This window comes from Mytilus trossulus, chromosome 13 (assembly GCF_036588685.1).
Source record: "Mytilus trossulus isolate FHL-02 chromosome 13, PNRI_Mtr1.1.1.hap1, whole genome shotgun sequence".
NCBI classification, from domain to species: Eukaryota; Metazoa; Mollusca; class Bivalvia; order Mytilida; family Mytilidae; genus Mytilus; species Mytilus trossulus.
Genome location: NC_086385.1, coordinates 46,105,977 through 46,178,065, shown reverse-complemented (window position 1 = coordinate 46,178,065; position 72,089 = coordinate 46,105,977). Strand labels below are relative to the sequence as shown.

At 31.4% G+C, this 72,089-nt stretch overlaps 1 protein-coding gene across 1 annotated transcript; it reads left to right on the top strand.

Annotated features, from left to right (window-relative positions):
• The first annotated feature begins 44,826 nt into the window (after nucleotides 1-44,826).
• LOC134694422 (CUB domain-containing protein 2-like) lies at nucleotides 44,827-58,914 on the top strand. The gene is made up of 10 exons (XM_063555430.1): nucleotides 44,827-44,896; nucleotides 46,197-46,378; nucleotides 48,942-49,095; nucleotides 50,244-50,380; nucleotides 51,928-52,105; nucleotides 52,508-52,695; nucleotides 53,820-53,976; nucleotides 55,879-55,989; nucleotides 56,935-57,043; nucleotides 58,566-58,914. The coding sequence occupies exons 1-10, from the start codon at nucleotides 44,833-44,835 to the stop codon at nucleotides 58,912-58,914; spliced, it is 1,629 nt and encodes a 542-aa protein (XP_063411500.1). The 5' UTR covers nucleotides 44,827-44,832.
• Nucleotides 58,915-72,089: the final 13,175 nt, after the last annotated feature.

Below are 72,089 nucleotides of genomic sequence, written 5' to 3'. Positions count from 1 at the left end.
CTCAGGCTCAACAGGGTAAGCATGATAACTTAAATACATTTCGTCGTCATGTTTCACCGCAATATTAAAGCAAATTTTTGTTCTTCTCTCACTGGATTTCGATCTCTTCTTCTGTGACATCGTTGTAGCACTGTCTGCTCTGTGTCTAGCGCCATGGACCTCTTAACCGATTTGCTACCTTAAAATGCAGCTGTTGATGGCCAAGTTATTAATTTTCCTCCTCTGTTTTTATCTAAAGTGAAAACACAATACATGTTTTTCAGAAGGAACACTACTTTTTGTCAGTTACATAAGAAATCTTCTCCGGTGTTGTCGAGCCTTCGACTTTAGTCGAACAAGCGAAATAGCGATCCTACATTCCGTCAACGTCGTCGTCGGCGGTGTCCACAAATATTCACTCTGTGGTTACAGTTTTTGAAAATGTAATAATTTTCTTTAACTATACTGGATTTTCAGCAAACTTGGACAGCAACTTGTTTATGATCATACGATAGTATCCAGCAGTAAATTTTGTAAACATAAAATTTCATTTTCCCCGTTTTTTTACTTCTGAGAAAACTCATCATATATACCAGGATAAGAAATTGATATTGACGCCAGACGCGCGTTTCGTCTACAAAAGACTCATCGATGATTCTCGAATCGACAAATGTTTAAGAGGTCAATAATATAAATGAACTAAGTTTTTCTGCAGAGAAACATTACATTAACTTTATGTTAAAGTTTTTAAAATTTTAATTATCCTGGGTTTGTACCAAACTTTGACAGAATCTTGTTTATGAGTCATTTGTAGACGAAACGCGTGTCTGTCGTATTAAACTATAATCCTGGTACCTTTGATAACTATTTACACCACTGGGTCGATCCCACTGCTGGTGGACGTTTCGTCCCCGAGGGTATCACCAGCCAAGTAGTTAGCACTTCGGTGTTGACATGAATATCAATTATATGGTCATTTTTATAAATTTCCTGTTACAAATTTTTTAATTATTAAAAAACTAAGAATTGTCTTAACCCAGAATTAGAATACCTTGGCCGCATTTTGCACAACTTGGTTCCTCGATGCTCTTCAACTTTTGACCTTTTTGGCTCTTTAACTATTTTGATCTGAGCGTCACTGATAAGTCCTATGTAGACGAAACGCGCGACTGGCGTATTAACTAATAATCCTGGTATCTTTGATAACTTTTATGATCATAAGATAGTATTCAGAAGTAAATTTTGTAAAAATATAAATCCATTTTTTTCTGTATTTACTTTTGAATGGAATTTTCTGCCAGGAAATAACGTATTCCGTCTGTAATTCATGTTTTTCAAATTTAAATAATTTTCTTATACAATTTTTGAATTGTACCAAACTTGGACAGAAGCTTGTTTATGATCAAAAGCTAGTATCTAAATGAAAATTTTGTTAACATTGTGTAACTGTGTATCTGTATTTTACTTATAAATGGAGTTTTTCTTCCATGATCGGTGTTTCAATGTCAGTGTCATACTCACTTCAACTATTAACCCATTATGTTTGTTCTTAGTGAACACAGGATTGTTTTCTCGTGTATCAATCCCTGCTACGTTCAACACATTAACATTTTGGACAAATTTTCCTTCTAACCAACAATGCCGGCCATGTGCACACTATAAACAGTAAATTAACTTAGTAAACGACTGAAAAAAAGTGTAAAAAGTTTAAAAGTGTTAATGACAAAACAAATTGAACTCATACCACATCTTCTTATATCTTTAAATAATAATACATGGGATATATTGCTTTGGAAACTTCTAAAAAAAGTGATCAAAAAGTAATTAGCCGTTGCAAAATCATAAGATAACATTGTCATTGAGACACCTATCAACAAGAAACCAATTCCTCTTACATAACGAGAAATACAAAACTGATGATCAATTCACTAGCTTGACTGATAAATAATTAAAGTCACTAGGTAGTTGTCCACTCGTTGAAATGTCACATTATTTTACAATTTTTTTTGGGGTTCATATTTTATTTCGTTTAAATTTTTAAAATTTCGAATTGTTTGAAAAGATTCAAGAAGAAATGTTCAATTGCACTGTAACGCACAACCGTACTGATTTACACAATAGCACGGTATTGTGCAGTAACAAGAAATCTTCGATCGCACAGTATTGCGCAATATCACAGTATTTCCAATATAACAGTACAATTGCGCAATAACCAGAAATCTCTAATTACACAGTATTGCACCATGGCTCAGTATTCTGCAATAGTTTAGTATTTCGCAATAAATCAGTTTTGCGCAATAGCATAGTATTGCAAATTAGTACAGCATTGCACAATAGCACATTATTGGGCAATAGCATGAAATCGTCAATTAAAAATGAATACACATCTTTTAATCCAATTTCAATGAGATTTTTTAAAGTCATTAATTGATGGGGGTTTAACCAAGTATAACTATTTTGGATGACCCCATTTTTAACTTTGTCTACGTTGAGGTCAAAATGGTCCAATATTGACTTTGTTTGATTTCATTTAAATGAATTTTTGCAACTGTATGATATGCTGAATCTTATTGTGCATTTAGATTTGTTTTTATCTAGAGCCCTGTTTTTTTTCCAAATTAGTCCATATTTAGGTTTAGAGGGTCCAAAGTAAACTTTGGTTGATTCCTGATAAACATTTTTATAAGCTGAATCTAACCACGCATGTTGTTAGATTTGGATATAAGACCATCCTAGGTAAATTTAATTGACCATTTCAAATTTTTCAGATTTTTGACCATATTTAATGTTTGTCAGAAACCTATATTATGTCAAATATTTTATCACAATCCAAATTCAGACACTATTAAGCTTGATTATTGTGTCTAAACTTGCCCCAACTGGTCAGGGTTCGACCTTTGCAATCATATCAGGCTGCGCTCAGCGAAACATTTCAGTATATTCTCTCGTAGTGTCTTTTCATGATCATGTACATACAAAAGAAAGGGTTAATTGTATTGCTGGAAAATGGGACTTCTTGCGTCTTTTTCACATTGCAGGAAGGAATTTCAGAATTTTGAAAGTAAATAAAACAGAATAAAATATGGGTATTTTACATTTTAGAAATGTACCTTTTTGTGTGTACACAAATAGTCTGTTATCAGTTTGATAAAATGTGTCCTGTAGGTGAGGTTCGAATTTTTGAAACATCTGAATTCCCACCCTTTACAAGAATGTATTCATTAAAAAAATGAAAACAAGACGTTTAATAATTTCTTGCGTCCGTAGCGCTTTTCTGGATTTACTTTGATCATGAACGCTCAAAGCCAAAGATTTGAAATCCGAAGATGTAAGTGATGTGCTGTATGAAACTCAGAATGTGGATACCGGAACAAGAATTTTGCTAATATGTGCACGTGATGAAGTGGTTTAATTCAATAAACACTCGATGACATTTATGATTTGCAACAAAACTGCCGACAAATAGAACGCGTAAATCTCATTTTACCTATATTGGTAGCATGCCACAATTAAATGGATATACAAATATTTAAATCTTTAACGCTTGGTTAAAAAAGGAACACACATTTGTTTTAGAACATCCTGAACATAGATATATACGTATTAACCTGACTTTGTACAAAACGTGACTTTGTATTTTTGCATTAGGACATTTTCGTAATACGGAATATTGCTCAATTATTAAAGAAGAATAATTTTAGAACTATTTCTTTGCTTTATCGATACGAATAAAAAGAAATGGAGTTATAATGTGGACGAAAGCAATAATATAAATAATTAAAATGCATCTAAAATTCAATATACATTCTTCCATTATATAATTGACTGGTGTCTTTATTCTTTAGCAAGCTATAACATTCTAGAATGTAACAATCATTTTTATTACACAGCAGATACATCTTTTAAGTTTTGCTATCAGCACTTACTAACCAACACCAAACTTTAAACATTAACCTGCGTGATAATTAATTGTGTTTGTTTTGTGAAAAATTGTCGTATTTCATAGATGCAAAAGAGTTGAGAATCAGGCAATTCGTTATAGCAGTAATTGCTTCGGATTTACCCGAATTGTACTGAATACAATTAGTTACCGTTTACATTTTTTCGGTTTCTGATTCTTGCTGTTGAAAGTTGAAATGTATTGGCCTAAAATGGAAATAAAAGTATACTTGACCATTTTATGCGACTGAAGGGTTAATATTTTAGATTCGCATTCACCAGAAACGCTCAAAACTGAACACTTGAAACCAAAGGGGTGTATAACTACAGACACACGTGAAAAGCTACATGTCTTAAATACTTCTACAAAAATAGACATATCGATTTATGTAATTTTTACCCGAGGATGTTCTTTCATCAACACTTCGATGTATTTCTGCTAAACATGAAAATTTGATGTAACACTATAATTGACATAAGAAAAAAAACCCACGATATTTATATGTACCAGTGAGTATAACTCGTAAACTAAGCAAAAAAGTCATCGATGACATATAGACTTAATTCGTTTCTAACATACATGTATGCAATTATTCGAGTACACTTCATTATTTTGTTTTAACCTTATTCAAATAAAATTCAGATGAAGAAAAATTCAATTTAAGTTGTTTTATTTCAGAAAGAGATATATTTCTTCTATGCTTCATTGGTACTTTCATGTATTGGTAAGTGTTAATGGCTTATGTATATGTTAGTATAAAACTTTGAAAGAAAACATGTTACTCCGTCATTAGTTTTCTAATTTTGTTTAATGGTGTTCTTCTTTTTTTGCGATGAGATTGCTATTAATGCTATTTTTTTTCAAGAAATACAAACAACTGAAATGCTCATTTGAAGATTGAACTACGTTAATGAAAAACTGAATAAAAAGACTAATCAGTATGCTTTCCACAGCTGTGAAAGTCTAAATAATTGGTTGTGCTGTCAGCTATACAAAAGTAAAACATGTTGAAGTGTATTTACTACGACATACATCATGGTTAAGTGTTATGAAAACAGAAAGTCTGTTCTTTAAAGGACAAGTTATTTCTGTAATTTCCAGAAACATAATGTGACCCAGCAAAAGTGGATCATCCTGACGTATCCAAATACACTTAATTTTTCATTAATTTTTAAAGTTATTCGTTGTATATACTTAAGATAAAGATAAGCAAATATTGTTATTTGTGTAAGGGCTTGATTTTAAGTGTTTAATATGGTTATATTGCTACTTCTCATATGAGTATATGATTGCAAATTCGGAAAAAATAAGGCTACTCAGTTGCAGATTTAGAAATTTGCAAAAGTGGGGTCCCACTGACCGCCTAATAGGGACCCGCTCCGGTCATGCTTCAGTGATTCCCTATATAAGCAACCAAATGTTTCCCCCAAAAGGGGAGGGGCAGGTTCCCCTGGCCCGCTTCTATATCCGCTTCTACGAATTGAAAATGTGATTCGATACTTTTGACTGTTGATGTTTCCATACGTATATGATCATTACATGATGATTTATTGATATATAGAAAAAACTTTGTTGACAATTAAAACCGTAACTAGTTCATGTCTACCTGTTATATATATATATATATATATAAACGAGTCTAAATTGAAAACTACGTTCAAACCTATGCTTGCGTTGGATAAAAACCGCAATTTTTATACGTGTGCATGTTAAACAAATTTCGTTGTAGAAGGGTCTAAAAACAGCACAAACAACATTTTCCAAAAGACCAATATATATATATATATTTATGAAATTAATAGTTAAATAAGTAACAAGTTAACAGTTCCATTTCAATCGATTTCATCCTTCCGTTGGGACTCTTCAGGATAACTGATTTAGCGTCGTTATGGGCGACGTCGTTAAGGATGTTTGAGATGCTCCGGCATTGTGATTATAAGTTTTTGGAATTTGATTTTGATCAGAACGTTGTAATGAAATAATGTTCCATCTTCTTTTGATAGGCTTCATTTGTAAAAAGGCATTGTTTGAAAATATTTTAACCACAAATGTCAAGAAAGGCACTAATTGGCAGTTTCTGTATTGTGGGTGTTTTATGAACTCGCACTCGTTCACAGAGGCTAATCCCGGTCTGTCCAATATAATTTTCGTGACACCTAGTACACGTGACGCAGTAAATAAGGTTTGTTGTTTTAAAAGTCATAGTGGCGTTCACAAGAAATTTTATGCTATCTTAGCTTTAGATGTTTTTATTTTGCCCGTTTCCAAGTACTTTATATAGAGCCCACAAACACCGCATCTTGAATTTCCGCAAGACTTTATTTCAAAGTCATTAACCTTCGGTTCGAATCGAGTTTTGGTTTAGTGTTTCTTTAAGTTTTTAGGTTGTCTTTGGCTGTAGATCAAGTTTCCTGTGGTATCAGACGTGAAAACTAAGAATAAAAGAATTTTTACCATGTAATTTATATAGGAAAACGATGATGATTAAAAATATCACAATTCCAGGTCTTTTTGTTTACAAATTATTAAAAATACTGATACGTAACAAGTTCCGAGTAAAACCCGATACTGAAACCAATTTTTCTTTCTGTGCAGTAAATATTCCCTTACTATCTAGAGCATCACAGTACATCTGTGTAACAGGGAAACGACCGGGTTTCAAAATGTGCGTGTTACAAAACTTCTTCTCCATGTGAGGGCCCACGTTTGCCATTTCACAGTAAAATTCAATTTAGATACACAGTTATACACACATTTAATAACTACATATAAGAGAACGAAATATACAGCATCCCTAATATATATAGAATAATCCATGGCAAAATCCGTATCGCATGCTGTATCATCACGAGAAACCAATATCAGTCCCGAGGGCTGATATTAGTCGAGTGGTGATACAGCATGAGATAGGATTTTGCCATGTATTATTCTGTTAATCATATATTTTAACAGAATCAGATTCATGCAATATTCGTTTTTTTTTTAATCGTCTGAAAATGTAAGCAAGGAAAGAATATTATGATTTTCCTGTATTTTTTCAGCTGTCTTTTTTTGGTACAGTTTTTTAGAGCCATTTCTCCATCTTCTGGTATTTGTTTTGTATGAGTAAAGTTACTGGATAATATTTTTTTTGGAAATATCGATTTTTATTGAAAAGTTGAAATGATAGGACATTTGTTTAGTAGGAACAGCAACTGGACGTCATATGTCAAACGTTGACGTCATTCAAATTGTGACACCATGCCAGGTAAGCGATACGGGATTTGCTATGCGATACGGGGTATGCGATACGGGTTTAGCCATGCGATACGGGGTATGCGATACAGGGTAGGTGATACAGACTGGAAAAAAGAACCTTTATTAGATGTACAAAATTGCTGTATTTTGTACTAAACATATGATAAAAAAGTATACTATTGATTTCAAAATAGTGTATATTACAAGTTGTTTCCGTTTGTAAATTTGTAATAGGAACACTAGGATGGGCTCAAACAGGCAACATGAAATCATAGGAAACTGTACACTTTATAATCATAATGCCAATACGAATGCTAACAATCCAGTAGTCACGTTCGGCGGTATGACGTAAATACGATAAGTCAAATAATCCAAATTTATATATAACTAATAAAGGATAATAGTATTGATTAAACATGTTAAAGATTACACCATTACATGCACTTTTGTTTTTCACATAGTGAATTTTACCAATAGTTGACAAATTCCGGGTCAAGAGGTTCTAACCGAAAGATTTTTGAAAGCAAAGAAAACTGTGCACCTGATAATCAGCATGCCTTTATCATACAACACAAATACTAAAAATACAGGCTATAAACAAGGCGTAGGTGCATTTATTAAGTCATGAACCCTAGGTGTTATATTAATTAGAATATAATTGCAAATATTTACAATACTGTCATTTAAGATATACCGCCATTTTGCATTGTAAACTAGTTTTTTGCCTAAATCTGCAAACTTTAAGCCAGACTTGCAAATTATGTATAAGAATGTCATCTTTATTAGAAATACATATTAAGAGATCTATTGTATTATCACAAATATTTAAACAAATTCAAATTATTTTGCTTTTTAGAACTTATTTTTCGACTAAGCCTTTTAATGGAAGATAACTCTTAAAGTAAACCATTTTAATTGGTTTTAAAGGGAAACTTTTAAATTTTAACTTGCAGCAAGAAAACAAATTTCTATTTGTAATCTTATCGCATAATTCAAAACATTTCTTCAAATATTTTTTCTTTAAATTCTCTTTTAAAGATTCTTTTTTTTCTCCAAAATGTGTTTCTGTTATGAGCAATCTATGCAAATTTAGGCACTTTTGCATGACTTGTAGCTTCAAAATAGCACGGTGACCCATACTTTTATTATATTTTTGAAAAAAAAAACATGGCAAAATTTTCATTTGTCGAAGGATAAGAACACTTTATCTGCAGAACATTAACCGACGATCCACCTTAAGGAAAATTATTTCTTAAAGTCATATGATAATTTTATGGTATGGAGAAAGTGAAAGATCCTTAGGCGTTACTGTTTTAACAATTAATCAGCTGTCGATCAGTCACCGCGATCAGTCAAGTTCGAGTCAAACTCACGTCAACAATCCGTCAGACTTATAGTAAATGTCATTGACTGATCGGACGGATCGGACTGATAGGACCGATCGACCTTTCTGACGAACTGAAATCTACTAAGTTAAATGATCAACAAATCCAAATTACAGAATCGGTGTTTCGTTTTATTGAATCGAAACGTTCAAGTACAACTGATCAACAACATCTGTCTTATTAATATTAATCAAAATTCTTTTGACTTCAATTTAATAAAGGTTACTAAAGAGGTTTAAATGTATATATATATTTCAGGATGCAGTCTTGGGAAAGAGTAACATATATATAGAATTGCGATAGACATGATCATGATGATTTGATTGTTTGAAAAAACAAATAATTCAAGATTATTGCATTTTACATGTCCATATATCGACTCAGAACTCACATAAGCGAAAAAGTTAATAGGGCCATCTTTATTCTTGCTGTTCACAGAAGAACTTTTGAATACTTGGGTACTGAGACATTCGTATACCTTTATAAAACCATGGTCAGAACTCCTTTGGACTTTTCTTGTTCAGTATGGTCTCCATACATGAAAAACAAAATTGATAAAATAGTCCAAAGAAGGGTAACAAAAAACTACCAGCTCTCAAAAACATGAGTTATACAGAGATACTAAAAACTTCAAATATATCAATGGCTTATACGACAAGGAAGTAAGCTCATTTTTAAAATGGCAGATGAGTCAGACAATACTTAGAATTCACCTTGACCTCGTTAGGATTTGGACAGAAAATCAATAATCAGCTGATTGCATTTTATAGCTATCGACAACAAAGGACTAATTAATAAAGGTGTTGATTAATTGTTTGAAAAAATGATATGGTTAAATGGCTTCTGCTAAATGTCACATAGAGAATTTACTTACCACTTTGCGACGCACGTGTTTGAAGCAAACTTTTGACGTCTCTTCTCCTTTTAAAGATAGTTTAGAAAGCTGTTGTTGTGACGAAAAATGTTCAAAAGCCAAAAAATCTCTGATTTAAAACTTTAATTATTCTTTGACTTTAATATAGGTAATTGATTAGGGAGACTACTTTTCAGTCGATTGAGTGACAAACGTGTTTCAAGCATAGTTTTACGTCTCAACTTTTTCAATTAGGATGGTCAAGAAAAAAAAACTATTGTAATGAAGAAATCTATCCAAACGGTTGGGAACAGCCCCACGAATGAGAGTAGCCCTTCAATGTAATGACTTTTCATGAAATGAGGGATCAATTTCATGTGATTAAAGCTTTTGTTTAGTTGTAAAAACCACTTCGTAGTACAATGTAGACTAAAAATAAGTTTTAGAGAAAAACATAGACACAATGGGGCAAAATCGTCTTATTTAAGGGAAGGGGGAGGGGTAAACAAATGGTAAATTTTAAACGAAAAATATATTTATGTTACTTGTACTTGGCGAAAAAAAATATAAAGTGACGAAAAATATTATGTTTTTGCGAAAGAGGTGGCGAAAAAAATAATTGACCGAGGGGAAACCCTGCAGATGACTCACTACATAGAACCAGTAGTAGGACAAAACGCAACAAAGTCATTCATCAACGACTCCAATCTAAAATCCGAAAACACTAATTCCCTGCTGTTAAGGTATTAAGTAATTATAAATACTATTTTTATGGTCATTAACTGTATCAAAAAGGAATCAAACTATTAAACAACAAAAAATGATGAAAATATTATTAAGATTAATTTAATCATAGAAACATATTTTGTACAAGTTAAAACCATTTTAAAGCAATACTTTGTACATGTTATAACATGTATGAGGTACCTTTGTACATGTTATAACCTGTACAAAATCGCAACTTGTACACGACATATATACCAATTCAACATTACATGTAGTTTATTAGTAAGTAGAGTTTTAAACAACATATTTGTAACAATTTTTTTTGTGCTGATTAGATAATTTTTCACTTATTAGATTTATCTTTAATCATATAGATTGCCCCAAAGTTGGACACATTTGAGAATTGCAATAAAAAAGACCTTAAATTGTGAATTATACATATACAATGGTGTCATCCTGGTTTGCCCACTTTTTATTACATGCATATGCAAACATGGGATGAAGTTATGTTTAAATAATTACAGTTTATTTCTGGATAATAGTCATATGTTTTACCTTTTATTTTACCTGTAAAATAATAAAAAAAAAAATCATATTCTGGTAATAAATGATGAAAAATGTGTAAAGATATTTTATACTTATATATTATTTTGGCAGGAAAATGTTTTAAATTTGACACAGAAAAAACGAAATAGGATAAAATGTGTACAATGTTTATAACTTTTACGATTTATAAGTTTTAATTATTGGTCCAAAAAGAAGTAAAAAGTAAAATAATGACTATTGGTGAATTAGTATAAATATCATTTGATTTCGTATTATTTATCAAACGTATTATGTTTTTGAATTTTAATAAATACACTGTTTTGGAATTTAATATATATATAAAATGTCCAATTAATTCTTACAAAGAGAATATAAATGCAACTGTTCAATAGCCAAGCTTTCAACATGACACAATTTGAACAGTAATCTGCATCCAAGCTAGCATTTTCGTCCTAGAAAAACAACGATAGAACCTATTACTCGCAGAATGACCTGGAAGGAGGGTAAACACACGTAAGAAGAAACACAAACACGCCCTTCTTAACATCTATGAGATCATGGAGTTACTGAAGAAGACCAAGACACTAACATAATATAATAATATCCAGTATGTAGAAGGACGACGATACAGAGTAATAGACATCACAATACAACTACTGATAGACAGAAACCAACAAGGACTCATCAAAGTGAACTCTTTGCAGCATCCCATTTTCTCCATTTACACTGAACAATTTAGTGAAATGATTTTTGGTGACTATTGATGTATATATAGCAGATTGTATTTTTGTCATTTTACATAAAGTGCCCCATATTAATTATTTGACCATAATGCTTCATTTATTTAAAATTGATTCATATATTAAAAAAAGGATGTTTGCAATGAAAGAGACCTTGTATTGGTGTATTTATCATTTTTATATCATGAAAATCATTCAGAAACTAATGAATCTAAGCACTTTTGTTTTGTCATGGTACATGTATGTTAAATGAATTGATTGAATTGATATTAATTTATTGAGAAAACAAATTTGATTTATTTATTATTTACAAGTTTTATCGTTTATATCAATATACAATGTTATCTCCATTGTTTAATGCAATGTAGGTCTACATATAATATTAATGCTGCAGCTGATTTTATAAGTTTATGTAAATACAATCGAAAAAAACTTCGGTTTCTTAATAGTATAATCTGAATAAAATTCGGATCTATCATAATTTTCATTTGTATAGTTCTGGACAAATTATTAAATTTCATGATGTTTGATGTATAATGTATCTCCCCCAGTTCCACATAGTGCTGTCCAATGGTAAGGTTTCGAATGGTAAATCCCAGTCACAAATGTTTAAATTAACCGTGTACCACATTCTTAAACATGCACATGTGATGGTATAGTTACGTATTATTTCTATACCGTTTTCATTTATTGACCTTACTCCACGGATTGATTCTCAGTAAACGTCATTTTTTTAAAATAAATCTACTCAAACCCTTGCTCAAAACCATCTTAAACTTGCAGTGGTGTGAGAGTTTTTTGATTTAAGCTAAAGGCCTTGTTTTTATTTTGAAATGAAGAACAATAATAACTGGTAGATATCTATCGTTAATTGAACACTAACATAAAAACAGAACATGCATTATTATTGATACCCCTCAGCATAATATTTAAAACTACACATTGACACAACTACGGCGATAATGAGTGTACGGTGACTAGATTATTCGGGTTATGCTATAAAACCGTGCATTTATAATAAGGGCCCGTTCAGAAGGAACATACCTGAAAGTAGTACATATTTGTTTTTTAAAATGGTTCCTATGCATAGCTGTATCTATATAAATAGGTACAATATTTTGTTAATGCATATATTAAATGAAGGCTTACGAAATATGGGATCACTTGAGACCTTGTTGAAAGTTTATTATTGATAACAAAAATCTATGAAATTTAAATAAGAGGGCATATTTTGCCTGCTTCTCAGATAAGTCAATATATCCCTAATGGGCCTTGAGATGAGGAACTCAGATGACGTAATTTAAACAAAAATTAGTCCGCCATACAATTGTGCATGCAATGATTTTATAAATGGACACAATTGAACAATAAGAACTGTTTTATAGAGCTGATGTGATGAGAAAGCAACATATAAATTTGACCTAGACTAAATTATTATTCATTGTTCTTAAAAATACTCGGATACATCGGGACTTTTCAATCTCGAAATACTGAAAATCAAGTGAAGGCTGCTTGGTGGAACAACGTAAAAGTAGCATGTTCTGAGAGAATATTAGACTTGAGTGAAATGTTTTTGACATCTCTTTTGAAAAATGTCAAAATGGCTGCCGTTGATATGGACACAGCAAAATTTGAAAAGTGAAGCATTTACGGCCTTCAACAATGAGAAAAACCAAATGCATAATATTAAATTATAATTTGTTTAAAAAATATGAAAAATGAAGCATTTACGGCCTTCAACAATGAGCGAAACAAATTGCATTATATTTAGAAGTTGCTTTAAAAAATATGTAAAATGAAGCATTTTCGACCTTCATCAATGAGCAAATAGCAAATGTCGCTTAAAGAGTGTTTCTATGGAATTCGCGAATTTCTGTATTCTTTCCATTATCATGTCATTGGTCTATATCCTTTATTTTGTTAAATTATTCTTTTTAAATTTCTTTATACTTTACCACCCTATTAGCCTCTATTTTTTATATTGGGGTATGACAGCGTATAGTATGCATTTACAGTTTAAGATGCCATAAATAAATTAATATAACATCTGACACTACAAATTCTGTTAGTAAGATATTTATTTTGCTCCATATAAATAACATGATAAGAACCAATCAAGTTCATATGGAAAGGTTACTCTGACATGTTTCTATAAATAGAGAATCAGGTGAAAGCTGCATGGGTTCTTATTATAAGGACATTAATCACGGCCAGGTCAAAAATGTTGCATAATTAGTAAAGGTTGAATCAAGTGCATTTGGTTACTATGCAATTATTCTAAAAATAGTAAAATCACGTGAAGGCCGCGTGGAGTCTGCATGCACAAAGCGTGATAGATATTATTCGGAACCAAATTGCGTTCGGAAATTTCCTTGACTTTTTATTGCTTTAACGTATTCCCAATCATTTATTTATTTAGTATATTGATATATAATTTATGAAAATGGAATTACAAAAAGAAAACCTTATTATATAGAAAACACTCACAAACCATATAACTAAGTTTGAACAGACAAACCATTGTATGCTCATTAAACCTTTTGCCTTTTTTGTTTGCTTTACTAAAGATAGTAGGTAGAATTAAAAGTGGGCAAACCAGGGATAAACCATTTAGAATATACCTTTTACTTAGGCTTATAATGACTTTCCATACTGCATCAGTTTATTTTGTACTGAAGTGAATAAATTAATCTACATGCTTAAAGTAAACAAAGCTATCCAAACAAGTTTAGTATATATTGATATAAACAAAAAAGGTTCATTCATTATAAATTGAGCAATTTTAGATTTCTTTTCATTGTAATCAAAATGTAATCAGAATTACAAGGTATTTTGAAAAGTAATAGATTAAATCAAATTACAGATTGTTGGCTAATTAATAATTTAAGAAACATTATTAATTAAAAAGCTGATTAATGGTTACAATAATGATAAACCAAAACTTGTCTCCACACATTATTAGTATGCATTGCCTATAAAAGAGGCAAAAGATAAAATTTCAATGGTTCGCGTAACAGAAAACTGTCAACTCTAGCGTTTTCATTTGTATGACGTCATGTTTTGAAATGATTTAAATGCCCCAAAATAGGTTTCTATACATGTGGATTTACGTGAGAAGTATATTGTAACAGTCATTTTTATGTACATCTCGGAGTCTGCGCTAAGAATAGATATATCGAGAATTTTATCACAGTGTTGATTACAAAGCGAAAGAATCTCGTCATATTATAATTTAAGTTTTCAACGTTAGGCTGACATATTAACGTTTTAAGAGATTGTTTTGTTCTGAGGATCATTATTACATTACATGTACCAGGGATTATTCATTTTTTCAATATGTCTTTGTTGCGTTTCAAAGACATATTCCAGTTCACATAGAGTACACAATATTCACAGCAGTACACCTAATGTCCTCATGACTACTTGTATTGTCAAATGCTGTGGTCATGTTACTTGAATTCTGGTAACAGTTATGCGTAAAGGATAAGGTTTTCAGTTTTTATATATGTTTTTACGATAACATATGGAAATGCACTATTTTATCTTCCAACGAGTACTTTAACTTCAAATAGTTATAGGAACACTGAATAAGAGCATCATTTCTATTACTTCAATGACATGAATAACACGTAAAATTCTAGAATTATACACCGTTTTATTTCTAGTTCTTAGCCTTTTTATCCTTTTACTGATATATTGGTTAATTCTTATTCAACGTAAATTTTAAGTTCAATTAAATTATGACGTCAAACTGTTTTCCCTTCCTTTGAGACTGACACCACAAAAAAGTTGACCTTACATGTAAACAACTGAACAATGTCAGCAGTAAGGATGACTTAGACTGGTATCAACCCAATTCCAACAAAGGCGCGGTCAAAAATTTAATTGGTCGATAAAAAAGTAAAGATTTTTTTTATTGTTTTGTTGTCTCCTTCCCCTTTACATTTATTAGACAATGTCTGGGAGTCGAAACACTTATAACACGATTTTATTTTTTATAACTGTTAACATGAGACACCACTTCAAAATTTTATCGTGTGGTATTTCATATTTTAACACCAAATAGTATGCTTTCCATGTTATCATTAAACCCTTTCCACTTAAATTGTTGTGAACGAACATAAATCATGTTATGTCTTTTTATGTTTTAGTTAATGCACAACAGTATGTATATGTACGAACAGGCAACACTGTTGAATTACAATGTCAAAATAAGTCCACTACCAATAACATTACCTGGTTTGGACCCCAAGTTGTGTCTCCTATTTCTAAGGGGAGTACAATTTATTGGAATTCGGAAAATGATCGTATCAGTATCACTAAACAATATAATCTACGAATATCTGGATTGAAAAAATCTGACATTGGAAAGTATAAATGCATTGTAACCACAGGGATAATTTCCTACCAACATGAAATTCATCTGATTTTAGAAAGTATGTATATACCAAGGAGAATATATATGTTTTACATGTACTTCATACATGTCATATTCATTACATTGTCTTTGAATAACACAAGAAACGTATAAGAAAAATTCCGGTTAGAATTGCAACATTATGCTCGAGTCTTGATACTACACTTAAATCATCATATTGCTAGCTTATGAATTTAACAGATTAGATGTTGTCATTAGATGGTCACTTTATTACCACTATTTGGCCAATGATAATCGGTATTGTCCACATATTGCCGTTGACGTCAAAACAATTAAAAGACTGTTATCAATATTGTGTTGATTTTAGTCGATGTACAAATCTTGTATCAATATTAAAAAATGCAATTCAAGGTAAGCAAAACACAAAAAATAATTCACATGTGTTTACCTTTGCTTTATTTTAAGCAAAAATTTAACGGCACTCTGCTACACTGTAAGACGCCAATGCTTCCGTAGAGTCATAATTTTTTCAGATATATTTTCAATCGACTGTTCAGAAAATGACTTAGTTATACCGAGATTATCAAATAATGATTAAACCAGGCATACAACACAATTAATTATACATTGATAGTACTGCATTGATAAATGAGAAGTATAATAGAAATGGTGCGTCAAGATCATGTTAAACGTGATGAAAAAAAACAGCTACACGAACATGACATAAGTTACAAAAGTAATGTAATATTAATGAAGATCTTCTGAAGGACTTTTTTTTGAAAACAGTAACTTTTCCAATCCAATCATCGCCTATCTTATACTTAACTCCACAAATCATTGAAGAAAATAGTATAATAAAACCTATACTCATGAAATGATCCCGCATACAAATTTTGGTAATCTGTTATTAGTATTTCGCATTTTTTACTCGATTAAGTTGACAGGCATATTTAAACTGTGCAAATGAAAATCATTTTTTGTATACCTTTTTAGGACCCCCAAAAGACCTTAGGATCACAAATGCAAATGCCGATAATATTATTACCGGTACCGAGGGAATAGAGCTTACACTTCAGTGCAAAGTAGAAAGTGGCACACCTAGAGGATCGTTAGTGTGGATACATAATGGAACAAATCTACTGAAAAACAAAAGCGGACGTTTAAGTTATACTTTTGTACCAAAGAAATCGGATCACCTTAGTCAATACACATGTACATTATTTAGTTCTACAATAGATTTACCTTTGTCTCAAACTGTTACAGTAAGAGTTTCATGTGAGCAAATTTAAGACCTTGATGGCTATTGAAGTCTTATACAGTATTGTCATTGCATGTTTATATAGTTGTGTTCAGGATGTTATACTTTTCAAATGGAAATAATTACAGAAAATACTGCAACGCATGGTATATTATCATTGAATGAAAAGGCTTTTAATACTAATTTTCTTTCATTATATTTTATGTTTATAAACAAATCATTCCGTAGTTAAGAAACAGAAAAAATGACAATCCAAACATTTTTGACAATGTAGTTTTAATGAGTGTTCTTGTCAAACATTTGTATTTCAAAAATATTTCTTTCTTGAAGATTGATCAAAGAACATAATACAAATCTTGAAAAACATGGTATGGGCCATATGCCCCGTTGAAAGTGACACTATTCGAGTTAGTCTATAGAAGATTGACAATTTCGACAACCAAGATGATTTAACTGTCAATTTCCAAGCTCTTAGCAAAAGCATAGCCTAGACTTCATCATATTTTGCTTACATACATTAACTACTACGTAACACTCCTTCCTCAAACTGTAAGCTCTTCTTTTAGAGGGGAATGCTTCTTATTCCAAATTACCAAAATTTAGTATGCGAAAGAACGACTGATATCGCAACCTGTGTTAAACTGTCGACTGTTGTTTTAGCTACGCTGTCATATTACTGTCCATTATCCCATGTTCATGTGTTGTTCCAAAGATATCAATATGCAATAAACGATAGGAAAATCTAATCATAGATACCGGGCCTTTTTTCCACATCACACGCATTTTAGGTTTATAGAAAATGCATTAGTCACGTTCAAATAACGAAAAATTGAAATGCCGATAATAACAACTGGTTGTAAGAAAACTTCCAAAGTTAAATCAAAGCATCTGGTACAGTTTCAAACGAAATTCGAACTTGTGAGACAAAGTGTGTTCTCATTTTACCTTCCAATATCTTTTTCTCGAATTTCTGTTGTTCATTTGATAAGAGAATGGAAACAAGTAATGTTTAAAAAAAGACAACAAGCAGACAACATAACAGAAACCAGCACAACACCAATTGGTCTTCAACGCAGCGGAAAATACTGCAACCAGATGTGGGCTTCGATTGGTTCCTAAATATTAATTAGGTCAGTGAAATGGACACCACACTTTTTTCAGAAACATACAAATACTTTTGAAAAAACACACAAGACAAACAAATGCTAGAGGGTCTAGCCTTTGGACAGGTGCAAAAATGCGTTGGTGTTAAACATGTTTTTTTATGAGACCTCAAATCTCCCCTTATACATGAAGCTAAAGTGTTATAAGCAAATACTTAACAAAACAGACGTAAAACTCAGTTAAGATTAAAAGGACAAAAGTAACTGACATTAAAATCAATGAAACATCATATGAAAATCAACAAAAATATTTAACAAACAGGAAACATGAACTAAATTAGTTGCTGTATTTCTAAAAGTAAAGGACAATATTTCCCTGGTGATCATATCCTGTTGCAATTATATCAATTATATCAAATATTTTAAATTTGATTTCCTGTAAAAGTTTATTTGTTATTAATGTAGAATTTGGAAAGCTATAATTTTTTTTCAAACAAGTAATCGCTGAATTGTGACAATTAAGTGATTGAACACCATTATTATATATTACAGTTAAATTTTAGAACATTGCACAATGATTTTCTTTCATACTGTCTTTCTAAAAAGTTTTGTTTGAATTGCTTAAATTAAATACACCATGTTGACAAATTGATAAATTAATAATATCATCATAAAAAAAACTGTGTCGATCAAAAAGGAAAGCATTTTAAAATAAAAAGGAAAATGATGATTCGATAATATCTGATCTAGGTCATTTAAAAGAGGGACGAAAGACACCAAAGGGACAGTCAAACTCGTAAATCTAAAACAAACTGTTTACGGCTGCCGAAAATTGTTCAGATAACCTTACAATTTTTACATCTTAACTTCTTAGTTTTGGGTTTCAACATCACAAAACAGTATTTGTTTTTTAATACAAAAAATGTTTTTCACCCATTAGTATCTTATAAAATAACAGGAAAAAATTTGCATTGTTTCAACGGAAATCGATTTATTCTTTTTTCCATCTAACATCTTTTTAATATGTTTTCTAATCTGTTCGTTTCTCCTCATAACATCTTATGTGTATATTATAGATGCCCCACGTGTCTATCTGAAAACAAATGAGTCTCAAATAAAGATTACTGAGGGACAAACACTGACAATAAAATGTTATGCTGAGGGAATTCCGGAACCCAAAAATTTTACGTGGACAAAACAATTGCAATTGATCTCAGCCTTATCTACCTTATACATTGATGCTGTCACAAGAAAGGATGCAGGTATATACACTTGTACAGCAAGAAACTTCATTGGATTAGGGAATATTGATGCAGATGTTGTTGTTTTATGTAAGTTTTGACACTTATCATTCATTAAGACCTATGTGTCTTTTATTTACCATTTAAATATATTTCCTATATCACAATGTAACTAGTGATCGTTTCTTTCTTTGAACATAAGTTATTTGTATGCAAGTTGTTGTCCTTCCACCAAACTTAATAGTACTAGCTTTAATTTTTAAGCACGGAATTTATCATGTTTAAATGTGATTTGAATTAATTTATAGAAAGTGAATCAATTGGATGCGATTATTTGAAGTTTGTTTGAAGATATGTCAAAAACTTAACAAAACTTTATGTAAAACTTTTTTGATGAGTATTTTATTACCCTGATCATTTTTCTACCATGATTTGTAAATTTATATATTTTTGTGACATGATATCTATAGAAAATTGAATTTTTTGTAAAGACGATTTAAATAAACTCATAATAGATACCAGGATTGAAATAAATATTTATCCGAGACGCGCGTTTCGTGAACAAAAGACTCACCAATGACGCTCGAATAAAAAAAATGCTAAAAAGGCCAAATCAAGTACGAATATCTTATTCCGTTATTGTAAGAACCATTAAGGACCTAACACTCGAAATGTGTTGTTAAATACAACTAGAGTAATCTATTCTTTGTGTGGAAAATCTTTTGTAAAGCATTGGGTATGTTGTGTTAATACAGATGGTTTAATATTGGAATAATAAATGTTTTCAATTGGAGTATTTTTTTAATTTGTTTTTAATTTATACCAATTATTCATTATTTTCTAATGTTTATTTCTTTGATATCAATTCAAACAGTACAACTTCTTACAAGGTGACCGAACAGTTTATACTTATAAGTGTAAACCTACCATATTTGCATTCAAATATCCATTATGCACACATTATGTCTTGACTAAATATTTATTTACCTCAACCCTTATCCAAATTCATATGGAAACCAGATATAATGGCATATTTATCATGTTTATTCGGGTAAAGCGGTAACAGGCATCAATAGATTCTGGTGTACCGTGAAGTCATATTCTATTCTTTCTTTCATTTTTGCTCCTCTGGTTTGTCTATAGACTTCTATATGCAATTAAGTTTTCTTTGGTGAATTAGTTGTTTGTTTCTATAGTGATAGACAAATAACGCAATGTTGCACCTAAATGTGTTAAATTTTAAACTATTATGTCTTTTTTTTTTATCTCACTTTGTTGTCAATATAATGGAATTATCACACAAGTTTTAGAAATAGGTTTAGTCCACCATTTTCCATAAAAAAATGCATGTAGGAATATGACAGTTATTTTCCATTAGTTTGATGTGTTTTGCGTTTTGATTGTGTCATTTGTTAAGGTACTTTCCGTTATGAACTTTCTTAGAGTTCGGTATTTTTGTTATTTGACTTTTTTCCAAGTGTTTCGTAAAGGGAGTGAATTGAAAAGTCTAATATGTGTCCATTCAAGTTTGCACGAACCTGCACCAACAGCTTTTACAGAATCGACGAAAAGGAGGAGTAAGGAAATCGTTTAGTTTTATTCAGAATTATAAATATTATTAATATGAATAGTCCAAATCACTACTTTGTTTTAAATTTCACAACCCAATTATTTAAAAGTGTAGTTTTGTCCCCTTCTTGTTATTTGAGGCATAAAACATAAAGAAATAATGTTCCGGACATCACAGAAGACAATCACTAATCAAATTGTTTAGAATACAAAGTTTTGTTTATATTTCAATCCTTCTCTTAGTTGATATTATCTTTTATGCAATATAGAATTTTCAAAGATATTAAATATTAATCAATATATCATCCGAGACACTAATTTAATCTCAAGAGCTGATCTGTTAGAGGGATTATATTTGTTGAGGGTTGATATAGTGTGTGATTAGAAAAGTCATATGATATACACTTAATTAATTCTCAAGTTGATGTTTTTTTCATGTGAAGTTACGTCATGCAGATCAGGGATTTGCCGACGCATATGCAACATTCACTGCTATCGATATTATCACGAATGGCTGATGCGTAAACGTTTGTCGTTGAGCGTAATACACATACACTTTACATGTTTTTACTACAACGTATGCAATAAAGACAACATTATAATCCTGCCATCAAGAAATATTGACGGTCCTCACTCGTATATCAGTGTTTATACTCAAGGCTAAGACTAATTCCTCAAACTTATAATTTGCTACTTAGATCACAATCTGTTGATATCTCTTGACCAAACAAAACGATTGTTTAAGCATAACTACATAATAGATGAAATATGCAGTGTGATCTCTCATCTCAGTACCAAACATATGATGCCAACTTGACGGAGGCTTCCATTATCGAAATTGAATATCAATACAATGAACACAACTGGGGACTTTTGCTTAATTTTGATTGATATGTATTCAATTAAAAAATAAAGAATAATAAATTCAATCTGATATTAACCAATTTAATGCAGACATGTCAAACCGAAAAATACAGCATTATTATAACACACGCCGAATTAACAATAGTATCACTTTGTGTTTACAGATCCACCGACTGTAGAAATCAAGTATATAAATTTACCATTTAAAATATTGAAATGTATTGCAAATGGAATGCCTGAAACATACACATTTTATGATTGGGAACATAAATCTGATTATGGTGAGCATATCCGATTTTTAACTGGAAATACAAATGGCAGTCTATTTATACCAAACAACAGTTTCAATGAAACTGAGTATGAAAATAATGGTTTCTACAGATGTACTGTGAGTAATGGGATTCCTGATATCAATGGTCTTACTGAACAATATTCAGATATACTGGTTAATTTTAAAGGTAGGCATTTTAGTAAAGAATAATATTGAAAATTTTAGAAAAAAACAAATTAATAATTTATCTCTCGATCAGATACCAAATGATATAGATTTTAACTGTTTTTGGATTTTTTTTAGAAATTAACCTGTGACATCACTTTTGTGCGTCCATCCAGTCGGGGGATAAAAAAAATACGTGGTTCTGTTGTGCTGTTTTTATGTGCCGAAGTAGGTTGTTTAACGTGTTCGTTTTTATTCTGTGGTTAGTCACCAATTCGACTTTTATATCAATTGTATGTCAATTTTTTATAAATTAACTGTTTACAAAAGTATGATGCATTATATTTAATAAGGATTTTCTTATCCCAGGTAGATAACCTGAGCCGTATTTGCCACAATTTTTGGGAATTTTTGGTCATCAATGCACTTCATTTTTGTTTGACTTTTTTAATATTTTGACCTGATCTCCATTGATGAGTGTATAGTAGACGAAACACGCGTCTGGCATATTACATTATAAGCATATAAAGAGCACCAAAATGATCAATTTATAAATAAATAGACGAACGGCTTTGTCTTTGTCCAAAGGAACAATCGTTAATCAAATAAGATGCCTGAATGCACAAACTTTCATACCACATTTAGTCAAAATGTCTATTACCAACTTTCTACAACTGGTTGTTTTAACTAGCTTTAAAACCATGTTTAACCCACCAAACATTTTTCTCTCAAAATGCCTTTTCCATATCAGAAATGTGGCAGTAGTTTTTCTGATGGATTGTTAATTGATAACATTTGATATTGTTATTTTTCTTTAATACCCTCTTTTGAATTTGCCTTGAAGTTTGGTTTTTGTTGTCATTTTTTTCAGCACTTCGGTGTTGACATGAATATCAATTATGTGGTCATTTTTATAAATTTCCTGTTTACAAAACTTTGAATTTTTCGAAAAACTAATGATTTCTTATCCCAGGCATAGATTACCTTAGCCGTATTTGGCACAACTTTTTGGAGTTTTGGATCCTCAATGCTCTTCAACTTTGTATTTGTTTGGTTTATAACTATTTCGATATGAGCGTCACTGATGAGTCTTATGTAGACGAAACGCGCGTCTGGCGTACTAAATTATAATCCTGGTACCTTTGATAACTATTTACACCACTGGGTCGATGCCTCTGCTGGTGGACGTTTCGTCCCCGAGGGTATCACCAGCCCAGTAGTCAGCACTTCAGTGTTGACATGACTATCAATTATGTGGTCATTTTTATAAATTTCCTGTTTACAAAACTTTGAATTTTTCGAAAAACTAAGGATTTCTTATCCCAGGCATAGATTACCTTAGCTGTATTTGGCACAACTTTTTGGAGTTTTGGATCCTCAATGGTCTTCAATTTTGTATTTGTTTGGTTTTTAACTATTTCGATATACAATTATTTCGAAACGCGCGTCTGGCGTACTAAATTATAATCCTGGTACCTTTGATAACTATTTTCACAATCGGTGATACAATGTAGCACCAATTGGTAGAATTACAGATTACACAGCTATCATGTCCTATTAAGATCCAACACCCCGAACAAAAGAGAGTCACACATTAGTTTAGATAGAGAGACATTGTATATGTCACTCTTTTTTTGATGGTCTGTAATAGTGATTCACAAATAATGAAAATACATCAGTTTTATCCAGATAAAAATGCATGATTAAGGTTTTACATTTATTACTCTGGAAAATTTATGTGCGTTATAGAAAGATTATATGTCGTCAAACTAACCGATATCATATTGGTACCAACAGCGCACTAATAACTTTTTAGACGTTACATTATTACGTGATATGAGAAAATTAGCCCTTATACGGATAAATCAACATGCGTAAAACTGATGACATTGCCTTGTCGATTTAAAACAAGAGTTAATATTAGTTTTCGGACACAGCCAAAACGGAATAAAGCCGTATTGGTTCATCGGCTAAAGGATGTCCACTTCCGGTTTCAATTTTCTAACGCCTATCTTAACTTTGGACGTATCATTATGCATAAAAAAACATTTGTTTTATATTTCTTAACTTCAAATTATAAAATGGAAGGTTTAAATGATATTCAGTAGTTTGTAACGTCTTCAGATTTGAAACGGAAATAATACACAAATTCTTTTAGTACGACTTACGATTATTTCCGTTGGTCAATCGTCAGAACGCAGTCACAACAAATTCCATTATATGTGATGAATGTATCAGTCTATTATTTATACAAATGATAAAAAATAATCTGAAATATACGACAAAAGAGACGATTTTCCAGTTTTCCATTTTCCAATTTCTTTTTCTATATAGATATGTCCGACCTATATGTACATTGTGTACACCTATCTACTTGTCTGTTTTGCTAGAATATGTTTAAACGTATATACTTTTACAATAATTTAATGGAACACATTTTATGCACAGCAAAGGCATTTACACAATAAATTTCTCTCTCAGTGATGCTCGATACCAAAATATTTGAAAATCGAAAACTATATATAAAAAATGAGGGCCTTATAAAACCAAAAACGCCACACAATAAAACCAAAGACAGGCAAGGAATCAGAGTTCTACTCGAGGGAGAAAAATTCCTAAATTTAAATTGGGTAACGAATTTTTAGGACAGCAAATTATCATAACACAATATCCGTATGCTCATGATAGAAACGAAGAATAAGGTACTGAATGATGATATTCTTGGGGAAATACAATCCATCAGCAGAGGTTACAATGTACAACCCAGTGGTAGTAAAGTATTAATGGTACCAATTTGTGAGTTTCTACAATAAAACGAAAAATTACATTATTACCGAACTCCGAGGAAAATTCCAAACGGAAAGTGCGTAATCAAGTGGCAAAATCAAAAGCTCAAATGCATCAATCAAATAGATGACAACTGTCATATTCCTGACTTGGTTCATAGTTTTTTGTTATGTAGAATTTTACCAAAATGTTTGGCCAAGCATTTCACTGTTAGCACCAATACACAGAAAATGAATAGTAAGTGATGCCAGAGGCTTACAATATATGAATTTCCAACAAAAAGAAGTAGAAGTTTTAAACATGGTTAAAAAAATCACAAACGTTTGTTTACTTAAAAATTATATGTTTGTTGGTGTTATCGGCATCTTGTCTGTAAATTTTGGTATCCCCTAAAACATTTGTAAATGAAAAATAATTACTAGTCGTGCACCCCTGCATGATGTATTGTAAAGAAAAATAAAACACGTGTGCTGGAAATAATTGTAGACTTTTCATCTTTGATGAGTTTTTAAATGTAAAGTTTTATATTGTTAATGTCAAATGAATTTATAATGAGGCTTCATAAAACAAACTCTTGTTTGAGTTGTTTCTAAAAAGTGACATTCATTATGTTGTTCTAGTAGATATGATGATAGTCGTAGTCTTTGGTTTTAAGTGATTTAAAACCTTGAGTATAAGATGATTTAAACACCAATCATGCACCTGTCCTTAGTCAGGAATCTGATGTACATTAGTTGTCGTCTGTTTATGTAGTTCATACGTGTTTCTCGTTTATGACTTTTATATAGATTAGTCCGTTGGTTTTTCCCGTTTGAAATGTTTTACATTAGTAATTTTGGGGGCCCTTGATAGTTTGCTGTTCGGTGTGAGCCCAAGGCTCCGTGTTAAAGGCCATACCTTGACCTATAACGGTTTACTTTTATAAATTGTTATTTGGATGGAGAGTTGACTCATTGGCAATCATACCATATCTTATAACCTATATCTATTTGAATCATTTACTGTAAATTCAGAAAATGTGGCGTGCATTTGTATTGCTAATTTGTCATTTCAGACTAAAAGGCGTTTTCATTTTTTTGCTATATTGAGAAAAATCCCTTTTAATTCATATACAAAATTTCTAAATACGATTTTGAATAATTGCGATTAAAACCTTGTCACATTTTTTGCAATAATAAAACTATCACAACAATTTCTTAATTTACAGTAACTTTAAAAAAAAAAATTTCGGATGATTTACCATAAACATGTAAAATTTTGGTAACATTTTTTTTTATTGCAGGCAAACCAGTTTTTAGTTATGACACCGTTGACACAATTTACGGTGAATATCGTATGCCAGCGTCGATAGTAGTGAACATTTATAGTCATCCAAAGTACTCTGCTTTAGAAATAATTGATAAATATGGCAACCGTGTAACGTCGGGAAAGAACGTAAAGTTAATAGAGGAATACAGATCAGTTTTAGCATCCTTTTATGGATCCATCGTCCATGCAAAGGGATACCGATTAACGTTAAAAATAGAGATACTGACACAAGAATATTTTACAGAATATAGGTTTAGAGCGATCAATAACTTCGGCTATAGTGACCACACGACATCAGTTATTCTTGCAAGTAAGTTCTTCAGGTGTTTGTTATAAAATGAAAACTTGAAAATACGTACAATGTATTATTGTTTTCTGCCATTTGTTTCGTATCAAACTAGGAAATATTTTAGAATAATGTTCGATCTACCGTATGCATTGTTCTTGTTCAACTGCCTTGTTTAATAATATAAATGGCGCTTTTCCAGTTTTCCATTTTCCATATTCTTATTCTAGATAGATATGCCCGACCTATATGAACATCTCTCAAAATGTCTTCTTTGCTTTACTTGAATATGTTCAAACGTACAATGTATATAAATATAATACAAATCCAAAATTAAACTGTGATTGGAAGGTTTAGATAACACTTTTCAATTGAGTCAGTACACGGTACATATTTTTACATCCATATTTTAACGTCAAATGAGTGTCAAATAATAAAAGCACATGCATAATGATTGTTCTCTGACGCTGACAACATTTCAAAAATAGTACTTCAATCATCATGATCATTGTATTTTATAGATACACATTCTGACTTATTTTCCAAAAGGAAATGATTAATAATTCAACTACAAATACCAGCAAATGATATATCGCTGTTAAACAATTTCAACATGTTTATGCAGATATTTTTAATAGTTTTGATACACACAAATAACAGAAAAAGAATAGACACATTTGAAAATGAAAATATTGTGCATATTACAATTGTATGGTAGTTTTCTTGGAAATAAATGCACACTGTTTAAGTTTTGTTTGTTTTGATGTACATGTATGAACATCACTTCTTCAAAAGAATTCAGGTATTGCCCTACGGTGTATAAAACAATACTTTCTGGTACACATGTATATTTTACGTATAGAAGATTCTAAGACTTTGCCATATTTAAATTTATATCATGTTCTTTCAAATTTTGATAAAAAGTATGGATTGAGGAGTTTTTTTCAAGCTATAGATTGAGCAAGATTGCCATTATTGTATAGTTTTGAACAAGTACAACATTTTGTTTTAGAATAAAAGTACAACTTAAAAAAGTTACATTAATTTTTGAATTAAGATTTTAATGAGAGCTTTTATGTAGCGGTCTTCGAAAATGAAAATTAAATTCAGTTATATTGCTACAAATATACCATTCGTAAAGTATAAACTGAGTTTTGGGCAATAACCTTCACAATGAATAAGTTCATATATATCGCCTTTTGTAGATTGTAGCTTTACCTAATCAATTGCATCTACAAATTTTGTTTACAATAACGGCGGAGGTTATTGAGAATTTGTTTTTGAAAAAGACCGACCCAATCAAATATTTCTAGAATTATCAACAATAGGAATTAAATGCAAGGCCCGAGAAATTTCAATTTTGCCAGTTATACTGTATTGCAATATTTAGAAGTTCTTAACCTTCCAAGTTTTAGTTGGTTAGTATTGCCAAGTGTTTTTATTTTGTATAGTTTTGGTCGTATTTTCGTTAAAGCCATATTGAAGTCATTACATCTTTAAATTCTGGATTTGAATTCCTATATTTTTGTTATATTCTGCTTCTCCTCAAATGTTATCAATTAGGAGCAACAATAGTGTCTCTTTTTTCTTGTGCGACTGATGTATATAGTATATAAAACTGATGAAAGCATGCAATTAAGTGACGAAATTCAACAAAAAAAAACTGCGACAGCAAAAGAAGACATTGACCACTAAAGCAATATTCTGCTAACAATGTTTTTGACGAGCGTGTACTATTGTAATCAATATTATAACAAACTGTTTATATTTCATTACTCATTCAATAATCTTCGATCGCCTTTATTTGACGAAAACTACTAAAAATTACAAAATCGTGCCTAAAATCATTCGATTCAAATTGTTCTTCAGAGGTACATCTTCTGAACACATATAATGGTACGATGTTTTTTCTCATTATAAGTCTAATCATTTTACTATTGTATGCATAAATCGGTTTATTTAATGCATTATATACGCCTTTTTTTTTTAGGTCCACCCTCTTTACCTCTCAATGTTACCATACTTCCAACTTCAAATGCTGCCTGGATTAGATGGACTCGAAATTTCAACGGAGGGTTCAATCAGACCTTTTACATAGATTATCGCCGTGAATACCATAACACATGGAAGACTGTCCAGGCAATCAACTTCACAAATGTCGATAGGATTTCGTGGACTGTTACCAATCTTCATCCAGGTAGTTCGTATGTTTTCAGAATGTTTTCTCAAAATGTAGTAGGAAAAAGTAACAAAACCGACGAAATAAATGTAACAATACCTGGTAAGTTATTTATCTCGTCAAAACTCTGTAGATTATGTTTCGGATTTTACAATATTTTCTCTTAATCATTAACATAATTAGATTATTCCTTAATGTTGTTCAGATACTTCATGTTGCTGAAAGGCTGTCAAAGCTATGTCATAATTGAACAAAATGTGATTCTTTAGACGGAAAAAGCGATGACTGGTCTAAGCATTTTGTTTGACAAGGTCATTCTAGTAATCATAACACATACACTTTAAAACAATACATCATGTACGTTGAATCGATATTTAACGTTGACAATTTAACATTAAATGAGGGGTTTAAAGTTTAAATTCCACAAAAAATTGCTATATCGTGGCAATCCATGGTTTATACCAGCAAGAATTACAATCTCAGAATTTAAACAAAATGAGTATTTTACGTTTTAATTTCGGTTTAGTGGCAAATTGATTATGATATATATTTAAGATTTATCATTCATAATATTCAATGGTTGTATTGCCGCAAAAAATGATGTTTATGGCACGGTACTTTTTTACTCATCATTTTATTATTATCTTTTATTGCCATGTTTAAAATTGCAACTTACCACGAAGTTTTTACTGTTTGTTTTTATCAACATTGGGTGTGTAATCGGTATAGTAGGGATGATGTTATTTGTTTCTCTATTTTGCAGTGATTATGAAATATATGTTTTTTTCTTCTTCGATTGCTTTTTTATTAAGGCCATATTTGTATTATTATATTACTTGTCTGTTCATTATAGATATTGTCGAGATAGAGTAGCTTTGCAAATCATTTATTAAAATGATTAAACATGTAACATGTAGTTGAAAAAAAGTGTATCAACACTTAAGTGAGAGTTATCGTATTGACACTTATACCACATCTACTTTAATTTTATTAGTTTGATTATTCATGTATTTTGAAGAAAAAAAATCAACACATACATAACAGAATTAAAAAAGATAGATAAAAAAAATGGTTTCATGTGTTTTTCCTTAATGTTTTGAAATCAATCAACATGTCAACTTTTGATAATAAAATAATATATAGGGGATCTACCCTCAGAAATAAAAATCCTTAAGGATTAGGTTCAGTAAGACCCCTTTTTGGCCCCAAAATATAGCAGTTTTACAAAATTGATTAAATGTAAAATTTTAGTTATATTTTGGAAGGTATAATGCCTCTGCTACATATATATGGGCTGTTTCTGGCATTACAATGCACATATATCGGTTACTTGCATCATTAAGTCATGCTAAACTACTAAAATCCTCATAATTTCAGCATTTTTGTTAAATTTAGACGGTTTCTGTCTTAAATGAAATAGGCCGCATTCGTGTTCATCCATAATATTGCAATGTAAGTTGTGTTTAATGATAATACATAACATATATAAGGTCGAGGATGAACACGGATGCGGCCACTTTCATTTTTGACAAAAATCATATGAAAAGTGACAGTTTTTGGCATGTTTGATAGATTTTTCATATTTAAGCTAGAATCGGAGCGATTTTAATGAGTGAATCAGTTCAAATCTTTCACAAAAAATAATTTAATCAATTGAAACAGACATTTAAGTTTTTTCAAAAGTATCCAAAATCTTTCGTCAGATGAACTTGAAATTTGAGGCCAAAACCGGCCATTTCCGGACCTACTCCTTTTAAAAAATAAGAATTTTTCCAATAAGTTAAATTAACGTTGCATACAGGGAGACACACAAATTTACCTTTGCGTACATTCTATTAACAACAAAAACAAACACGAGAAGGTACTAACAGAAAACATGTCAGCAAATAAAAACGCACAATGCAGACACACAACATTGTGACAGTGAATAGCAGATAAGACGCTCATAAGATATACATACTGACAACTTTATAGCTTTGAATTTCGATCATTCATGTAAAACTGGGATAAATGACATACGCTCGATTTTCGATTTTTCCCCTTCAAAACAAGATCAAAGACTGTTAAGGTCCGTTATCTATTATAGTCTTAAAAAAAGCATGTTATTCGTAAACAGAGGAGTAAATCTTCTTTAATACACATGCTATTTATTCATCAACCATTCTATAGAAATCAATTAAAACATAAATGCAACCATCGACCAAAGTTTTTTGGTGTGTTTATGTATATCCTTTTCTGATAATAAGTTCTGATATGTAAACTTTTGGATTTCGGTGTAAAATCAATATTAAATATTTTCTGAAAAGGCTCCCGTTGTGTTTTTTTCGAAAGGTTGATATTTTCCCAAATATATTATTGCATGTAAAACAAGTTAAACTTACGGTTGTTTTTACTTTTACAGTTAAAACTAAAGATGATAGAATTCATAGTTTGCTTCTTACCGCGTTGATCGGTTCATCTTCACTATGTCTTATATTTCTGATTGCCACAGTAAGTTATCTTATTAAAAGATCGAATTGCATACAACGTAAAACTGACGTTCAACATGGTTCTCGTCAAACATACGAAATCGATTGTGGTCCATATGACGAAATAGACGAAGAGCAGATGGAAGATAATCTTGAAAATAACAACGAAGTCGAAACAGCCATTGACAGTGAGTACGAAATACCATGCAACCTGTTACCACAAAACGTTAATAGTGACGATAAACAGAAACGTATATCTTCATCAAGCAGTGTCAAAAGTGAGGAAAGTGATGGAAACGAAACATTTGCAAAAGATATCTGTATCAATTCTTATGAAGATTTAACGGAAAATCGAGATCAACCTTTACCATACGATTGTACTGCGTAGTGAAATATGGTGTTAAGAACTTGTTTATGTAATTACCAAAATAAAATGCAATCTTTTAAATATTTTGTATGAAAGGAGGAAACCATTTTTTTCATTTCATCATGCACAGACCTCGACATAACTTGTCTATCGCCCTCTTGACCCCCCTCACCCGTCTGCATCATCCGTTGCACGTCAAATTTACCAATTGAAATATGATCCAAAAACACTAGCTATAGACCAATCAGAAACAAATTTTGCCACATTATTCTTTAATAGTGTTTGTTCCAATAACATATCATTTTTTTTTATCCCGCTTTCTATTAAGAATATATAGACAAAAGCAAGTAATGTATTAAATCTTGTACACTGCTATAAATAGAGAACATTAATCAGAACACAAATGTAAGGATCCACCTACTATCAATTTGTACTACATTTGAACTCACTGTAGCCATTTTCGAAAAAAATCTTTTAATATTCATGATATTTTTTTTATCAAAACTCCTACTCAAACTTAGAATCATTTACTTTCGATTAATGGGCTTGTTATCATGATTATATGAACATGGTTATACACAATACATTCACCTACTTGTGTAATTTGATTTGTTCTACCGTTATGGAATATCTGTGTCGCAATTGACAACGGATATGTAGACAATAACAATTGAGTGTTTTGAAATATCAGCTGTATTTGTAATAGGCTAAGAAACAGGTGTTATGCCAGTTTAGCGAGTTATTACTCCTGTTTCGAGCCGAGTACAAAAACAACTGATATTTAAAGACACCAAACAGTTATTGTCTTTGTCCTGCAATTAATTATAATTCTGTATATTGCTTGTGATTTGAAAGACACAAAAACTCAATTTTTTTGCATGCATTTTCGATTTTAAATCCCATGAGGCCCGCGTATTAATATTAAAATCACACATTCACATAAAGACGGATTCGCAAGAAAAGAATCTCGACTTGTCAACGATAATACATCGCCAGAGGTGAAAACTTATCTTTTTTAAAATAACAACTAATTTCAGCAGTAAAAAACAAATAACAAAACATTGTCGAATTTGAAACAAAAGTGCACGAGTTGTTCTACACTTTAGAATTTCTTTTAAAGATCGCCGGACAAGCCATTTACGTTCCTGATACCTTAACATGCATACTGAAACTAAGATGGTTGATTTTGTTACACATTTTCACATTCAAGTTTTAAAATCGATGATGTCTTCGTAGAAACTACTGCTGTTCATGTTTGTCTGTTATTAGAAAATTGATTTAATTCTTATTGCTCTGAAGAAATGTTTGAAAACAAACATAACGTATAAAAGTAATCGTTTAACTAAGTTCGCATATGGTCAAACATTACGTCATTGGAATGCGACTGCATTACACATTCTAAGGTCACGCAAGTTTATACAACACCGGTCAACAACAATACACAAACGTAGTCCGGCAGCGGGTGGAGCTTTCAAGCGATATCTGTATAGTATACAGATACAGCATAGCTATATCTGTAGGGTTGTATCTGTATAGTAAGACACTCAGTTGCAGGATAAATAAAAGTTCTGTCCTGTTTAATCAATTTGCATATCAAGGATTCTTACATGCACGAGCAACATGAAGGGTATCCCATGTGGAACAGAACCTACTTACACTAAGATAGCACCTGTTATAATTTCAATATTTTAGTGCTCCCAAAGTGTCTATCTTGTCTGAACTAATTGTGAACTTGTTCAACGGTTTCATGTTTACGGCGTTGTCAGAGTCAAACAACTTATGAGTTTTGAACGTTCCCTGCATATCTTTCATCTCTTAAATGTTTTATTTAGAATGAGCAAACTTCGATTTAGAATTTAGTCAGCTCGGAAGTTTGCCAATGCTAGTGTGGCAGATATTCCATACCCTTCTGTAGTTACACTTACGAAAAAAAGATTCAGTTTAGAACTATATGTGTGGTTTTTTCATAGTGTTTTTGTCTTTTCAACTTTCCACTTTTTGTTGTGGTGTTTAATCCGTGTGAATATTATACATATTTCAACATCACGTAATAAACTTAGCTGACTTTTTTTTTTAAACGGTTATATTATATTGTTGAATATAAAAACTATGCTTTCAACGTTTCATATTACACTAAGTATATTATTTTGCGAAAGAATAATCATTTGGGTTACATTTATGTTATAGTGTTTGGCGTTTTATTACCTCTCTCTATTATTGAAGAAATTAAAATCAAGTAACTGAGCCGTAAAAGTTCACTTTACAAATGGTCTGACTGCATTGTGACTAGGCCTATTGTTATCACCATAATGCCGCTTTATTTATATGTGTTCATTTCTTGCAATCACCTTTTACTTCATTACAAACGCTCTAACCAAATCATTCCACAGTCAAATATGCTACAAAGGAGAGTATATTATAAACAAATGCAGGATAACCTTACAGTCAATTCATGTAAGACCAACATGTTGGAGTTAAACTTTTAGTTTCTGAATAATTCCTTTATGTAAGTATGGTTGAAAAAAACCAAACATCAGCGGTACAAGTAGAATAGGTTTACACTTGTATTTACAGTCTTAAGGGCAATTATTTTGTTTATGTTACAGTAAACATGATAAATAGCTGAAACTAGGAATTACATGTAATAACTAAAATTTAAGAATACCATGTTATCTCCAATGCAATAAGAAAATACAAGAAATTCCTGCAACGGACCAGTTATTTCCAGTAATTACTAATTTTAAAATGAATTTTTACACCTTTTTACTAACTTCTAAAACAATGCTGTAATATGGTCAGCTGATCAAAAGTTAAGGATATACTAACTATAGAAGATCAGTGAGCACTCTTAAAAAGTGATCAGCCTGAAATGTATTATTTTATGAAAGGAGCATTAACTACGAGATATAAAACAAAAATGATTTTTGTTTGTTAAGTCATTTATGAATATGATACAGTGAAACTATAATCCACTTTTAACAGTCAATCTGGATCTATTGTACTAAAAAAAGCTGAGAAACCTGGTTGGCGAGTTGTGCACTTGCAAGTGAATAATTGGAGTTCATTGAATACGTATCCATGTGACCTTCAATTCAACCCATATCTGTAGATTGGTTACCGATGTATTTAGATTTAAAATTGATTAAATCTTGAATTAATTTTGTTGTTAGTCGCAGTCTCAACAAACAGTAAAAAGCTTCTGTTCCAATTTCGTTAAAATCCAGGATGGTTTACGAAATTAAATAAATGTTTAAAAAAAAACATTAACCTCAGGGTGAATGTGATGTTAACAGGAGAACAAAAATAGTCCATTTATAAGGAATATACAAAAAAGGATAGCTTTTTACAAATTCTACTCCTGGATATTATCAAATGATCATTAACAAGCCCTTGTCCAAGTTTGGTAAAAATCCACGATATTTTGAGAATTTAAGTAAATTTATTATTAAAAAACTTTAACCAAAGTGTGAATGTAATGTAAACTGGCAAAAAACTAAGTCTATTTATCAGTAAAAGACGTAAAAAAAATGATTTTATTTTTACAGATTTAATTCTTGAAAATTATCTGATGAACATAAACAAGCTTCTGTTCACATTTCGTAGAAATCCAGGATAATGTATGAAAGTCATCACTGAAACAACTAGTAAATACATGTAACTACTAAATTCGCTAGTAATTACAGGTACAAATGTAGTTACTGAAATGTTTAGTTAATACGTGTTATTCATAATTTCATCGATTTACTGTAACATATACAAGAAAAGCCAACGCATATTTAAAATGTGAAGACACCTGTACTTGTTTGTTTCCTGATAGTGTAATGTAAGATAATAGCTGGTCATACATATTGTTAAAAATGATGCAATTAAATTAAAAGGCGGTATACATTATCAAAATTTTGATATAAGTCTTCCAATTAAATAACGAATATTTAAGATGCTTGGTAGCATACAGATAACCTTTCTTGTGTATGATAATTTTGATCAGATCAGCGACGATAGTTTACATTATATGTGCACAAACATCTATATATTTGCTTAATTGGAACATATCTAGCAGCAGTAAAGTTTCTTTTCGGGTTAACAGCTACATTTGTTTGAATGATTTAGTAAAACAGAAATAAGTTATGCAAATTTTGCAATTTGTTGCTTGATATTTATGTATATATCACATGTATATTTAAAATGTGGAAATGGAAACATACTGTTGTTTCATATAATTTTCAAACTACATTACAATCATAACAGTACTGTGAATGCTATATTTTTTAATAAACTAATAAAGGAGACACATTAGAAGATGTGGAATTGCTAAACGCAATATGTGTTTGTTGTATTGACTAATAGTTATAACCAATGTAAGGTTCTGTAAACACAAGTATGACCACCTTCTGTTTCAATCATTTAATAATAGACGTTATCAATGTGTTGTTGTAACTTAAAATGATTTGTGAAATTTTGTAATAGAAAGTTAAGATAACACAATTATATATTTTATCCATGCCAGGCACCAAGTACCGCGCATTGCTTAGGAAGGGTCGTCATCGGTTTAATGTTAGCTAACATCACCCAAGTTTTCGTTTATTTACAGTAAGGTTATAGTTGATAAGAAAATGGCGTTTCAAAAGTTCCTGCTTCATTCAATTTGTATTGTTGTTTCCTCATAGTTCAAATTGTTTTAAGCCTGACCATCACTTTTTGGCGTTGTAAGAACTCGAATATTGCTGAATATTTGAAATTTCAACCAAAGATGAAAAACTGGATCTTCCATCACTGTATTGGATACCTAAACTACATAAGTGTCCTTACAAACAACGGTATATTGCTTGGTATACCAAGTACTCCCTGAAACCTCTCAGCAATCAAAGACGGGCTTCACAGTTAGTGTGAAACTGCCTATTCTAGAGGTGGCGTGAATCAGATGTGGGTAGTTAAAAATTCCAAAGATCTTTTTTAGAGTACATACACAAGTAATTCACACTCCAAACTAAAAGACAAATTGAAAGAGTTGGTATTACTTTGCTTCATAAAAAAGAATGGCCAACGTAGGTACAAGTATCTTGTCTTCGGGAGGGATAAATCCTACTTTGTAAAGAATCACTCTGATTCAAACAAAAAATTATCTGAAACTGATATTATCAAGTTGCTTGATTTCTTGATTGACAACATATTTGGTACGTTCGGAGGACGTGTTTTTTCAATAGACTGTCGGCAATCCAATGGGAACAGACTGTGCCCCTCTACTTATCGACTTGTTTTTGTATTGTTATGAGGCTGACTTCATGCAGGAACTTCTTAGGAAGAAAGATTAGAAGTTAGCAATATCCTTTAACTCTACTTTCCGCTATATAGATGATGTTCTTTCACTAAACAATTCAAAATTTGGTGACTATGTGGAACGCACCTATTACATCGAACTAGAAATAAAGGATACTACATATACAGTTGAGTCGGCTTCATATCTTGACTTACATCTAGAAATTGACAATGAGGGTCGGTTGAAAACAAAACTTTACGACAGACAAAAGAGATGATTTCAGCTTTCCAATTGTGAACTTTCCATTTCTAAGTAGCAACATTCCAGCAGCACCTGCATACGGGGTATATATCTCCTAATTGATACGATATTCCCGTGCTTGCATTTCCTATCATGATTTTCTTGATAAAGGGTTGCTGCTCACAAGGAAGCTATTAAACCAAGAGTTCCAAATGGTGAAGTTGAAATCATCCCTTCGTAAATTTTACGGACGCCATCACAAGTTGGTTGACCGTTATGGAATAACAATTTCACAAATGATATCGGATATGTTCCTTTCGTCGTAACTACAATCCCCTTCCCTTTCATAAACGTGACCTACCGAATTAGACTATTTACCGGATTTGTAATCACATAAGCAACACGACGGGTGCCACATGTGGAGCAGGATCTGCTTACCCTTCCGGAGCACCTGAGATCACCCCTGGTTTTTGGTGGGGTTGGTGTTGTTTATTCTATAGTTTTCTATGTTGTGTCATGTGTACTTCTATTTTTTCTGTTTGCCTTTTTCATTTTTAGCCATGGCGTTGTCAGTTTGTTTTAGATTTATGAGTGTTACTGTCCCTTTGGTATCTTTCGTCCCTCTTTTACTGTTTTATATAAAACCAGTGTGATACTTCTGATAAAATATCGCACCTGATACCACAAGTATTTTGTGGCATTTTCAGATCTTGAATGACATAAACTGGATTTAATTTAAGAGTGTGCGTTATGAACCCATCCTTTTAAATCAATTGAGTTTACTTGTTGAAGAAAGTAGAACATTTACAAATAGACACGATTCTGGAGGTATGCTTCTCTTAAAGTTATTACTTTTTAACATTTCTCTAGGAGTTTACTTGATATTGCATACCGACTCGAAACGTTTATTTTGTGCTTTATTATATAAAGCCATAAGAACATATTCTAAATGAAGTAGACTGTCTATTCACAGACGTTACTTGGTTTATAAATACATGATTGAGGATTAGTTTCTCTACTGCAGATTTAATAGAAGTGATGATGATTGATAAGGTAAAAGAACCGTTGAACAATTAAGTTCGGGTAAAAACAAAGAGATTCATGTTATTATATAAAGTGGGAGTGAAATCGCCCTTTCTAGCATCATGAGTTATAGACTTACATTTCGTACTGTCATGTAGAAATTCTCTGTAAACCATACATAAGTCATGTATACTTTCGTTGAATGCTGATTAAGAAACGATTTTTCTTAATTTATATGCTTTGCAATTTTTAATTTTGTTGTGTTCAATCCTGAAAAAATGTTAAAACATATAAAACGCAAGTATATCTGATTAATAAAAAACACATACCAAGAAAACATGGAATATGTACAGCCCTTAACTTATGCCATCAATAGTTTGTGAAGATAAAGCAAACACAAAAGAAAAGACCCGCCTATGTTGACAGATGAGGGGCATTTGTTTTCAATCTCAATGAGTGGTTCGGGTTAAATTATATATGCAGATGTAGACACATGCAGTTAGAACAATAAATCGTTAACAGTAAAAAAAAGGGCAAATTAATCTAATAAAAAGTAAATTTCTATGGAACGCCGGAACTGTCTTATAGTGTTATTATTTAATGTGTTTTGTCGATTTGCCTTTACGTCCTGTCATTTCTTCTTTATGTTATGTGCAGATGCCTTTATAACCTGACACGGTATATCTGTGTTATATCAAATTAGTAATTTGTTTGGTCAAACAATTGTATGATTTGTCATTGATAAACTTTGTTGTGTAAAATATGCATAACATTATGCTGTAATTACTATATATTCAATCTGTGAATACTTCGGAACTTTATGATCAACCACCTTTACATTCTTGCGCCTGTCCCAAGTCAGGAGCCTCTGGCCTTTGTTAGTCTTGTATGATTTTAAATTTTAGTTTCTTGTGTATAATTCGGAGTTTAGTATGACGTCCATTATCACTGTACTATTATGCATATTTTAGGGGCCAGCTGAAGGACACCTACGGGTGCGGGAATTCTCGCTACATTGAAGACCCATTGGTTGCCTTCTGCTGTGGCTTGCTCTATGGTCGGGTGGTTGTCGCTTTGACATATTCACCATTTCCTTTCTCAATTTTATCTCATATTTTATCTATGTTGTGTCTACTCTTCTTTCACGTTAGTCAGTTACTAATTGCGTCCTGTCTCAAGTGTTTTTGTTATTTCAAATGTTGTAAGCGTTTTGTTATGATACACCTTTGTTCTATGTAAATCTCATGCTATTATAGTCTTTTGGCGTTATGTTGTGTTTATACATATGTATCTCCAGTGAAAAACATAATACATCATGATATAATTTATATGTGTTTTGCCGTACAGTTGATGCTCTCGGTGAGCATTCATTACGTCATGTGAAAATGCCTTTTACATTATGTGCAAACAACTAATACGTTTTGTGCAAATCTCGTTTACCTAATGTGCAAATCTCGTTTACCTTATGTGCAAACATCGTTCACCCTATGTGCAAACATCGTTCACCCTATGTGCAAACATCGCTACCTTATTTGCAAACACCTATTACGTTATGTGCAAATACCTTTTAAGTTATATGTTAAAACTACATTATTATGTGCAAACATTATAACGTTATGTGCAAATACCGCTTACATTATGTGCAAACATCGATTACGCTATGTGCATGATGTGCAAATGCCTATTACATTATGTCCAAACATCTATTACATTAGGTGCAAACACCTATTACGTTATGTTCAAACACCAATTACGTTATATGCAAACACCTATTACGTTTTGTAAACGCTTTTTTGACACAGATTAAAACAAAACGCATCAGCGATATACATTTTGAAAAGTAAGAAAATTAAAAGTTTCAGCTTTCTATAAAGCTGAATTACTTCGCTGTATTCATTTTCAAGGTACATTTTTTTGTAATACCCATTGGATGCTGATGTGTACTGAAGGTAATATGTGTGCATCGGGTTGTTGATTTAGTATTAGAAATGTAGTATTTTTATATATTGATTGATATAAAAATGTTATATAAATATTTAGTTTTTTGTTCTACTTAAAGAGTGTGCGTTATACATCCATTCTGTTTATATTTAGTTCTCTTTACTTGTTGAAAATTAAAATATTTACAAATATATAGACACGATTATCGAGATGTGTCTCTCTGGAGTTGTGCCTTAATTGACAAAAATCATAAATACATAATGCATTTTTGAAAACATTGTACAGGAACATTTTTAGCAAACAAATCGTATATATTGCAGATTAGCAATGCAAGTAAAGACGTTTTAATGATTGATATTTCAATTTTCAATTTCAGTGTGTAATATATGCATAATAAAACGACCATAAATTAATACCACTTGATCTGAAATGTAATACACACAGTTAATTTTCCGGCATTTGATGGCTTAATATCATCAGAGGAGAACAATCTGTTAATATGTATCTCATTCAAGCCAATAAATGTTGCTGAATTTCAGCCACATCATGAAGCAACCAAACATAATCTATATGTGACAAGTACTTATTTCAAGACGGCATGTATGTCGACTGAAACTTAAAGGTCTGCCCTGTTTTTCGAAGCAACATAAAAAGCTCCATGTAAATAACAACATGCAACCTCATTTCTTTACGGAAAATGTGAACGGAAAATGAGTTGATATAAAAGAAAAGAAGACGTGATATGATTGTCAATGAGACAACGCTCCACAAGAGACCAGAATGACACAGAAATGCACAACTTTAGGTCACCGTACGGACTTCACAATGCGCAAAGCCCATACCGTATAGTCAACAATAAAAGGCCCCAAAAAGAATATGTAAAACAATTCAAACGAGAGCACTAACGGCCTTCTTTATGTAATGTTCTTTTCCATCTGCACCAAGCGGGTCATTTCATAGGTCGCCATACCTTGCATACATAATGATAACATATGGTTTTGGAAGGCGCCAAATACATTTATGATTCATAGACTTTTGACAAGGTCAACACATTATATATGCGTCTATTCAGATTATTTTGACTGAGGACGAAGATATTTTTTCGCCATCTCTTATCTTTAGTTTTTTTAATAGCAGGGAGTTTTGGCAAAACTGAGTCCCGAGCCCCCTCTTAATCAAACTGCATATAACACCTCGGGTTCCGCCACTAGTTATTAAATGAGAAATCAAAAAGAGAAAAAAATAGTTTTTTCTTAACATAAATTATTAATATTAAAATTTCGTTAAACTCGTTAGAAACATAAATAAAGTTAAAATTTCTTTAATATTTAAACACACGTACAAAAAAGTGTGTTACTGCATAATAGAGGTTTCTCAACATCTTACGAACGAACGAAAATCGCCCTAACTTGACATAACTTGCCGTAACGAGAAAAGATATCTTTTAATTTAGGATTATCGGCTATGCTCTTTTTCCCTTTGAAATGTCTTTTACGCGTAAAATATGCATGCTTGATTTTTTAAAACCATTTTGAATCAAACACATATTATATTTATTTGATATTATATAATATATAATATACTTTTTACTGTTCAATCAACACGGTTGAAAGTCTTTTTGATCTATAAATTTAAGTGAAGAATATTTAATCAAAGAACAGTAATCGCACAAGAAATTTTAATAAACATGATGACAAAATCACTATTTAGTATATGTGAAAAGGTAAATATAGATTCATGAATATGGATCGAAAGGGATAGGATTTTTTTTTATTTCTAGCTAAAAGCTGATTAACGGTAGAAATTCTATCGTGGACACGAGGTAAAATAAATCTAGGAGTGAACGCCTTTCGATTTAAATTTGAAAAGAAAACATCTCAATAAGTTCCGGGATAACTTCTTTGCCCCCACCACTAAAATCCAAATGGTCTCTTCTTATTGATATATTGTTATAAATTGGTAGATTGGTAGAAAAATAAAGGAAAATATTGAAAGACATATTTTAACTTATATATTGTGTTTTTTTTTGTTATCATGGCCTTTCTTATTCTATGTGTGTATGTTTCCTCTATAGTATAGTTATGAATATAAAATATAAAATTGCGAATGGAAATGGGGAATGTGTCAAAGAGACAACAACCCGACCAAATAAAAAGACAACAGCAGAAGGTCACCAACAGGTCTTCAATGTAGCGAGAAATTCCCGCACCCGGAGGCGTCCTTCAGCTGGCCCCTAAACAAATATATACTAGTTCAGTGATAATGAACGCCATACTAATTTCCAAATTGTACACAAGAAACTAAAATTAAATACAAGACTAACAAAGGCCAGAGGCTCCTGACTTGGGACGGGCGCAAAAATGCGGCGGGGTTAAACATGTTTGGGAGATATCAACCCTCCCCCTATACCTCTAACCAATGTAGAAAAGTAAACGCATAACAGTACGCACATTACAATTCAGTATAAGAGAAGTCCGAGTCTGATGTCAGAAGATGTAACCAAAGAAAATAAACAAAATTACAATAATACATAAATAACAACAGACTACTAGCAGTTAACTGACATGCCAGCTCCAGACTTCAATTAAACTGACTGAAAGATTATGATTTCATCATATGAACATTATAAACATTTTTTTTCTTGTTTATTGTTTCCGTTAAGCTTTTATGGCATACTGTGCATATTTCCTCTATTTTTGATATTTCTAATTTTTCTTTGAGCTAGGGGTGTAATATATAAAAATATATATTTTGATAACTATGTAACTACCAGTTGTGTTAGGGGTGTAACCAGTATACTTTCAACAAGAACACACAAAACTCTATTTCTAACGATGGATCGAGTGCACCTTTGAATTTCTTTAACAGATTCCCAATAAATGTAAAATAAAAAAAGCTATGTTACGACTTATCTATTCAAGATACTCTCCGATACGAAATAATGAAACTCATAGTAACTCAACGAGACCGATTGGACCCATAGAAGGGACTTGTGGATATTTGGAATATATTTAAGTTGTGTTAGGGACGACATCAAAAGTTCAATGAAGGATAAAAAAACTTAATTTACATAGTTTTTTCACTGACCCCCCTACCCCCCTCTTAACTTAATTTGGGAAATATTGATTTACCAATAGGGATATATGTAAAAATCGATTTCAGATATACAAAACTTGCAGAATTTTAACCCCACCCCCTTACTATTTGATTTAAGTTTGTTATCCTGCATCGATCTTTTGATGTCGTCCCTTATCTCGATCACTTATCAATCCTTTACCAAACGCTAATTTCGCAATGAATAGTCTAATTCGGTAGGTCAAATTCATCAAAGGGAAGGGGATTGTAGTTACGACGTAAGGAACATATCCGGTATTCCATAACGGGCAACCAACTCGTGATGGCGTACGTAAAATTTACGAAGGGATGATTTCATCTTCACCAGTTGGAACTCTTGGTTTATTAGCTTCTTTGTGAGCAGTATCCCTCTATCAAGAAAATCATGATAGGAAATGCAAGCATGGGAATATCGTATCAATTGGGAGATATATACCCCGTATGCATACCCATAACTTAATAGTTATTTTCACATAACGTAATAGGTGTTTGCACATAAGGTAAACGATGTTTGTACACAGGGTAAACGAGGTTGGCACAAAACGTATTAGTACATCATATTAATAAAAGGCATTTGCACATGACGTAATGGCTGCTCACAGAGAGTATCAACTGTACGACAAAACGCATATGAATTATACCATGATTTATTATGTTTTTCACTGGAGATAAATATGTATAAACACACCATAACACAAAAAGACTATACTATCATGAGATTTAAATAAAACAAAGGTGTATCAAAACAAAACGTTTAGAACATTTGACATGAGAGAATGTAAATGTGGTTGATCATAAAGTTCCGAAGTATTCACAGAATATATAGTAGTTACAGCATAATGTTAAGCATGTTTTACACAACAAAGTTTAGCAATGGCATATCATACAATTGTTTGACCAAACAAATTACAAATTTGGCATAACACAGAGATGCCGTGTCAGGATATAAAGGCATCGGCACATAACATGAAGAAGAAATGACAGGACATAAAGGCCAAGCGACCAAACACATTAAATATTTACACTATAAGACAGTTCCGGCTTTCCATAAATTTCCAATGATGTATTCATCTGTGGGTCATTTACAAAAATGTTACTTGGGAATTAGAAGTGATAGTTTTACGGCATTTCTTCGTATTATGAATGATTTGATTTTACTAGGATTGCTACTGGTATGGACTTATTTCGTCAAAATAATAATAGGGATAAAGACATAATTTAGATTTACAAAATATAGAAGATGAAAGTAAAAGTATAGAAAAATAATTACCATTGGTTATACAGTTTAATTTGATTAATCATGTTTACTTACTGAGGACAGCATGCCCTTTTGTTTTATTGGTGTATTAATACATTTCACATTACATTATATTAAAAGAAACCTTTTCAATCATAATAATAAGAACTTGTGAATATCAAAAGGACATTTTACTATTTGTACACAAATAACAGGACAATTTATTTTGAAGGATAGAGCGGAAGTACTTGTCGGTCATTGAAGATTTCCGCAATATATTGTCACTTCATTGTGTACGCAAATTGGAGGTTTCCGTTTACAAATTGAATACATTTTGAACATAAGCATGGTTAACTATGTGTACATCAACATGTCGTATGGATGCCTATATACATGTATTGTTGTGTTCACCTTATTGATGCGAGAATCTAAAGGTAAAGGTAAAGTTATCATCTTACTTTATTATCTATGATAGAACCAGGACTTATTAAGGGATATTGGAATTGTATACGATTTTAATTGTAATTACTAAAATTGAGATCAGAAAGGGAAAATATGTTAAAGAGACAACAACTCAACTAAAGAGCAAAATCCAACCGACGCCTACAAATGGGCCTTCAACACAGCGACAAATCCCACACACGAAAAATCATATGACTAGAGGCTGCTGACTTTGGACAGACACACCAATGCAGGGTGGTTGTACATGTTCTTATGAAATCTCAAAACCCTCATATCTAATGTAAATAGGAAAATGAAAGTACTACATAAATAAACAAAGGCCTACAAGTAGTTACTGACATTCAAGTTCTAGACCTCAATTTAACTGATTGAAAGCTTATGTCTTCATCATATGAAAATCAAAAACACTCCCTTCTGTTATTTAATTAGGGGTTTATTGTAATACTATCATTTAATATATGAAACACCACCCGCATGATGCCAAAATCTAGTTTTGAAATATATGTTTTTATTTCCAATTCGAAGACCATATAAGTTAATCAATATTGATACCAAAATATGCCATATTTTATGACCTGACAACAGAAACGTAACTTTATCTCTTTTTAAGTCTGTTTAAAGAGTATTTTCGCTTTAAAGGTGAACACCGACATTCTTGTTTTTTGTAATTAATATTACCATCACAAATTAAATATGAAATACTTGAACGTAAAAGATGTCTGCATGGTCATTTATATTTACAAATTATGTCATTGTACCGATGATAACATTTAATATATGTTTTGATTGGTTTAATTGTGATATGAAAAAACCTCGTGTAATAATTTGTCAGTTATTTATAGATTCATTTCTTAAAAATTAAATGCGATGGCACAAAAATCGAACAAGTTGAGATATATTAACAAATTTTTTGTCGGAAAATTGATTCACATGTTGTATAGTTAGCTCATTTAGAGCTCTCTTATCGTTTTAGCAAAGAGCATTCGACATAGATTTAAATTTCATTTTTATTATTCGTTAACGTGTCTTATACTGATATTATATACTCACATAACACATCTGCGTATAGGAAATTCGAGTATAATTGTATGTCCCTAATGATTAGAAAGCTCGTCAGGTGTTTTGATTGTGTATCATTCATTCAAATATGTCTGTCATTTTTACGTATATAATATAGTCAATAATAATCGCTATTCAGTAAATCAACAGTACGACATGCATGCGATAGAACATAAATAATTCAAATCACGACTCAAACTATTTTTCTTTTAGGAAACTCCATTGTTGTTACCAATACATCTGGCATAATTACTTCGCCTAATTATCCTGGTGAATACAACAATGATTTTGATTGTGAATACATCATTCAAAGTCCGACCAAGCAGCCAATAACTCTAGTATTTGACGATTTTGATATAGAGGACGATGATGACTGCACCAAAGATTATGTAACGGTACGTCAATTACATACTAACATAACATGTATATTTCATTGTAATACGTTACTAGTATTTAGATTGGCTAACAGCCTTCTCGCGTCATTCTGATATCATCCTTCATTTCCAAATGAAATGAAACATTCATGTTGACACGAGCTTCCATTACATAGTGCACAGGTAAATAACATTTACCAAAAGAAGCAATCAATTCTTAAAACAAATATGTAACAATCATGTTAAATGAGACATCGTGTGTGAAAACCATTTTGATATAATTAAGACATAACAAACCCTTAGTTTGCAATAAACAGATTCAGAACAGCGTCACCTTTACATAAGATGAACACTAATAAAAATAAGAATATAAGGTATGAGTGCAGAGAATTGGTGCAATGGCTCCCAACAGAGGATAAATAAAGGCAACAGTAGTTTACCGCTATTCAAAACGCATAAATCCTTGGACAAAAAACAAAATCGGGGTAACAAACTAAAACCGAGGGATACGCATTTGAAATAAAAGGAGAACAACGACACAACACTGAAATGAAACACACAGACAAAAACGAACCAAGCATCAGACAAAATCCCACGAGAATAACAAATATAACATCAAACCAAATACATGAATTTAGGAAAGACAAGTACCTTCACACGTCTTCTCGCAATGTGAATTTACACTAAAAAATAAGAGAAAACAAACCACGCAACGTCAAAATGTAACACATACAAAAACGAACAATAATATAACAATGGCCATCTTCCTGACTTGGTACAGGAAATTTTTGAAGGGGGAAAATGGTTGGTTGAACCTGGTTTTGTGGCATGCCAAACCCCGCATTTTAATAGCCATGTTAAATATAACATTGCAATGACAACATAATATTACAGGACTACAATACAAATAAAAAGGGGAGAACATTTTAGACAAAGAAACACATGATTAATAGATAACAAAAAGCAGCTGGTTTAAAATTCAATACGCCAAAAAAAACCGCGCCTCGTCCACACAAGACTAACCAGTGACGTCCAGATATAAAAAAAGCGAATGTGAAAAAAGTGCAAAGTTGTACAGCACTGAAGATCAAAAGTTGAAAAAGGTTGTGTCAAATACGGCTATGTTTTAAGGCTTGGGATAAACACATCCATATTATTTAGAACAATTAATGCTGCTGCAAACAGTAAATTTTATCAATATGAAAGAGATATACATAATGAAACTGTAGTATTAACTTATTACAGAAAACTAAACCCGAATACATAATGCTAAGACCAACACAAAATAGACTAGAATAGATAACACACATCAAACGAATGGACCATAACTGGTAAAAAACATATGCAGTGGGTTTAAACGTTTTAACAGGCGCCGACCTTCATCATAATATGAAACAGTAATGCAACATTACAACTAACAGAACAACACACTATACTATATCAATTGAGATTGCTTACTTCGACCAAACTGATATATTAACAAAAACTAGTAAACATACACTGAATAAATTTGATCTATGAAACAACAGAAATACAATTTAAAAAAAAAAGGATATAAACCTATGTCAAAAAGACAATTTTAACCTGGACAAAACGGTGTTAAATACAAAAAACTCGTTTAGTTAGGTACACAGGTAAACCTTAAGGATGTCTGCTGGTCATGTTTTTGAATTCTTGTCATATTTTCGATTTTCTCAGGTTTTATCCATCCAAATGTATTAAAAAAAATTTTTACACGACACCCCACTTTTGGCTTCATAAATCTGTTCAATAGATCATTTCAGATTTAGTGATCCGGCGGCATGAAATCCTTGTTATTTTTTCTTGGTTTAAAGGGTAAAAAACAATTCCAATGTTAACAAATAGTAAAGTCTGAAGAAAACCCTTTTCCCGCCATTTTCTAAATGTCTCGTATTTTGAAAACTACACACGAGACTAATGATTTTATTACTTTATTTTGTTTAAATATCAAAGTTGTTTTCATTTTAAGCAACCACATGAAATCCTTGTTATTGTAAATTAGAGCAGCAGACATCCTTAAGATAATGCTACTGTCGTTAGGAGTACGGAATATGTTCATAGTACGAGTACTGAATTGAAAGTTAATCTTAATGCTTAATAAATTTCAACGTAGTATTAATTCTAAAAGTGAGACAAAACACAACATAAAATTACTGAAAATGAAAAAAAGAACAAAAATGCCGCAAAAAATGTGTCAATGGGTTAATATAACAAGCAAGTACGATTTGACAGTACTCGCAGTTACTGAAATATTGTTTAAAGCCCAAATACAAACAAAAAACAATTTATAACAAAATATCAAGCATCAGAGACAACAATCATTTAAACCAAATCCCAGGGATGCTTGTGACAGTTAGAACAAGAAGGCAAGACTGGTGCAATGCCAACACACACGTATCGTCAGACAGAAGATAAGTTAGGATTTAACCTCTTACTTAATCATGTTACATACATATACCATAAAATCATAATTGCAAACATGTAAAGTGTTTTCAAAAGAATTAATTGTCAAAGATTTAAAAAACCTATGATCCATTCATTTCTACATTTCCTTCCATCGCAGGTAAAAGACGGTGCTAACATATTACTTGGAAAATTCTGTGGAGATGATATTCCTTATCCACTGCTTGCTTTATCAGGTGTTATTATTCTGAATTTTCATAGTAATAATAAAGATACTGAGAGAGGATTTCGAGCAGTATTTAATGACAGTCAAGGTAAAACGATGTTAGAATAACTTTAAAAGATGTAAATATTAAAATGAAAAATTAACACCCGTAATTTAAGAAAAAGAACAAATCCAACAAAATGAACTAGCTAAGAATGTATTTTCGGTTTTGTTTAGGGCTAGATGCCGTATGTTGACCTAAGATATACAAGTGTATGTCATTTGGTCTCTGGTGAAAAGTTGTAGTTGTTTAATTGGCAATAGTATCACATCTTTTATCAGAAATTTATTTAAGAAGAATCTTTCGTATAGCCCTTAAACAGACTTAATACAGCAAGGAATAAACTTTTAGTTTGTAAATTGAAAATTTTGTTTTTGTCAATGAAAGCAATCGAGCTCGACCATGAACACGGCCATCAGGTCTGATTCATAGAACGTGATAACGAAACAAACATCCAGGCTTCGTCACTGCATGTTCGAGAAAAACAGTAGCTTTGTGTTTAAAATTTGTTAATGTCAACTATTTAAAAAATACCACGACTACTAAACACTAACCAAATTCAAGAGTTTAAAGAAGGATCTTGTTTAATTAAATAATTAGTATTAACTAGTAATAAGGTAGACAAAATACCATGTTATATCAACACGTATGTGATCTTGAAAACATAAAAATAAAAAAATAAACTATTTGATATTCAATCATCCTGAACATAAATTGAAAGATATATCAGTCATTTATTCAATAGTAAAGCGTTCAATATACTGTCATCGATTCATTGGACTCCAATTCGATTATATTTGTTATTCGAATTGAAGCACAGTAGGAAAAAGTTATCATAAGTACCAGGATTATGATTAAGTACGCCAGACGCGCGTTTCGTCTACATAAGACTCATCAGTGACGCTCAAATCGAAATATTTATCAAGCCAAACAAGTACAAAGTTGAAAAGCATTTATGATCCAAAATTCTAAAAAGATGTGCCAAATATGGCTTAGGTATTTATTTTTCTTTTATTATTTATAAAACACATATGCGTTAGTTGGTTGTCTCATAGGTTATCATCCCATACCTTTTTAATGTTATATTGAAATGTTTTCTGAGCGGTAAATTTTAATAATCATAAATATAAGTCAATTATGTTGACATGAGTTAATTGAATATTTATTTATACATGCTTGCCTTTTTGTCATTCTAGATTGTGTTAATGTAACAAAAGATTCCAATGGCACTATTCAGTCTCCAAATTATCCTAAATATTATCCAACAAATATCATTTGTCTGTACTATATCGAACACAGACAGCTAAATACGTGCAATTGTATTCTGCTTAGGGTTTGATTTCTGGTCATAGATTACAAATGTATAGCATCGTTTAACTTGTCTATGAATGATTATTCTACCTTTCACTGTTGGCATTCTATTCCTTTAAATGACTTTGATAACTTAACACTCTCTACAACTCATGCATTGCAAATCTCTAGCAGAGACTAGATTGAAGATTATAATTTAGAAAGGAAATGGGGAATGTGTCAAAATCACAACAACCAAACCATAAGGTAGACAACAGCCGAAGGCCACGAATGTATTAATACGGATTCTTATGTGGTTGAATTAATGTCTTCCAAGAAAATAATGCGTTCACGATGTTTTATAGTATAAATTAATCATTGTACCTTATTTCAATTTTGTATCAATGGTAATTAGAGACACAATACTTAAATTAAAGTATTCTATCAATATTTCATGTAAATCTGTTTTATGAAGAGGATCGCCCGGGTTATTTCATGGTAATTACTGAGTTTGCTGAATGTTTACCATATAACTTCAATTATCAAGTCCACATTCAAATGACGAAATCAGAAGCTCAAGCACATCAAACGAATGGATAACAACTGTCATATTCCTGACTTGGTACAGGCATTTTCTTATGTAGAAAATGATGTATAAATCCTAATTTGTACTTATCTAAACTTCCCCCTTGTATGATAGTCGCCTGAAATTTCATTATATTGAGAACGATGAGTGAAAGAGCCTTCAGACATGGTAGGTAAAAATATCAAAGATGGGGTGCAGTCAACATTGTGTTGTTATCTTAATCACAATTCTTTGTTTTCAAATTAAGAATCAAATAATTTTTTCTGAATGGTTTGCTTCCAACCAATATTTGCTGACTTGTTTTCCGTATGCATTTGTTTGTAAAAGTCTGATGATCTCCATTACGCAAATGCGAAGGGGAAAACCAAATTGGCAAACAAACGAAAACATCGATTTTTCATCGCAATAATCTGTATGTTATTATTGTACATGTTATACACTTGCTTACCTGAATATCTATGCTCCGTATTTAATTGTTTGCCAAGTTGACAAATTGATAAACTTCGGCTTAAAAACCCGATCATAAATTAGCTGCCCGATTTTCACAACAACACTGACTAAATATTTTTTTAAGAATAAACAAAATTGATGTGTAAAAAATAAAAAATCGTTCACAGAAGATTAATAATATATGCATACGTTGGTTTAAGACATTACTTTTCAACAGTTACTTGTTTCATATGACTTTAAGGGTACCATTGTTTTGGCACCAAATGCACCTTTCAACAATAAATGTCTCTTAAGTGATAACCGAGTCCCAAAATAGATTTTGAAAATCTAAAATTCTTTACAAAAACGAAGAGCTTAATCATAGATTAAATAGGATAAACAATAGACCAATCCGGGAGGGAATCGTAGCTTTGCATGCGATTTATTTATTCTTTCTGTTTAACAATGTCCAAAATATGTAACAACACATTTTAAGTTCATATTTCATTTTGCAAATGCATTACCAATGTTTAAATTTATAAACAGTGAGTAAATGGAAATTGGTTTTATGACAGGTACAAGATGGAATATCACAATCCTCAAAAAAACTAGGGAAATTCTGTGGAAGAAGGATTCCTAGTATTCCAGTCATACTTTCAGGAACTGTTTTTGTAATATTTAGGTCAAACAACGTTGCACCTTGGTCAGGGTTCAAAGCAGAATATAAGGAATATAAAGAAGAACCATTCTTAGGTAAATATAATATGAAAATTGTAAATAATTGGAAAGAAATTTAATTTCTTAAAAGTTGTTAATCGTTTCTGTGTGTATTACATTGAAATGGTGTGTTATTGATCTCCTCTTATATTTATGCGTTACACTCAGTTTTAGTTTGTAAAGCGAATTAGTTATTTTTTTTATCGATTCATGAGTTGCGAAAAGAGATATATGCTACTGTTGCCTTTATTTCTTAACAGAGATGTGCAAGCTGAGCAAGACATTAGTTTCATATAATATATATAGTAACATTTTTAATTGCTGAGACGTATGTCTTTACAGTCAGATGACGTTAATTAATATTCTATTTTTTTTGGTTAAACTTTATGTGAATTGTTGTTGATTGTTTGCTGGTTCAAAGTAACAATTTCTGTTTAGATTGTAGCGGTTTTCTGAACGTCTCTATGGGTCGTATTCAATCCCCAAATCATCCGGAGAAGTACAATTCTAACACAGACTGTGTGTATACGCTAGCCAGTAAATATAATGGTCTGATCAACTTGACATTTACCTTTTTTGAGATGGAAGACCCACTTTTAGGAAATTGTACCTACGATTTTGTTGAAGTAAGATAAATTCATGAACAAAAGCTTATGCTTTAATATGGCACCTTCCAAATGACACTGGAATTAATAAAACAAAACATGTGTATAGATAGACATAGTCTGCAGGTTTTGCCCTAAACTTTCATTTTGTTATCAAAACTAAAGCATCTACTAAATTCCGTCAGTATCAGCGTATATGACAACTAAACGTTTAGAATTTAAACAAACTAATTGAAAAAGATACTATCAAGTTGCAGCTTGTAATAAAACGACGATTTGTAAGGAAAATAACCTGATCTATATAGCGGGAATGGAGCATTGAGTGTTTTTACAAAACAAAATTGGACCAATTCTTTAATTTTCCTTTAAATTTAAAATGATAATTAATATTCTAATGAGCAGTGAAATCCAATCTTTGTGATAGTTTAAACGATATACATGTAGATATCGATCGTACAAAAAATTAAGTATTAATATATATATATATTAAACCAACGTTATGCACAACTGGAGTTTTACTATGTTATTCTGTGTGTTTTTTTTTATCTCCAAAACATGTCGATATCAGGAATATAGACAAACATTTAAATTATCATATATAATTAAGTAAAACAATTGGTGAGACATATATGTGTTGTGTAAGAGTTCATCATAAGCAACGTTGGATTCATAACAGAGACAAAATACTGAAGTAAATTGATTTGTTATTTTGGTCCGTTATAGTTTATCTTTTTCTTGTTGTTTCACGCTTACGTGTATAATGCTGATCTATTGCGTGGTGAATAAGCGGGATGAGTTGCATCTTATTGTTGAAGGGCGTACAGGTGCTGTAATATGGTACATTTACTTCATTTAAACGCTGGTAAATAGTGGTTGGATTTGTAATTATACTTCATTTGTTTATTTTCATTTGAGAAAATATTTTGGAAAGATTCATAGTATACACGAACAATTAGAAGACAAAATACAAAATTATCATCAAAACAAGTAGAAGATTACTACAACATCGAGTTTTTAATCAAAATATAATAACATAAAAATTTCCAAACGAACAAAATCTTTCAGTTTTATATATAAGAAATATCCTATATAAATTGATATGTGTAATACTTACTTATGTATTTTTAACAATTTAATAATTGTAGATTAACGACTCGAATACTAGTATTGGAAAGTTTTGTGGACTTAAAAACCCTGTTTTAAATTTGACATTTACACTATCAAGGAGTGTTCGTGTAGTTTTCCATTCTGACAGCTCAAGAAATTATAAAGGATTCAGTGCCAACTTTGCAGAAATAACAGGTTTAACATTTTATTATTCGATATTTTGCTGATTAAAAAACCTTAATAGGACTCATGTTAGTAATAGTTTAGGCATGAGAGAAATCGACAAAAAGTAAAAAGATAAAAATGATAAGATAAGAGCAATAAAAGACTATTGAAAACATTTACGTGTGTTTCAAAAGGAGAGCGATACACAACGAAGTCTACAACTAACAAACTTTGAAAACAAACATGAATCGAAATATGTGATGAGATATAACAATTCTACTTTCTAAACGGTAATCATTCAACTACTAGTATGAAAAAGTTTTGAGGAATGTCAAACGGCGTTTTTAATCTAAGTTTGACGATTGCGTAGTAGACACCAAAAAAAGAATGTGAATAACTGAATTGTTTACTACATTGTCCCAATTGGAGTATTTTCAATCTTAATTACCAGTATTCATTTTAATATCTTGTTGGTTTATTCGAATTATTTGCCACTTTTTTGCTAGAAACGACAATCTTTAAAACATGTCTATTTTCCGTCCAGTTGCAAATATATCAGGAAAATTCCGGACAAAACAAAACAAGAATTAAAGTTAATATTTAAACCAACTTACATGCATGAAAATGTAGTGTACAATGATACCCGTTTGCATATAAATAAACAAAATAAACAATTATATAGCAAATCTATGAAAGATATCGCTTCAATCCTGACTGTGACGCTTGGGTGAAGTCGATACTGGTTGTACTGTAAAGAGTCAAATTAGTATAAAACAAATGTTCAATCTTAGTTGAAGACTCTCTAATGAAATAAATGTTAGTTTTTGAAATAATAATATTAAAAGTATTGCGAGCTTTCGGTTTATTTCATAATACTAACCTTTTTATTTCATCTGACCCGAAGGGCCAAGTAAGCTGTTATCTTCACTTGCTGTCCGTCGTCCGTCGTAGTTGTTAACGTTTTACAGTTTGAACTTCTCTTAGTGTACCTCTGAATGAAATTGAACCAAAGATGACATGTATGTTCTTTATGAGGTGCTGACCAAGTGTTATTGCTTTGTAGCCGATCAATCATCTAAGATGGCCGCCAGCGGATGATTAAGTTTCACATAGGATCCTATGGGAAATACATACACATTTCTTCTTTTAGACTACCATTAAATGGAATTAAACCAAACAATGCATGAATGTTTAATATGAGGTGATTACCAAATGCTGTTACTTTGAAACTAATCCATCATTGAAGATGGCCACCAGGTGGATTTAGTTTTACTAGGGCAATATGGAAAATACATACAAATGTCTTCTTTTAGAGAACCACTGAATGGAATGTCACCAAACATAACATGAATGTGTCTTATGAGGTTCTGACCAAGTGTTGTTACATTGTATCTGATCCATCATCCAAGATAGCCACCAGCAGGGAACTTTGTTTAACATAGGTCCCTATAGAAAATACAAACAAATGTCTTCTTTTAGAAAACCACTGAATGGAATGAAACTAAACATGTCATAAATGTTCCTTATGAGGTGCTGATGAAGTGTTTGCATTTTTTTTATATGATTTCAAAAACCTTAGTAGAGTCAAGTGAGCGATACAGTCTCTCAATAGCCTCTAGTTTAACTGGTATTAAAGAAAAACACAGTTGGCAAGTTGTGGTGAGTCTGATTATTATTAGTTTATATTTTGGTCCTAGCATGCATGAATCTGGTCGTTAACCTTGATTGATATTAGCCATTTTAGGGCCTGTATGTCTTACTTTGCAGTACGGGTTTATTCGTTGCTAAAATCTCCATGGTCACCTTTAGTTGCTAACTACGTCAATTGGTCTGCGGTTGAGTGTTGTATTATTGTTAATTATACCACATCTTCTTTTAATATATATTGGTATTCATACAAAAAAATCAGATCTACTTTTTATAACCTATCAGTCGCCCAAACCACTGACGAAGTGCTGACAACAGTATCGTTGTTCACAACATCTGGAAATATGTGGAACAACAAAATTACACCATTTACGAACACATCATCAGTAAACCCAGGTAAATTTAAAAATAAATAAAATAGTTATCAAAGGTACCAGGCTAAAAATTAGTACGCCAGACGCGCGTTTTATCTACATAAGAATCATCATTGGCGCTCATATCAAAGCCATTTCAGTTTTGTAACAATGTTGCTTCACTGTTGTATGTAAAAAAAAATATTCATTGATGAGAACTATACAAATTAATAAAGATTTACCCAAGATGAAATCTTTAGCAACAAACACAAGAATATTCACCATAATCTTGAAAGATATATCTGGATAATATTGATCAATCTGACTGTATAGTCCACAAGTCCTTATAGAGGAAGTCACCTTAATTATGATGTCTCTGCCAACTCCCCTACAATACATTATCCTAGTACATAAACTTCAAACGAGCAAATTCAGGCAGATTTTATCCGGAAAAAACCCAACTCGAAACTTGTAATGATGATAGATTTTTAAACAAGTTTTGTTGTCTATTTTATTGCATAGAACCAGGTTAACAAATGCGACATACTTTATTTTATTTTAGCGATTTTGCAATTATACGGAATTTATATCTCTGACAATTTATAGTTTGTTTGTTGATCAGTCCTCTCCGACCCATACCCCCTCCCCCAAACATCAACCAGCCAAACAAGTGAAAGTAAACTATAGTTTCGATGATTTGGTATAGAACATGATATTCTATAGAAAAACTTTCGTTTTATCGAAATCTGCTGATATTGTTTAAATTTTTGAAATCAAATGAAAAAAAATTAATAAAAAAAATCCCAATCCCAATTATTTGTCATAGGCTGACAGATTAAGAAAGAAATGTCAAATAACTGTTATTTCCATCAAAGAAGATAATTACTTTTACACAACAGATGCATACCATCTATTTTTTTTTCAATATGAATGCATAAACTATTTAATTTGCAAAAACATTATATATATATATATATATACATTTCAGTGGTTATTAGTGCTGCTAGTGGTGGACTATTTGGAGTGATAGCTGTGGTTACTATTATATGTGTCATAGTAGGTCGTCACAGGAGAACAGAGACAAATAGAATAAAAAGGTGGAGTATTAAACATATTCAAAAAAAGACTTTTGAGTACAACTATCTAGTAAAGTCGTGTTAGTTGACATACTCGATAGGAAAATAATTAACAACCTATACAAAAATTAAAAAAGGTTCGGAATACAAGTGATAATGGAAATAGGGAATGTTAAAAAGAGACAACAACACGAACAAAAAAGCATTAAGTACTCCTATTTTTAAATCCGGGTAATTTGACATACAAATACAATCTACACAACAACATTAATAAAAGTTCGAAATGTATGATCGAATAGTCTAGATTTGCTTCGTTTTCAAAAAAAAAAAACCAAACAAGATGTGGTATGAATGCTAATGAGGCAACTCTCAATCCAAGTCACAATACAAATAAGATTAACAATTATAGATCAAAGAACTGTCTTCAACATGGATCATTGGCCCACACCACCAGCAAACTATTAAGGACCCAAAAATGACAAGTATAGGCCCGGGGTTTGTACATGTAATCTGAATTCAGTATGATCCCAGTTCATACTTTATAGAAGATTAACTCACGTTGTTATTTTTTCTCTCATAAAACAAAACGTATGCATCAAATTTGTAACCAGAATATGTTCATTGTACATGTTAACCTTCTTTGCATTACAGGTGCATTATTTCATAATATAAAGTTCTTGTTCGCACTCCTTACCGCATCATAGGATCTCTGCATCAAACCTTTTCCTTTTCATGCAAATAACGTATATTTCCCACATTTCACCCAGTTTAGAAAAAAGCACACGACGAGTGTCCCCATAACAAAATTATCACATAAACTCCATATAAGGTTCAGACAGAGAATTCAATGTAATTAATCCAGGTTTGCCCAAAATTAACCCCACCTTAACTGAGTGATAATACTTTACCGGGTGATTTCTGTCTACGACGTTCACAGTAACCCAAATTAATCCAATAAAACGGCATGGCACGTACAGCTAGGGTATATAAATTATAATACCAACTGTACATCATATAAGAAAACAATTCTAATAAGACCACTGTAATTTAGAAACAAAACGTCTTCATTCCGATAAAAATTGTACTGATACGTGTGATAACTTTATGAAATAAAATCGTCATATTACAACTTTATGATTATGATAACATGAATAAGAAATGATTCTTAGACTGTAACAGTAATAATTAAGAAATAACAGATACTTATGAATGTCACATCAAAAGACCGTTCAAAATTAGTGCATGCAAAACAATTTACAAAAATTTTTAATGTTTTATAACATTTCCCCAAACTATGTGTGCAAAGTCTTTCAGTAAAATGTAAGAATTAAATATTCAAAAAGTATGTGTCCCTCCTCTGTGCATAAGATCAATTTGAATAATTTCTAAGACGTATTGTAAATACTCGGTAACTGACGTTCAATATCAAGTTGCTTATTTAAGGCTAAGAATACGTAATTTCACGTAGTCTTAGCCTTAAATAAGCAACTTGATATTGAACGAAAATAGATTGCAATGTTTAATCTTGAACTCTTTTCTACAGAAAACATCCCAAAGAAATAGATAATGAGTATTCATATTCCAACCTATTAACCGACGATACATCGAATAACAATCAAAATGCTGACAGTTCTTATTATGATTTATCGGACAGTTACAACGGAGAACATGAAATTCAAACAGTCATCAAAACGCCCACAAAAGTTAAAACAAATGACAGCGAGTATATAGAACAAGGAGAAGCCTATAATGTTTTGAACATCCAACCACCGAAAATCAACGATACAGAAAACTTTGATCGAACTATAGACGAAGTGTATGATAAAACGACACATATTACGAATACCAGTTACTCTGAATTAGGTCTATATGATCATTCCGCAAAAATTTAATTACAAAATTAATGTTCAAAATGGTTTATATTATTTGTTTTCCTGTTTTGTACCTTTCACTGTTTTCATAGCACATTCGCAATGCAAAATATAATGCGTTTATCAGACTGTGTATGATGTCTTTTTGATAAATAGTTTCAAGATGAACTGGGTTGAACAATATCGTAGCTGTTACGTAGTGCTAAGTAGATTTTGACTATTGAACATGTAGCTACGTACTAGCTGCTACATATATATTGAACCCAACCCTGATTAGTATACTCGTATTAGTCAAGGAAGAACATAATTTATTAACTGTAAATGGACGTATAATACATTCTGTTCGTTTTGATTTGTTTTAGCATGTCTAATACTGTACATGGTGTAGTTTTTTTGCTTAGACTCTACCCATGTATGCGGACACAGTCGTCAACCGAAATTCACTTTATATTTTTATAGTGGGGGTTGTGTTGACCAGTTGTTGGTTTTCTATGTTGTGTTTTTAAAACTGTTGTTTGTCCTTTGGATGTTTTACATTTTTGCCATGACATTGTCCACTTATGAGTTTAAATGTCCCATTGGTATGTTTCTCCTGAAAAAAAATATAATATATACTTTTAAAGATCAATCGAAATTTATCTCATGTAGATATCAGTTTTATCGTTTTACTTATTTGAAATTACTAAATATCTATATAATAAATTTATACATGATATTCCAATCGGAACTTTTTTTTCATACACCACAAACGTTTTCCTAAAAGAGATAAAAAAAAACCCAAGGCTTTGGTATGCGAGATAGGACAGCCTTCTTTGCATTTTGTTTTAATTTACATGTAAAGCAATATAAAATTGAGAATGGAAATGGGGAATGTGACAAAGAGACAACAACCCGACCAAATAGAAAACAACAGCAGAAGGTCACCAACATATCTTCAATGTAGCGAGAAATTCCCGCACCCGGAGGCATCCTTCAGCTGGCCCCCTAAACAAATATATACTAGTCCAGTGAAAATGAACGCCATACTAATTTACCAATTGTACACAAGAAACTAAAATTGAAATAATACAAGACTTACAAAGGCCAGAGGCTCGTGACTTGGAACAGGCGCAAAAATGCGGCGGGGTTAAACATGTTTGTGAGATCTCAACCCTCCCCCTATACCTCTAACCAATGAAGAAAAGTAAACGCATAACAATACGCACATGAAAATTCAGTTCAAGAGAAGTCCGAGTCTGATGTCAGAAGATGTAACCAAAGAAAATAAACAAAATAACAATAATACATCAATAACAACAGACTACTAGCAGTTAACTGACATGCCAGCTCCAGACTTCAATTAAACTGACTGAAATATTATGATTTTATCATATGAACATCGGGCACAATCCTTTCCGTTAGGGGTTTAGTATCATACCATCATAACATATATGAGAAGAACATAACCCGTGTCATGCCAACAACTGTTTTTAGAATAAATGTGTTTAGTTCCGATGCAAAGACCTTATCAGTGACTCAATATTAACGCCAAAACAGTATCGTAATTATATCCCTTCTTAATAAGTCTATTCAAAGGTTTTGTAAGTTTCTGAGGTGAATACTGACACCTTTGTGCTTTATAAAGAATATTTCCATAAAAAAATGGATGTGAAATACCTGAACGTATTATAAGTCTACATCTTGAGCTATAATTACGAATGATGTCTTTATACCGATGATAAAATTTAGTAAATGTTTTGACTAGTTTGTGATATCGAAAACCCTGGTGTAATAATTTTTCAGTAATACATAAATTACTCTCGTTAAAATCTAAAACATTGTTACATACACGACAGAATCGTACAAGTTGAGATATATAAACACCATAAGATGGTGACAGGGGAACGTCACCATCTAAAAACGGATAATTAACAATAGGAAATGGAAATCATCCCTTTTATCATAAATTTCAGTATTCATCTTTCCGTTAGTGATATAGATATCAAGATCGAGAAAAGGGCAGAGGTTATTGTTAGTATTAGCTTTATTTAAAGTAATTTCAACAGGATAAATTTCATTAATATACATACTGAAGTCGCCATTATTGAGAGCCAAAATATCATCCAAATATCTTAAAGTATTATTAAATTTGTTTATCAGATGTTGTTTCGATGGGTCTTTGCTTATTTTTGTCATAAATTGTTACTCATAACAAAACAAAAATAGGTCCGCAATAAGTGGTGCACATTTAGTCCCCATTGGAATTCCGATAATCTGACAATATACGGAATCCCCAAAGCGAACAAAAATGTTATCTAGTAAAAATTCAAGGGCATATATAGTATCAAAGCATGTCCAATTAACAGTTTTTTTGTTTATTGCTTCAATCTATAAAATGACCTAAAAGAGTTTGAACATATATATTCACATTCTGATTTTTTGAATGCCCATTTAATTAGGTGTGCGAATTTTTTCTTGAATGTGAGGCAATTGGTATACGGGGTAGAAAAATCAAAACTTTAAACAGATTAAAAATCACCAATATAAGCATGCAATTTAAATAGTACTTCCAACGAGTTCTTGACACTCCAAAAGTAATTTATTCTACTATTTTCGAAGGCCTTATTTGAACAATTTATTATCAAGTTTTTAATTGTACCAAGTGTGCTGGTAAGAAGAATAGACAATTTAGTAGTGGAACAATGGCTTGAAGACGAAATAAATCTATATTTGTAAGGGGTTTTGTGTAGCTTCGGAAGCCAATACATAGTTTGGACTATATGCATGATTAGAGACAATAAAGCAATCCATTATTGAGTAAAACCCTTTAAACATGCGTATGATTTTTAAAGTTATCTTTTGCATACAATTTTTCTTAACGAATACACATAACTTCCATTGTTTCCATTGAAGCAGAAACTGACTAGAACTATGTTGTCTACGGTAAGTTTGCTTTCTATATAACATTGACGCAACGTTCGTCAAACAAAGTGTTTACTAGTAAAAACAACACTAAAAAAAACGAACAAAAATGAAATTACTCGCGGCTAATAAAAACAAGTGAATTAGGTTTATCCTCCCTTGACGATTTATCGCTCCTTTAAACAAGATTTCTATATCTACGGTGGTCTTTTTTTTTTACAAATAAAAAACGATGGCTTACAGTTGGGATCATAGGCACGGACGTTGTTTACTTCCTAACGGCTCTGTACTCCCCGTCAATGTGTTATAATTCTATGATGGTTGTCGAATTCTTGTCGTTCATTTTTGCTATAATTATGTTTTGTCAATATGGCTTTTCTTTTTTTTTCTTACATATGACGTCCGACGATCATTATTCCGACATTCCTTTACTCTGACAGCCCATTATTCCGACAGCCCATTATTGCGACAACCCATTATTCCGATAGAAAGTATTCCGACAATGCATCTGCCTTAGGGTTCATCATAAGGAATTGAATATAATGGCCGTTTTTACACCTAAAAAAATACTATGAGTACAGACAAACTGGGACATCTAGGACAATGTTAAGGCATGGCAGGAACAAGATATATAATAGTTACATGTATTATACGTTTCAGAAAATTAAAAACGTACCTGGATTTTGTTTGATATCCATTTTTTCCAGTTTGCAGAAGATAACAAAATTAACAAACATCGGAGTTTCATTTAATGCAGTACACTCAGTTACGCAGTTTAAATCTCCTATTATAATATGATGTGCTTCATTTGCTTTATGAATAAATACAGAGTTTTATGAAATTAGCATGCATTTAATATATTTGATTATCTTTAAACATTCCCAACCTCTTCAAAGATGCACTTGTTGGTACTAATTCATTTATTATAACTGTAACTTGTTGCACTTAAAATTTGACATATTTTCTCTCCCTCGGGCAAAAATAATCACGAATATAATGCGTACCCATGTTAAAACTGAAAAAGTAGCTTGCATCAATTATTTTTTAAGATTTTAGTTGTTGTCGTATTATTAATGTTTGTCCAGTTCGTATTGCAAGACAACTGAACAATATAAACTAGAAATTCTTAAGAGCATGCGGGTCACCTGGATCAATGTTCATCTTTAACAAACGTCTCTCTCCAATATCGTAGATTAGAATATAAATTATAACTCTCTTAGCGTCTTTTTTGTTGATCGTGTTACGTCGATCATTTTCACTCCTTTTTTTTTGGTTTAATTTTGCACAAAATGAGAAAAAAAGTGTTTACACCCCCTTTTATAGTTTTTTTCGAGTCTTCAACTTTAGTTGCAGAAAACTTGACATAGGAATAGTGATCCGGCGGTGGCGGCAGTGTAATCTAAATTCGCAAAAGCTTTATATTTTAGAAAGAGGAAGACAGGGATGTTTCATACTTTGTTTATAGATGCCTCATGTTACGAAGTTTCAGTCGGTCACATGTCCAATGTCCCTGACCTCCTTTTAATGGTTCAGTGACTACTAGAAAAACAAGTTCAGACTTTTGTAATGTTCAATTCTCTCTTATTATAAGTAATAGGATTATTATAAGGCGTATGTGTCTACCGTACAAGGTCCTCATGTCCGTCAGACAGTTTTCACTTGACCTCGACCTCAATTCATGAAGTGACCAAGGTTAAGTTTTGGTGGTCAATTACCATATTTCCGATTTTTTAAGAAACAGGTCTTGTATATTCAGAGTATTGAATGACTGAACGGTGTACATGTCCAACTGGCAGGTGTCATATGACATTGACTCATTTTTATGGTTCAGTGATTTTGGATAAGTTTTTTTGTGTTTCGGTCTGTTTTTCTCATACTGTATGCAATAGGCCTATATATATTTGATGTATGGTATGATTGTAAGGTGTACATGTCTAGCTGGCAGGTGTCATCTGACCGTAACCTCATTTTCATGGTTCAGTGGTAAAAGTTGTTTTGGTATTTTTTTCTTATACTATATGCAATAGGTCAACTATATTTGATGTATGGAAATAAGTTATGATCTATATGTCAGCACCGCATGTTTTATTTGACCTTGACCTCCTTTTTCATTGCTCAATGTTAACCTTTTGTGTTTTGGTCTGTTTTTTTAAACTTCAAACACTTGGTCAACTACATTTGATGTATGGAAGAATTGTGCATGTCTGTCTGGCATCATTCATCTTACCTTGACCTCATTTTCATATGGTTCATTGTTCAATGTTTAGTTTTCTTGATTAATGTAAGTTTATGTGACAGTTGTAATAAAACTTTATATTAGGCCTATCAACATAAAATAAATGATTAGTAAAAGGAGGCGAGACATTTCAAGGGAATAGTTCTTTTTAAATGCAGATCTACGATTTTGAAATATCTACTTTTTGTAAATCTTGTCTTGCTTTATTCTTTTCGGATATTTAATCTATCTGTCATAGTTTTCAAGATAAAAGAAAAATAAGCCAGAACACATCGCCATCAAAGGGAAATAACTCCAATAAGTGGACGATTGACGATTTTGATTATGTTGACTCATAAAAAACACTTACCAGGTCAATTCTTTTTACTATTTACGTTTTTTTTTAATTATAATTGCCAAGATCAGATGCTGAGAACAGCTCACTTAGCCTTTTGGGGCTAGGGGGGCTAACTTTACATTGGATTTAGTGAGATCTATTCAACTAGCGTAACCCCGCAAGATATGGAGGTCCTTGACAGTAACCTCGTCTGGTAGCATTTTGAATTGGAGAACATCGTGTTAATGCAAAATATTTTAAAGCTTCTGTTTAGTTTTACCAAACTCTTTGACGATTGAGACGTTTGCCGATTTTACAGACCTTCATATGTAATTTAGAAGTTATTGTAATTGAGTTACAATTTCATTAACGTATATACCACATCGACCGATATGGACTGCACAGTGGAGTTTCCAAATATGCAAAAATACCGAAATATGACTTGCAATTTATGAAAAAAACGAATTATGTCACTGAAACCAATCGCTATTCAAAACACGTTTTTTGTTAGTAAATCATTTATTTAAATAAAAAAATATAAACATATAAACCACGAAATGTTAGGAATTAATTATTTACAAAGACAAAACTGTACTATAAAGTGAAAATTAATTTGTAACATGGAATAACTGAGGAAAAACAACATTACAATAACCTAAGTAAAAATATATACATTTGTGAAAAACCAATTAAAAGAAAATATTCGATACACTGTAGTACATTGTACCTTACACCTTTCCAAATAGAATAATTAAGCATTTCCATATCCTGACCAGCAGGGTTTCAGAATGCCTAAAAGTTAACAAGACGTAATTGCCTCACACTTATGATGTACTTAGTACATACCAATATAGAAATACCAATGTATAGCATTGTGGATTGTAATTTGAACAATCATATATTATGTTTCCAACCACTTAACTACGACACTCATAAAGGGAAATACATGAACAGTTGAAACTGTTTAATTGTTTATAATATCAATCATTTATATTATGGTCTCGAAATAAGCTTTTTAAGTCAACATTTAGAGCCTTGTTTTACTTTTCGATGCTAAATTCTAAATCAAAATGACGTGAAGTTCCAACTTATTATTTCAATAATTCATTTTATCATATTGTACTTGGATGTGCAGTGAGTCATTATGATTATTTGTTTCCAATTTCTCACAATGGGCCATTCCAGTTAATTTCTGACGGGTGGGGATAGATGGGGAGAATTTTGTTTGTAGGTATCAGAAAAAAACATTATGAAAAACTACCTATCAGATCTAAAGATTAAGACCTATCAGATGTACAGTATCTGTTCGTTTTGGGTGGATGGGCTTTCATTAAAAAAAATGACATATCATAATTTGTTACTGCAAGGATTGTACCCATCAGAATTTTAAATACAATACCAGATAATGCATGATATGTAACTGTCTACATTCCAAAGCACCCCTAAGATCTGACATAGTCATGTTTGCAACCCCTAAGATGTAATTATTTTAAATTATTTACTGCTGCAAGACCCACAGAAGTTTTTTGCTTATAAGTGTACGTGTCAGATGAAAAAAAACAAAATGTTCACCCCTAAGATGTATAAATTTTACACCCCTCAGAAAGGACCATCCAACCCCCATTATCAGATATTAACTGCAATGGCGGAATACATGTCACAATGTTTGAATGTTATTAATACATGTATATAAAACAGTTGTTTAATCAAAATTCATCAAAGGAAGTTTACTACCTCCTAACTTCTTTGATATATTCAATTACAACTACAAAATAAAACGTAATCTTGAAATGTACATACATGCTATAATTAAAAAAAAAAATAAGTAGATCTATATGTAAAAAAATATATACATTTGTGAAATACTAACTGATTTTTTTTTAAATAGATTACACTGTAGTACATTGTACCATACACCTTTCCATATTAAACAATTAATCATTTTCATTTCCCAACCAGCAGGGTTTCAAAATGTCTAAAAGTTTACCAGACGTAATTGCCTCACACGTATTACATATAAAAAAGACAAAAAATGTATAACATTGTGCACCGTTTTATTTCAAAACATAAAAGTGTGGAAATGCACATTAATAGAAATTGAGCAAAACTTTATGAAAAAGAACATTTGATTCCATGTTCCGACCAACAGGGTTTCAAAATCCTGACCAGCAGGGTCTCAAAATTTAAGTCATAAAAACAGAACGAAAATGCATTTTTTTCTTAAATTAATTTGTCTTCAATATAAGTAATTAATATTATGCAAGCTTTACCCCAAGATTTCAAATACATGCAGTCAATTTTTTTACTTTCTTTGAGCTAATACAAGATTGTCCTTTGTTAACATACATAGTATAAATTGTGTAAATAAACAATAGGAAAATTCAGTTATTTGTCTACAAATTACATGTAACCAAACGTAATAGTTTTACACTCATAATGTTATACTGTGAAAGTACTTTATTTCGAAGGTATCAATTTTCGTGGTTTGATCAATATTAACATGTTCGTGGGTTTTTAAATTCGTGGATTTTAGTTTTCTAATAAAAAAAATAATTGAAAAATTAAAGCCTTTGCAAACGAAGGTAATAAATAGTCTTGATTATAGAAATTGCAAAGTAAACATTGACCCGTGTAAATCGTAGTGATAACAGGGCTGCTTCATTTGTTCTAGGTCGGGCTATGCCCGGTTTGCCCTATCACGTGACCGGGTTAAATATAGCTGAAAATAAACGAGTGGAACCGGCTGATTTAAAAATGGCAGAAGTTCAAAGTTATACTTTTTTGCTTTCTAAGCTAGGGAATATAAAAGATGAACCTGTCAACAATAAATATATTTTTTTAACATGCAGTCTTTTTTTCTGAGGCTCTATTCATCATAAAAACGTTTCTCCGAGATAATTTTATAAAATATAGCATGGCAATTTATTATCGTCATAGTGGACCAATACAGTATCATGTAATATACTAGTCTGATTGACAAAAATCAATTTTCCCCTTTTAAATTCCGATAATTTATCTAAAATTGCACTTTCCGCCATTTTTTTTTATGACCGGCTGATTGCTTGCCCGTGAGTGAAGACCGGCGAGGGCGGCGTATGCCTATTTGCACCGGCGGCTGATTTTATAGCAAATGAAGCGACTGTGCCTATACCGGAATCGTCAATCGGGCTAAGCCGGGCTAAGCCGAGCTAAGCCGCTTTGGCTAATAAAGTACTACCAACACTAATTAATCCATGATAAAGTGATCAACAGATTAAAGACCACCAAAGGTGTTAATTAGGCCATAAACATGTCACCTAAAGAAAACAGTAACATAAACAAATGCTTTAAACGTATCTTGAATTGTCAAATAATTCTTATCAAAATCAAGCCCAGCATGACCGTATCATATCCCATATGTACGAGAACTATGAGGATATAAAATGAACACTTTATCATACTGGCATATCATTACCGGAAATCTGACTTTCGTCGATCAAAAATATTTTTTATGAGAATAAAAAGATCAAAAGTTTTACAGTTTAGGTTATTAAAGATTAAATGGGTATAATCCTGCACGCGGTTGTAGTCCTGCGACTGCTACTTAAAAGTATTCTCAGATTTGGCGTTATTGAATTTTTCTCTAGATCATATCAATAGTTAAACCTACCGATGGGGATCTTTCTATGACTTGATTTGGACTATGGTTGTTTTATTTCGTTGAACACTTAATTTCGTGGATAAAGTCATCCACGAAAACCACGAAAATTGGTACCCCACGAATAAAAGTATTTTCACAGTATATGCATAACAAAGTATACCATAATGCATTGTTATTTGAAAAATCATCAATTTATTTGGATTCAAACCACTAAATGAATGAAACAAATAAAGGGAATAAAATAAAATGATGAAACTGTCAAATTATTTATGACATCTTCAAATGAGCAAATTTATTTGAATAATCAATTCGTCAGCTGCATTTAGTAAATGCTTAATCAAAAACATCTGATCTTAACGAATTATTTCAATGGACCTTCATTTTATCATATTGTATTGTGCAGTAAGTCATTATGATTATTGTTTCCCCAGTTCTTACAATATATGTCACAAAGTTTAAACGTCATACCAGTAGTTTGATCAACATTCATCAAGTGTATTTTCCATATTTTTGTTTTCAATCACAACTCCGAAATAAAATTCAATCTTTAACTGTATATACATGATATAATTTATAAGGAATGCAAATAACAATATCTGGCAAGCAAGCAATATATACATTTGTAAAATACTTCGTAAAAGAAATTGATCAATACACTGACGTACATTGTACCGTAAACCTTTCCAATTTTAAAGCAATTAAATGGAAATTAATGAAAAGTTTGAAACTTTTGAATTATGGATGACATCCTCAATAATTGGAAGTTTTACAAGTTGTAAAATTTGTTCGAGTTCCCAGTTAGTGAATTGCTTTTTTCATCAAAGCTTAGTGATAAATCAAAATGGCTATTCATTTAAGTTAATGATTTACATTTACTTTTCTTTAATGAAAATTTGATATCATTTCAACAAGAACTTTATTTTAGATATCCCTTTTTTCAAATTAGAAATTTGTTAACCAAAATTAAATCAGTGACCATGATTAACTTATAAAAAAGCCAGATATCTGAAAATACCTCGAGTTCGAAAAACATGTCTTACTAAAAATATAGAAGATGAAAACCAATTTCTTCTCTACTGTCAAATAAATGATAAATTACGTATAAAACCTTTTTAATGGTATCCCAACAGATAATCCTATGTTTGCTACTTTTTTTAAAGTGAAAAACTAAAAGTTTTATTGTTGTTGCTATTATTTGTATTGTCAAGTTTCATGTTTTACTAAGTTGACAAGCGGAATGATATTTAATACTTTCTTAAGAAAAAACAAAAGCGAAACAAAACTCAAAGCTGTATAATTATTAATAAATTTACAAACCTAATTATATTTTTAGTGATATTTCGCAATTCCTTACCTAAAGTTATGTTTCAAAGCTTTAAAGGAAGAAAATGAGTTAACCAAATATATCTTTTTTCAGTGAATACAATGTAAATCTTGATAGGTCTATTATAAATTATGCTCTGGAAGAAAATCGGAATTGTTTAAGCGAAAACAGTTTGAGTCGAATACTGCTAAATTAAAAATAAAATATCATAATTTGGACATAATTTGGACATAATTACTTTTTCATTTTATTATTTTTCATTTCCATGGGTACAAAATTAATTTTTCATAAACTATCTAATCAATATATCACGTTTTACACATAGTGTATTAATAACTTAACACACATATCTTTTTTTGTTTTTGTTTAGCCAAAATCTTTTAAATGTCTGAGTTCACAATGGAACATCTTGTTTCGGTACTTATACATTTTCGGCTTTCATATATTCGACTATGAGCATTCCTGATGAAGGTAAATCCAGAAAAGCGCTTCGGACGCATGCAATTATCAAACTTGTTGTTTTCATTGTTTTCTTCACTTCAATTCTTAAGTAACATCACTACTACAATGGACTAGAATCTAAATAATTGCTAACTTATTTTGAACATATTTATCTGATTAGTTATAAAATAACCAGAATATGTCTGGTAAATGTAAGTTATTTTATAACTATTCATTTACCAGACATATTCTGCTAAGATTAATGTGTATTTGAATCATATTGATTTTAAAGCAGTCAGGGAGAGGTAATATACAAATTAGTGTAAAACATGTTAATATGTTTTTGGAAAACTAAACATAAATCTACAACCTTATTCTATCCAATGGTTTCATAAAAACAAATTCAAGCTATTATAAAACCTATTGTTTTTATAACTAAAATATGGGTGAACAGAAAAATAGAATACTGTTTCTGAGCAATTATCTAAACTTCTAAGCTTATAAACAAAGGCTCAATGGTAGATCCTCTCGCTTTAGGCTTGTTAGTTTGTACTGAAAAAAGGTAAAAATAGAAGAAATTATGATCATTGTGATATATTAAATTGATATAACTGTACATAAAGAGCACGATGTTATAACTATTTGGTTCATTAAGTTTATTTTTCAAATACTTACTAGGGAAAATTTTTGTTGTTGTCTATGATTAGTACTTTAGAGTAAACTACGTTAGTAATGTACTCACTTAGTACTGCGGATGTGTTTTTTTTATGATGAAGAGAGAAGAACTTGTTCTCAAAATAAGATTTACAAATATTTCAAAGAAAATCTATACTGAAAGTGAAACATGGAACAGAGAAAAATATGAAAATATTTTGATCGACTGAGTATTGTCTGTCATACGAACATTAGCAAATGTATAATTTCTAATCCGGACGAGATCAATTGAAATTTAATCCAAAATGTAATTTAATGATGAATAACAAGAATTTTAAGTGTCGCGTGGAATGAGAATATGTTGGTGAAGGACAAACATGTTTAAAAAAAAATGCTGCATGTGGATGCAATAAGAACACATTAGTTAAAAACTTCAAATTGTTTGAATACATACTTGATGCTGGTTGTCTTCTGATCATATATGTGAACACTACTGCACAGAAACATAAAGCCATGGTAACATATAAAAATGTGAAAGTCTGTACAAGTTCAGCAGATGACTTTTCATCTTTTCTGTTCCGAAAATCTAAAAAAAATACGTATGGATATTTTCTACACATTGATTACGTTAAATATCAACCACGTGCTATAATGTGAGCTTTCTTTACCAGTGGAGTGCATTAGCTAGGATACCTTCAGGGGCAATAATTACAATCAGAATCCAGTAAAAGAAGACATAATTGAGACCACGAAAAGAAGAAGTTTTCCATTGTTCAATTGCAACACAGATATTCGGTAACGTTTTACCTAATCATGCAGGCATGAGTTCAACCTATTTTAAATGGGTTCGTCGATAGCAGAAATGATAGCACTGGAACAGCATGCAGGCAGAGCTGGAATGTTGATGCATATAAATTAAAAGTTTACATTAGTAAAATAAAAAGTATTTGAATTGTTGCAAAGCTTAGTGACCAATTATTCATATCTGGATGTAAGTCCATATTTATCGTACGCTTACATATACTCCTTCTTGTATATATGTCAACACGTAATATCTGTTATTGTCGTTAGGCATTCGTATATTGAACAAAGAGGAAAAATTCTTTTAACTTTGTCTTTAAGTTTAGTATAAGAAATGGCTGATGGAGACACATTTAGAGTTGTATAGTCAAATATGTTAATGCTATTGCACAACGATGTCCATTCAATATGTCAATGAGTCTAGATAAAGGCGACATTAGTTTTCCGAAGATTTATCAAGATAGCAAGAAAAAACCCCTTAAAAAACTAAAAAAAAAAACTGAGGGATTCTCATAAAATAAAAAAAGCGAGATCTGACGCGTTATGAAGATTTGCGTCACCTGATTTTCATAAACCACCGTCATGCAAATTCAAAGATAGCCAGAACTTCACAACTAGTAAATTAAGATGATATTCTGGTGTCTTAAGATATCGAACTTCGAAATCATATCGATAGTTAATTGAAACACATATATGTTAAACGCGATATGAGTTATGTAAAGACTAACCGAGATACCAAGCATATAACTAGTTCGCCAGACGTGCGTTTCGTCAACATAAGACTCACAATTTCAGCAAAGCAATTGTAAAAACCCTTAAAAGCACATGACTGTATTAAAATGGTATGACAGATTACTAAATTGCACCAAAAAGCATAATGTAG

What these genes read in the sequence shown, in the direction of transcription:
- LOC134694422 (XM_063555430.1), top strand. Translation starts at nt 44,833, where the DNA reads ATGTCGTATGGATGCCTATATACATGTATTGTTGTGTTCACCTTATTG. An exon ending in ATTGATGCGAGAATCTAAAG is followed by an intron (nt 44,897 to 46,196) that starts GTAAAGGTAAAG and finishes TTTTTCTTTTAG; the next exon opens with GAAACTCCATTGTTGTTACC. An exon ending in GTACCTACGATTTTGTTGAA is followed by an intron (nt 52,696 to 53,819) that starts GTAAGATAAATT and finishes TAATAATTGTAG; the next exon opens with ATTAACGACTCGAATACTAG.